At 40.9% G+C, this 72,089-nt stretch overlaps 3 protein-coding genes across 3 annotated transcripts; 1 reads left to right on the top strand and 2 right to left on the bottom strand.

The window, feature by feature from the left end:
• The first annotated feature begins 11,885 nt into the window (after nucleotides 1-11,885).
• Nucleotides 11,886-13,698, top strand: LOC115362147 (N-acetyltransferase family 8 member 3). The gene is made up of 2 exons (XM_030055968.1): nucleotides 11,886-11,971; nucleotides 12,587-13,698. Exons 1-2 carry the CDS (start codon nucleotides 11,953-11,955, stop codon nucleotides 13,339-13,341), a joined length of 774 nt encoding a protein of 257 aa, XP_029911828.1. The 5' UTR covers nucleotides 11,886-11,952; the 3' UTR covers nucleotides 13,342-13,698.
• A 21,837-nt stretch (nucleotides 13,699-35,535) lies between these two features.
• On the bottom strand, nucleotides 35,536-39,461 carry cbln4 (cerebellin 4 precursor). The gene is made up of 3 exons (XM_030056001.1): nucleotides 39,138-39,461; nucleotides 37,374-37,490; nucleotides 35,536-36,433 (listed from the first exon to the last, which is right to left on the bottom strand). Exons 1-3 carry the CDS (start codon nucleotides 39,432-39,434, stop codon nucleotides 36,236-36,238), a joined length of 612 nt encoding a protein of 203 aa, XP_029911861.1. The 5' UTR covers nucleotides 39,435-39,461; the 3' UTR covers nucleotides 35,536-36,235.
• Nucleotides 39,462-46,241: 6,780 nt separating this feature from the next.
• Nucleotides 46,242-71,763, bottom strand: LOC115362531 (formin-like protein 6). Its single transcript, XM_030056490.1, has 17 exons — nucleotides 71,553-71,763; nucleotides 70,529-70,657; nucleotides 69,453-69,521; nucleotides 69,072-69,245; nucleotides 68,714-68,871; nucleotides 67,938-68,120; nucleotides 66,956-67,667; nucleotides 66,469-66,631; nucleotides 62,874-62,985; nucleotides 60,414-60,504; nucleotides 57,999-58,085; nucleotides 54,738-54,890; nucleotides 53,419-53,548; nucleotides 53,274-53,306; nucleotides 52,798-52,895; nucleotides 51,739-51,822; nucleotides 46,242-46,667 (listed from the first exon to the last, which is right to left on the bottom strand). Exons 1-17 carry the CDS (start codon nucleotides 71,625-71,627, stop codon nucleotides 46,566-46,568), a joined length of 2,553 nt encoding a protein of 850 aa, XP_029912350.1. The 5' UTR covers nucleotides 71,628-71,763; the 3' UTR covers nucleotides 46,242-46,565.
• Nucleotides 71,764-72,089: the final 326 nt, after the last annotated feature.

The following is a 72,089-nucleotide window of genomic DNA, read 5'->3' as shown; positions in this document are numbered from 1 at the left end:
TAGCATAAATCTGTGTTTGGCCAAATGTGACTGCTGGTCACCAGCCACAGGCACTTCGGCCCAGCAGCATTGCCATCATCTTGGCTCGCTGTGCTTCTCGGCACCGACTCCATGTGACGTCATAAAAAATTAACACGAACTATTTTATGATATTCTCCACTTGAAAGGGATCCAACACAAATGAAACAGGGGGAGTATTTCAGCATAGGCATGAGTGAACACCGTATCACACAGTTTCACACAGTTTCACACACACCTCAGCCGACCCTGTGCACTACAGTGGCATCAGTTAATGAGTTGGTCTTGTTCATACTGTATTACCTGGTGAACTTGAACCATTGTAAGAAGTTGTCACTGACCACTTGCAGTTACCTCAAAGCCTCAGCAGAACCATCTGCTCCCTAGCACCATGTGACCATAAAAGTTGGATGTCTGTCTTGTCTGACTTGCGATTTGAAAAGGATCCAATTCAAATGATTTGGGAAACTTGGCCAAGGGCAGCATGACAGCTCACTGTTTAGCTCTGTCGCCTCACAGCAAGAATGTCTTGGCCTCAATCCCTGGACAAAGAGAATGTGTGAATTTCAGCACATTGACATCTACAACTGCGTCTTGCGGTATAAACCACATGACACCAAGACTATAATTATAGCATATTCTGGGATATGGGGATAAAAACAAAAAAGGGCATTAACTAACAGGTCCAAGATAGAAAGCACAAATGCAAACATCTAAATGTGCTACAACTGTACAGCCACAACTTTATTTTCAGGTACAATCTTAAATTAATTTCATATGAAAGTACACAATGACCATGTGACCCCAATATTCCAAAACATCTGACAAAAGGATGCAGCAGCTGCTGGCTCATCTGCTTCACTAATTATAATTCCACTTAGAAATGGAGGTACAATGTCCTAATTGGCTGGAGCAGAAGTCATTAGGAGAATCTTCATTGTTCAGTGGTGATGAGTAGCTGGAGATGGAGCAGGGAGAGCGGGATGTCATATTTAGTTTTGTTTACTATTCACAAAATAGCTGGACCTGCTTGTGGAGCTGCACCCGAAAGAGTGATGATTAATGATTTTCTCCTAATAGAGTAAACTGCTTTGTTTTGTTTTGTTTGTTTGTTTGTCTTTTCATTTAAAACTCATCATTTTTACTCCCAGAGTTCAATTTGCACTCTCAAACAGTCGTTTCACCTTGCCAAAAGACGAGAGGATTTATGCATGGTGCATTATAGACTCTGCATGTTTTATCAGATAAAATGATTTGATGCACAGATACATTTTACACTTGAAGCATCTCAATTTTGGGATACAGTTTGGCAAGTTAAGAATGGTTAAGAACGCTCTCTATCAAACCTGAGACCTTAAAAAAGAAAGAAAGAAACAGGAAAAAAGAGCACTGCTATGTAATGGAAAAATAAATAACGTACAGAGGCAACAATAGAAATCTCTGTCAGCACAGAAGTGTTAAATCAAGACTTACTTCTGTCCTATTTAGAGAAAAATCAGGGTATTCCATCAGATTGCCGTGCATTAGCAACACCAATGGAGGCAAACAAGAATGAACATTTAAAAATCCTACTTTACAGACAGACAAAAGAACAGCCGAATGACAGAGGAAGAAAGACACAAAAGTGATTAAATGGTTTGTCAAAAGTTGTGCATTTCATAAACAAATTCTCGAGACAGTCTTAAGACAAAGAGTGACAAAGGAATGATTCATGTTAAGAATAAAGAGTTGCACTAAAGCCAAATACTGCACATGATAAATTTGATTTCCCTTAGAGTGAGTTTTAACCAAAATAAAAAAATATATGAACAAGTTGTATGCAACTTTTTAATGTACCCAGTAGTTCAGGTGATACATTTAGCAAGCGAAATCTAGGTTTCACCAGTACGGTCTATGAAGTTATAAAGTTAAGTTATAAGTTATAAAAATTATAAACATTAAATAATCTTCATGATCATGTGAAATTGCTGATTCATTTTTGTATTTTCCAGCTTACACACATTTCCAAAAATCAGGCCTCACCTTATACATAAAGATTTGGAAAAAAAAAAAAAAAAAAAAAATCACTCATAGTTGTGTCAGTTCATGTCTTGATTACTGTAACACCTTGCTCACCTCCCTCAGCCAGGATTCTGTTCAGACTTTTACTTTTGATGTACCAGACGTTCCACGATCAGGGCCGTCTCTAAGTGACAGAGCTGCTGCCCCTCTCAGTGCTGTGAGGAGCCGCAGGTCCTCTGAGCAGCGACTCATAGCCGCTGCAAGGTCGAGGCAGAAAACTGAAGGTGACTCCATTTTGGCTCGAATGGCTCCTCAACTTTGGAACAGCCTTTTCCCAAGTCTAAGAGAAGCCAAATCTGTTCACATAAAAAAAAGAAAAAAAAAAAATCTGAAAATGATTGTTCTCATTGGCCTTTTATACTCACTGATTTGCAGGTATCAATGCTTTACATATTATTTTACTTATTTTTTTTATCTTTTGTCTTTTTTGTCTCTTTTTCTATTGACTCTCCTTTTGAAGTACTTTGTAACAACAGTTTTGAAAAAAATGCTATAGAAATATAGTTTATTTACTTCCCCACTTACTGTACAAACAACAAAAATCAAGAAGAGTGAAGCAAACTGCTCAGGCCTTTAAATGATTTTTGTCTCAGATGGTAGAGTTTTAGAACATCACATGCTCTGCATCATTTACAAAACTTAGCATTTTCTCTGTTTTGAATTCAGTTGCTTAGGCTACTATTAAAAAATAGTACTCAGACAGATGCTATGCTCACACTGCTTGCATGTAATGTAAAGAAAATGTCACACATAGTATTCATATTTTGAAGTATGCTGACTGAGTGTAACTTGTGATTCACCTGACACTGTTTTGATTAAACTTCATCATTATTGTGACTTAAGTGGGTTTTATCAGAAGTTAACATACCACAGCAATATTAATTAGCCTGCATAAAACAACAACATATAAACATGATCAGAATTAAACAGGCACACCCGCCAATTTAAGAAAGCATAGCCTGATGTCCTCCATGGTGCTCATTCGTATGGTAATCTCACGTTTTATGTAACACAGAATTAGGCCTGTTTATGAAGGCTCACCCTGCATTGCAGCGCATTATATTCATGTATAAACTGAATGAAAGAGGTATGTCATCATGAATGACAGCCCATGTAGTATATTCATCCCCAGATGTTCTGCTCTATGCAGAAACACCGGTAACACTGCCTTTTTCCCTAAATCCTACTTTACAGGACTACAGAATTTGTGACAGGGGACTTATTATTTTTACCTAAATATTTAATTCCTTGTGGATTCCAATAAAAAAAGGCACATTCAAGTGGAATGCATTGCAATTCAAAGATACAGCCAGACATTTGCTCCAGTTAGCTCTTTACTCTGAAAACAGTTTAATGAACCTATCAGGTTCAAAACATCAGATGTGAAGTAACTACGGTCAGACAATGTAAGTATGACATCATCAGCAAACAGATTTGCTTTGACCTAATAGCCAGTTGTGTCAAAAACCTGTAATGATTTTGCCATTACATGTATTACTGTTGAAGGGCTCCAGTGCTAAAATAAACACAGTTGGTAAGTCAGGACATCGTTGACAAGTTGAACATCTGACACAGAAAGGGTCGGATACCACACCGTTAGTCTGTACAGAAGAGACAGGTGCCAAAACCTTATTTTGAATAATTTTGACCACTTGATCCTGTCAGAGGCTTTGTCCACATGCAGCGATACTGCCACAGCTGCACAGTGGAGAAAGTCTTCTCAGATAGTTTGAAGAGAGAGATCCAGGGACAATTCTGTCTGGTCCAAGGGGGCAAATGAGACAATGAACGTGGCAAACCAAAGTGCCAGAAATGCTTTGTATTCATTATACAAAATGTTTAATTAAGTGTCACCGGCTACGTTGTTCCTTGATGTCATTCCCAGGATTTGCAGCAAGGCTGTAATGGCTGAAAGCACAGAGTCTGACCTTGACTGGAGCTCAGTAATATTATTATTGAAGCTAATTTAGTATGAAAACATTTAAAAAAAAAAAAAAAAAATCTGATGCCATATCCGTCTCCTCCTGGAGATTTCCCTGGAGATAGAGCACTGATGACTATTTGAATTTCTATCTCACTGATGGGAGTCTCTCAATCAGCTACATCTTCATCTGTTTGGACAGGTAGTGTGCCATCTGTTAAAAAAAAATGCATTTCAGAGTTGTTTCAGTTTCATAATCTGAGGCAATAATCTCTAAAGGCAGCATTTATACTCTCCTGCTATGTGATAACTGAGCCGTCATCAGGAAATATATTGTTTATTTCGTATTTGTCTCCATTTGAAAGCTAACATTTTACCCCCTTTATCACAACAGCAGTCAAAATCTTCTCTTTTTAATTAATACAGTGGGAAAACAGTCCCCACATGCAGAATTGATTGAGCAAGATTTTCTTTTTCAAAGTCTTGGTTGAAGGGTTTTATTTTATTATTTTTTTCCGTAAATAATTCTTTTTAATTTAGCATCTTTTTGTGTTTGGCTGTTGGGTAACTAAGAATCCAGCCTTTGCATGTAGCTTTCAACGTCTCACATATGGTTTGAATAGCTAAAACAAACTATTATTATTGAAGAATCGCAGAATATTCTATTTCATGACTGCTAATTAACATTTAACATAGAGTTATTGAATCTCCAGTGCCTATTGGCTACTTGTTTCACCAAAGGCAAGCAGCAACTGACATGGGAGTGATGCAGTCCTCACCGACAGTCACAAGAAGTCTTGGCGGATGTGATATTCCATCCTCCAGAAAGTAATATGTGCTTTCAACGTTTTAAAGTGAGATAAACATTTATGGTCAATGGATCGTTCAATCAATCGATAAAAATGCCACAGGACCTTAGAACAGGAAAGAGAGAGGGAGAAAGAAGACAATAAAACACAACATTAGGTACCATCCACCACATTTCAGCATCCATGGTATGTTTCCAGGCAACACGTATACTGTCATGTCGCTGCTTTTGTCTTTCCACTTTAAGCAAAATGTTTAAAGTGGATCCATGAGCCTTCCACGTCTGTCAGAGTCGGACAAAAGCAACTCACTTATTTTCATCTTTCAGGTTAATTTTATTTAAAGAACAAGGAGCTTGGTGTTCAGGTTTGGGATTATCCACACTCGCTTGTATCTTTGAAGTCCAGCAAGCAGAAATACAAAGACAATGGCGAAAATGGGCAGTCAATAGAAACAAATCTCCTTACCTGTGTGATTTGTTGTACTCCAGCACTGGAATATTAAAGGAGTATTAAAAATGAGTGAAAATAAATTTAAAAAAATAAAAGGAAAAAGTTACGCTGATTCAAAAAATAAAGTCAATGAAAAATGGAGGAAATTAAATAAAGAATTAAGAAATAAAAAAGATCAGAACTCTGAACACATCCCTGTGTTCAGAGTTCCCCTGAGACTGCCAGCAGCCTTGGTGGTCCACAGGGCCCGTGTTGAGGAACAGAGGGATCAAACAGACACGCATTAGACAAGCATGTCTGAAATGTAAGCTGCTGCTTGACCGTTAAGTGACTTAAAAACAAGGAGTGGAAACTGTCTGTTCTGTCCTGGATGTCTGCTCGGAAACTAACAGGCACCCAGCAAAGAGGCCGGCAGTAACGTGTGCTCTTCCTCTGGCACTGGTGGCTTTGCATTTCGGACAGTCTGTTGATTATGTAAGATTTCTAAAATAATAATTCCAATAATAATTCTTGGGATAAAACTTGCACCAACCCATCTATTTGCATGCTTTTGAACTCAGTCCAGCATACAAAGACAAACACATTTTACATGTTTTTTGCTCATTTCTCACAAACTGACTGCTTCAGGGCAAAAGGACAAATATTTCAGATAAAATATATATATTTTAAATCATCTTCTCTCTCTTATTCACATGCATCTATATCCAGGGATTTCAAATCTTTTTTAATTGAAGTGCTAGGGTCAGAGGCCACATCATTTAGTTCACACGGTTTTTGACACACTGACCTGTTTCTTTCTACTTTCCACCCATATCATGTGAATTGATAAGGCTAGAATGAGTGAAATAAAACAGTGTATCTCTGCCTTTTCACCTGCTTTTATTTTTCATCAGGGTGCGACAAAAGCAGCCGCCCCTCAGGATGTGCCTTGTCTGACACATATCACATGTTTAATATAACCCACAGCCACGCAGGGGCTCACATTCTTCTGAGCCATGTCCCCGAGCTAGTAATTAACCTTAAACAATACCAGCTCCTCCTAATGAAAAACAGCCCAATGGTTATTCACTGCTTTATCCTGCTGCAAAATCCCCCATAATCCCCCAGCATCTCCTGGCATATTGGCGGCTAGGTGGAGGTGGGCAGCTTTTTAAGTGTGATAGATGGAGTTTAGTTTCAGGCTGCTGCTGCTACTGCTGCAGCTTCCTCCTCTGACCCAGCCTTCCCCAGAGAGCCCAGGATGAGCCTGAGCCACAATATAGTTCTCAAAAAACCTTTGTTGCTGTTCAATCTGTATTCTGTATAAGAGCAAACAGCCTTCCTTTATTCTCTTATTTATTTATTTATTTATTTGGCGGTTTCTTTTGGGCAGCCTGTCCATTTATGTTGAGTGTGTTTAGTTAAGCGCAGGCAGCTATCCAATTTCAGCAGCGAATCTCATGTGGATGTCGTAAATGTAGCACTGTGTTGCTCCTATTGTGCTGTACAGAGGATGCAAATAGGGAGGCGATCATTTCCACGCTTAACAAAAACCTTTTTTCATGATAGCAAGAGCGCAATCACCCACTTGATTTTACAAAGTGGTTTTGCTGAAACAGTAGAGGTGTTTGCTTGCATATATAATTCAATCATATTAAGAATACCATTACAACAATATAAATTTATGGATGTTCATTAAGTTGACTGATGCACTTTTGTCTTTTCAGTCATAATTATTGTTGCATGACTGAGGGGTCACTGGCAGGGGAGGCCACCTGTGGGTTCAGCATCTATAACTCAAAGGTGGTTTGTGTTAGAGCTATCGAACCGTCATGCATAATGCCCATATTAGTTCACTACAAGTAACAGTCCTTACAAGCTGTCAGTCGCAGGCTATGTGAGGTCATTTCAACTAAAGAGAGTTCAGTGGTTGCAAATTTCCCTGCTCTGGGATGAGTTGTAACAGGAGATAGATGTAACAGTAGGAACATTTGCTGAATACAGCGCACTCTGCAAAAAGTTGTAGGTTTTTTTTTTTTTAAGCGTAATCTTAAAAAGAGGTTTTTGTTTGATATGTGATATTTGTGTTGAACACATGAAATGAAGAGGAAAGGAACACCTTTCATTTTTTGGCACATCTAAGAGCCCCTGACATTCCCTGAAACTCAAAACGTGTTCATAATTTTAATCTTTACAGCACAATTTATGCCTCATTCCTCATCCCTGACATTGTCAGTACTTTGCAGTGTTTCCAGATTTTCACTTCTGTGATTGTAATATAGACAGATCTTTACCTGTGGACCTGCAAATCAACTGTTTTGTATTGTTAGCTGGGTACCTGTCACTGGACAGCCTACACTGTAATGTTAAGTAAATAAGTTGTTCCGGGGTAATCATAATAAGAAAATTACAACATATTACTTTTGAATGCTTTTGAATGCATGTCTTTTTGTGGTTCTTGGACGGGATGTAACTTAAACCAAATTTCCCCCCTGGGGACAAATAAAGTATGATTGATTGATTGATTAATTCATCCAATATCCAGTCCAAATGTAGACGAGAAGTTACCGCTCTGTTCCTACAGCTTAGATATAGATCGATAATGGAATAGGGGATCTTACACTGATAAAACAATGGAAACATTAGTTGGAAAGCTTCAAATATCTTATTCAAGAATGTAAATTCACAATATCAGAAATGAAACCATTCACATCATAACCTATCTCCTGTTTTGTTTTGTTTTGTTTTGTTTTAGATTAGCCGCCAGTCTTAGTTTCTACTGCATAATTTGTTACAAGTAGGATTGGTCGCAAGTTCAATTTACCTCCCACACCCCCACACAAAAAAGAAATCTACTTAAAAAATGCGCTCAAAGAAAAAGTTGCTTGTACAAAAGAGAACTTTACGTGTCACTTTTTCCATGCAAAATGATGAGGACAAAGTGCCAAAGTTCAAACTAAATTATTTTCTTTGCAGAAAATCTTATTTTCAAAAATAAAGTGCACAAAGAAAGTATAGCTAGATGACTTGTCTCTTTCTTACTGAGTCACCGTTCACCGTGGAAGGCTCCACAAGTGGCCAATTGACCGCAGGTCTCTGTTATTATTCGGCGGAATTAAAGTGTTGCATTATCAAGACTGTTTCAAGGGTCTGTCTTGTCTGTCTGAGACACAGTTTTTTAGTTTCAATCTGAAGATTATCTAGGATCCTCACCCTGAGGTGAGACAATCAGGTGAAGCTTCTTAACTCTCGCATGGAACGAGGTGTGATTCAGATTGTGGTAGAATGGTGAGATGATAATCAGATAACGTTGAAAAGAACGGCGTTTCACTGTTGCTGGGTCTGCAGGGGATTCAGATTTTCATTCTGATTCGTTATCGCTCATGAACTTCAAGGATGTTACACGGCGACAGTAGCACATAATTTGCTCTTTGAGATTATTTGGTTCACAGTGATAAAAACATAAAACTGTTTGACTACATAAAATAAAGGGGAAGAATTCACATGCAGGTCACACAGAAACGATGGTGTGCATGATAGACGATAAGAAATGTTAGTGCTCAAGTTTGCAGCCTCCCAGTGCTCTTGTTTTCCACCCGAAATGCAGAAACGTCAAAATTTCTGTTTACTATTTACAGGCAAACAGCTATTTTTTCTATGTGTTTGAGCATCCAGTGTATGACTGAAAATTTTGATGCAAGAGGTGAGATGTATCTCACGTGACTGGAGTCGCATCAGTGGCATGAGCATCTCCTTTATGACGCCTTTGCCTAGTGGGACCGGAGCATAAATAGCCTTGCATTAATGTATTACATATTTATTAACAGCACTGTAGTGAATTGTTTACTGTCAGTTGCAGTTTTGTTCAGTGATAATGCTGCCTTGAGATAGATCCTGTGTGTGAATCCAGCTGACATTTTCAACCAAACCGTGGCAAGCCAGGAGGTTTCGATTAATTTTGACCCGCGACCCCTCTGCACCTCCCCAAGGCTCACTTTGTGCCGATCCAATCTCCCGGCTGTGCTAGGACCATAAGGGCTAGATTCAATCATTTTGCAGTGTTTATTCCTTCACCTGTATCTTATACATACCATTCTGCTCATTGACAAGTCAATATGTTATTGTGGGATTTTTCCTCCCTCACAGCTCCCATTCTTTCCTTTTGTATTTACTGGAGACATGTCTTGCGTGAGGAGGAGGTGCTGTTACAGTACTTGTTCATAGAGCTCACAAGGGATCAGCTTCAACTCTTATACATTGTGTGGGTGAAACTCGCAGGTCAGACAGCATATCGAAAGCATCTCCCCCATTTCCACATCATAGCTGCAGAAACATGTCCAAGCAGGTAAGGGAAACAGGAGCGAGTGCATCACTGAAGTAGCGAAATGCAGCTGGAAGCAAATGACAGCTTCTGGGGAGTGTCTTAGCTCTGTATACTGCATATGCACCTCTGAGACGCTGGGGGCCACAGGGTCGGGCAAATTCAATTCCCTTTCTCGAGAGGCAGTGGAGTGAAATACAGTTCTTGGGGACAGGTTGAACTGATGGCTAGCCAATGCATATGCAGGAAAAACTCTGTAATATTACAGCCTTTTCATGTAGTGGCTCTGGCACAAGCATTCAGAACAACCTCTTTCTCCCTCTGTGTAACAGTCTTGGTGAAATCACATGTTCATGAATAAAAGGGCACTTAACCAGGTTCTCACTTGGCCATTAGGACTCAAGCAGCTGGCCTACAACTGTTAGTTTCCAGGGCAACTTCAACTTTTTCTCTCTTTTTGAGACATTACTTTTTTTTTTTAGTGCAGCTTGCCTGGATTCAGAGGGTTCTTTGATCAACATCAGCAAGCACTTTGTTGTCATTGGATGTGCAGATTTTCTATGAAATGAACTGTGTGACGTTTGTGTGGGTATAGCTCCCCGCCCTGCCTCCATATGGGCACAGTCACATCTGACAGGAGCCACTTCCTCCTCTTCAGACAAGGCGCATGGTGGGAGGTTTTACGAAGTGAGCTGTGGGTGTGACAAATACTCACAAGGGTTTTAATTATTTTGACGTGACAGCCGATCACTTAAACTCAAGCTGTTTTGGCTGGAGTGTGGCACAGCTGGCTAACCAGAATAGTAAACAAAGGGGCGGGGCACTGTGCGCTGACACACACACAAGCGAGGGTGAAGCAGCGTGCAATCAACTCTGAAATTGTCTTGATGCTTCGGTGTTCCATTTTTGTCAAGTGAAACTAAAATGTGGGAATAATTGCCACTTTCCTGTGCTTTTTTATGATGTTGCAAACCAAATGTGAATTTAACGTGTGGTTAGGGCTAGAAAATCAACGTTGATGAAGCCGGAACGTTTATTAATAGCGCATTCAATAATTTACCATTTAATGACACCACAGGATGAGTTGGGATCTAGGTTAAAATGATGACTGATGAACAGTGATCTCAGTAGGATGCACATTTTTTCTAGCATCACTGTGTGTCCTGGGAACCGTTTCCAGTGTGACTGAATTTGACACAACTGCACTGATTGTTTGCAGATTAAATTTTTAAACGCGAGTCTAAACCAAAGCAAAGTAACGCTTCCTCTCCTTCATGGTGTTTTGTTCCTCCAGTAACATGCAGCTCGGTTATTACATGGGCATTTGGCAGGGCAGCACTACAACTCTGTCGTACGGCCCTTTGAATTTAAACGGAGGAAATGGGATTTGCTCCCCAAATGTGATTACAATAGCTTAAAGTGCGGGGAGGCTCGCTGGCAGGGTGTGGAATTCAGATTTCACATGATCACTCAGAAATGGTTTGAGAAAGTTCCAGAGCTCCTTGACCTTCGAGCACTCAGAGATTCATGAGGCAGGCCTATTGATTTAAACAGGTGTAAAGGCCCTCCTCCAGCAGGGGAAATTTAATCTTGTCGGAGGACCACTGGATTATTGCAGACGACACTGTCACTGAAGCCATAGGACATTTTTATGTCAGGGGGGCTAGACAATATTAATTTTACTTTCATCTCATATTGTAGAGAAGAAGTGCGGGGATCTGAACTAGTTTCCTTTAAGCAAACTCCCCAAAATGAAAGACCAAAGCAGAGGCTAATTGGAAAATGTTTGTGTCTTGAAAATATGACTACAAATATTGTGAATGTTTAATTCACATTCTACTCACTGTGGTGACTTTGATATATTCAGCTTCAGTTCAGATCCTCTTTGAGAAATCTGATGACAGAGCAGAGAGCTACTCTTTTGACAAAGGAGATTAAGTAGAAAACACATTACAAACACATTTCCCAATCAAAGAAATGTACACAATTATCGCATCAGTTTTAATTATAGCATCCTCCCTCAGATCACTGGCTCCTTAATTTGCCTATTAAGACAAGTGCTTATGAAACCGGTGGGGGTGAGATTTCGAAGTCACCCAAGGTCCCCTGGTTTTAGCAATGTGTGTGGCGGTCTGTGTGTGTGCACACGTACATGATCAATGTGCACACGTCTCAGTGTTTGCGGTATGTGTGCGTTTGTGTGCGTGTGTGTGTGTGTGTGCATGTAAGTGTGCGTTCTCAAAGGTGAGCATGCCCAGGCTAATTTCAATCCTCTTTGTGAACGAGTGATTATTCCAATCTGTGGCTTAAGTTCACAGTGAGAGAAAGTGAGGAGGGGGAGCCGCAGTGTTAAGTGCTTCAGAGTGAGAGAGCGAAGAGGGAAAAGAGTCAGCATGGCACAGAAAAACAACTGTAAGTTAATGTTCATATCATGTTAATGTTTTTCTACGTTTTGGAAGTAGCCGTATTATTCTAATGGATTAGGCTGTACTAACAAGACAGCTAGCGTGTAAATGAATGGCAGTGTTAACAGCCGTAGATGACACATGACTCACTCCACAGACACTGAACACCTTTTGTTTGTTGCCTTATTATTCTCACCCTTTTGATTCTTGCTATTAGCATCACATGTTTTTTTCTTCTTCTTTTCTGCAATAATTATGTTGTATCTCAAAATGACTCTCCCTGTTGAAATCCTGAGTAAAAACAATGTCATAATGATTCAAAATATTACCTTCGCATACGGTTATCATGCTCAAATGCCTGGTTTTATATTTATGTGAGATAATCTTAAATTAGAAATGACAAGGGCTAAGATTTTTCTCGAAAGGTGCTTTCAGTCTTTTTTTTTTCCCCCAGTGGCATGTTACGTGAGCATTTTGAGCCCATTGTGAAATCAGCAGGATTTTCTTATTGCAGAAACAGGCCGATTAGTGTGACTGAGATCTCTCTGTCCACCCCACCTCCCTCCCTCCCTCCCCTCTCTCTCTCTCTCTCTCTCTCTCTTTCTCGCTCTCTCCCATACAGTTCAGTACTCCATCAGGAAGTACACGCCTGCAGATGAACAAGCAGTCATCTCCCTCTTTCGCACTGGGATTCTTGAACACGTATATCCAGCCTTCTTCAAGGCTTTGAGCCACCCAGACCACATTGGCATTGCCCTGAGTATTTCCATGGCCGGCTACGTGCTGGGAGGCAGCTCCTACTTCCAAGCTCTACTTTTTGGTGGTGCGTGGGCCGGCCTCATTTATTACTGCTGCCATGAGATCTATGAGGGCTACATGTTGAGGAGGCTGAGCACAGACATGGCTAACATTCAAACCAGCTACCTGGATAACCCAGACAACAGTTTCTGGGTGGCAGAGGCAAACATCAATGGCCAGTCCAAGGTGGTCGGGATGATGGCGGTGATGGGGAAAAGGGGGGAGAGCATCGAGGCTGTGAGGTGCGATGAGTGGAACGGAAGAGTGGTGGGAGGGTTGTCTGAGATCGCCCAAGATGCTGGAGATGGAAGTTACGGCGAGTTGCCCCATATGGTTGTGTCATTTCAAGGCCGCCGCAAAGGCCTTGGCTCCCAGCTGATCCAGAAAGCCTTGGATTTCTGCAAGGAGCGCGGCTACAGCCGCCTGGTTCTGGACGTCAGCTCACCACAGATGGCAGCCATCTCCCTGTACCAAAAGTTAGGCTTTGTTCAAACTGGCTGCCACAGCAAGACACACACCAATCGCTGGTTCTCCAAGCTGGCTCGAATAAGCGTTATGCGAATGGAAAAGTTCATTTAATGTAAACTGGACTGTAACCTCTCCGCTGAGACAGCTCTAACAGCACATTAAGCACATTTCACAGTTAATTCAAACAGTTTTTGGTCATTTTATGCAAAAAAATATTCAGTTGCATGGTAACTGGTCACTCATGTCTCAAGCTCACCATTACAGCACAGATCTCACTATCTTTATGTTTCCTCTTGCCTTGATGTACAATATGCACACCTGCAGTTCAATGCCAACAACATTCCATCTGTTTGTCAAATTAATTTATGAGATATGTATGGATGTACACCTGCGAAAAAAAATCTTAGTCGGATACTTTGTGAACTATATCGCTGGGCATTAAATGGAATAAACAATATTCGCACCCAATTACCTATTGTTTGTCCTGTCCACTAAAAAATATAACATTGTATGTGAGAAAGGAGACATTTAGACATCTGGATGTGTTAAACTTTCTTCTAAGCTTCTTTCCAGGGAAAAGTTGAATCCCTCTGCCTCAGAGGAATTAAAGCCAGCTGACTTCTAAGACCTCACAACTCTTTGCTTAAAATACCAATGAAAAATGCAGTAGTATCAGGACACTGGGAGGTTTAAAATTCTTGAGAGCTGAAAGAGCTGTGTGTGCATGCGTGCCTCCCTCCCTCCCTCCCCCCCTCTCTCTCTCGCTCTCTCTCTCTGCCTCTCCCTCCCTCTCTCTCCCTCTCTCTGCCTCTCCCTCTCTCTGCCTCTCTCTCTCTCTCTCTCTCTCTCTCTCTCTCTCTCTCTCTCACACACACACACACTCTCCCCCTCTCTCTCTCTCCCTCCTTCTCTCTCTCTCTCTTACCCTCTGTGTATATGTGTGTATGTTTGGCATAAAAGAGGATAAAGAGTTCAGTGCAATGCAATGCATTCAGGTCATCGTACATAAAGCAAAGACTGAGATTATCATCCCCAGACAATGGTGGTTTTATCATATGTCAGTGATGTGAAGAGGGACATAAGATAGAGGTGAAAAGGCTGCGGGGATTATGATTTTACTGTAGCAGATTCCTTCATACTTGCTCAACATTTCTGAAACAATGAAGAAAAGCAACTACAGCTGCTTTTCCCGAACCAATCCTATCTTTTGCATTCACATAACCTACCCACGCGGACTGTGCATCGTAAGTTAAATAATGTAGATTTACTGATTTCCTAATCTGTGTTGCCTCAGAAATCCCCCAAAGGTGATTACAGTTTCCCAAACATTATCAGTACCACACAGTGCCACTTTATCTTGAAAATGTGTCCAGGGCAGGGGGAAAATCTCAAGCAGCCGATGTAGACAGTGACAGGTGTGTGCTAAATGAGTTTTAAGTGCAAGTACTGTATGGATAGTGCAGCTTGGCACTGAGATGCATGCACCATCAGAGTCATCCAGGCATCAATCATTCCCGCTGTGGCTGTCAGAAAAAAATTAGGCTGGTGGCCAGCCGGCAGGTGTTGAACTAGCCAGAGGAAGCTGAGTCTTAATGCTGGCCAACCCATTGTCATCCTGTCACAGTTACATCTGGCCTCAAGGTAATGACAGCTTGATTGTAATTCCTCTCATGCACTACGTCTGCTAATGGATCAATTGCCATTTTAGCCTGAAAAAACTCTCTAAAAAGTATACACATCTCTGTATAATGGCAGTCATATTCTGATGCAGCTATGACTCATACTACAACATATCGTTGCATTTTTCATGCTTTAAAGAGGCTGAGAGACTAGCTGGGTTTATTAGCATGACAGATGTAGTAGTGAATGTTAATAATGCCAGCTTCACAGAGAGGTTTTAAGTCCAACTTTCTCCTAGATTTATTTTCTGTGTGTGTGTACATAACAAAACGCAGTGGGAGTTTCCATCCATTCGTTGTTATTGGCTTTCAGAAACCAGAGTTCTTCCCAATTTGAGATAACGTAAGAGATCAATGAAACAGGCAGACTTTCATCAAAGGATGAGCCGAAGAAATCCAATTGGAAAAAGGGAGGTACTTTTTGTCCAGTGTTTTTTGGAGCGGGGCGGCGTGTGTGTGTATGTTTATGTGTGGGGATTATCTTGTGCATTCCTGTGTGCATGAACTCTTTCCATAAGGTATTTTTTTAAACTTTATCTTATCAATCTGTCCTTTATCAGGATGGAAACCATCCTCCTTATCATTCCAAAAGACAATCTATCCTAAGGCTAACTTTGATGATTTAAACAAATTCCCTTTCAAAATCTTAGGAAAACAGTTAATCAACATTTTCAACACCCGCTGTGTATATGCAGGTGTCCCTTCACTCTGACAAGTCTTTTTTTCATGTTAGCAGCCATATGAATGGGAGAAGATTATAGAGATTAATTGCATCAGCATCCTAGTCGCCTATGTGCTGGTGTCTGAGAGCCAGAGGTACATTTGTTTGGATCATACATCATCATATGCTACACTACAGCCTTACATAATCACTTTTCATCTCTGTTGCATTGTAGGAAGCTACTTTTGGCTGTGCAGTTGAACTTCACTGCAGAAGACAACACCTGTCCAATTACTTTAGATATTAAATCAAAAATAACAAAGGCATGTACCTGCATAAATGGATAACTTACCCAGCACCGTCAATTTGCCACATTTTAGGAACTTGACATTATGCAGATTCTGCACTTCCTTTTTCTGAATAATTGGTCAATTATTCGCTGCATGGTTCAAGAATGATAAATATGTTTTTCTATAAGAGCAGGATATTAGACCACAGTGCACACTCTGCAGCACTAACAGATAAAATATATGAAACAGGGATACCTGCTAACTGGAGCCTAAATTATAGCTTATAGCTACATCATTGTGCAGGATGTGCTGAACCATAATTAGTGTCTTATTACTATTCAAGATTGAAAGTTAAATTATAGAAAAACGTAGGATTAGATCCAGCTAATGAGCTGGTATTATGTATGTTTACACCAAACTGAATGTCTACACTGTGGATAAATGTTCCAGACAGTATTAGGTGGCAGCTCGTTTGCTGAGCTCCAGCTCCAGTGCAAGAGGACTGTGGGGATTTGGTCAAGGAAGTAATTGGACGCAACAACAACCAAAAAAATTGATCACAGCTGTTGTAATTAGGGGAAATATGGGATAATCAATTTTTCGGGTTTGTGCTTGATGCTGTGTTACCTACAGTACTTGCATTCTAAAATACAGCGCAATGGTAATCATAGGGTGTGCCAGCCAAGTACACTGTGCTTCAGCTGATTATGTCACATTATAGGACCAGAGAGACTCATATTGAAGTGTCAGTAACGGTTTTGCATGATTTAAAATAAGAACGACTAAATTCCATGTTAAAAAAGAATGCCAATAACTAACAACGCTGGATAAGCAGAGGTCGAGAATCATGGTTTACCATCCTTCATTCATTTATAATAACATGTAATTGCATCATACCACTGCGTTATTGGAGTTAACATTGATCAATACAGAGTTTATGATACAGAGTTTATTTCTCTGCCATACTGCAGGGTGAGCCTTCATATAGAGGCTTAATTCACAGTTTCACTGAATGGTAGACTACCGCAATAAGCTGATTCACTTTTGAAAAGCTGGATTCAAAAGTGAATGCTCCTGGTCAGGTTGCCAAGTTCATGTTTTGAAACTCACTTTTTTATGTAGCTTCTGGAATCCAGTGTTACAATAAGCACTGTTGTTATGATGTGTGTGAAATGATGGGGTTTTTTCTCTGAGTTTTTGCTATGCAAGCACAACAGTCATGATCTAAAGACTACACATCCAATAAAGCCTCAGAGTTGCAGACAAACTGAGCTGTTTGCTAACTAGAGAGCTAATTCGTCTTGTAACCATGGCGCCCCTCAGTGATATCCTCTGTTTTTAAGGATGCCAGGAGACGTTTTCAGAGGAGGGAAATTCATCACAAGCCAGACCATGTGGAGGAATTCAGTTGTTTTGAGGGTCAGATCAATGTCTTAGTCAGTTTTCAGAGTGAGTTGCCTGAATGAACAGAATGAACAGGCCTACAACTCTTACTGTAAAACATTACCTTTACCATTACTCAAAACATTTTAAACATTTATCTCCACACCACACAGGCGAATTCAGAAGAGATTCTGATTTGGAGACATAACCAGTCTCATGTTCTGGTGGATGGTGTCTGAAGCCTGGCATATTTTCTCATTGGGCTTAATTTCTGAAAGCAGCAATGATGTGCCCACTGTGAGACAGGTAGCAACACTGGCCAGACACTGACCAGAGATAAGTGTAAGTGAGTCATAGGGGTTATCAAGAGGGCACTGTCCTTCATCGATGTCTGATTGAATTAGGCCCAAAACACCTCAAGAAGGCTCAACACTGCATTCCAATGTCCCTGAAATACCCCCCATCTTTGTCCAGCCTCAGCAGACCCCCAGTCCACTACACCAACACTGATTTACAATACACACTGCCATCAATAAACCTCCACAGCATGCATTTGTGCATTATTAGTTCCACTACATCTGAGCTCTACACTTGCCCAAGCAGAGAAGAATGAAATGAAGAAAATATCCCTATCACAAATCGCCTGCAGAAAGCATTAAAATCCAGCTTTTATTGACCGCTGCATAGAAGGAAAGCCTGACAAAGTCACGATTTGACAGGCAAGTCGGAAAAAGTACTTTATCACATGCACATTCAATGAGTCATGGATTAAGTTGTGCTAGAGTGAGGATATCAAACACGTGTTAGGGTGCGGGAATGAAGAGAGGATAATGTCTCAGTCTGGGGTGATGAGATTTGTGCTTCAAGCAAGAGGAACAGACCCCTGTTATGGACTTCAATTCCTCCAACACTGTGAGGATGCACTGCAGTCTCCCAATTATACAGCGCTCGTAGCCATCTGTTGTATAATATGGATGACAGTTGCCATGTCAAGATGGATACTGATTTGTATTCAAAAGCAGGATTTCTGTTTGCATTCAGTCGGTGACAGACAAGCTGGAACACCAGATCTTGACCATAATACCACATTCCTGCAACTCAACAGCTTCCTTTTCTGAAACCCAACCTCTTGTCTTCTTTTCAGCCAATTTACCTGTCTGACTTAAATCAGGTCCTGCAAATTGTATTGCTCCTGCTGCACATGATATTAAACTGTCAAATTAAAGTTATTATTATCCAGGATGTTGTCACTTCATAAAGTAATTTCTGTAGAAAGCTCAGTGGGATGTTTTTAAATCTATAAACGTGTCTTCTATTGAAAGCTTTGGTATCAGTTTTCTTCCAGCGGGTGGCCCTGCCTGCACTGAGCAGCAGAACAAAACACTATGAAAGGAGTGTGTGCAAGGTGAGATGTGATCTCTAAAGTGAATCAAATGGTTCAGACACAGGCTATTGACTGTCTATGAAGCTTAATAGGCGATTCAATAGGCCCAGACAGAGAAACAACTTACATTTTTCATGAAGCAATTTCTCAAGGGCATCAGTGCTTTGACAGTATGGCAAAAGTACATGATATTTATAAACAATTTGTAGTGGATGTTACAACTGTGATGTCGAGAATCATTCTAGGTTAGATTCTTGCAGAGGGCCAAAACAGATTTCGCTCACAATGAATCACTGACACGGCGGCGCAGTAAAGGCACGGTACAATATGTTTCTTTAAAGTGCAGCTCTGTGGATAAACTCACTGAACAGTAGCTGGAACAGTTTATGATGCAAAGCCCAGAAAAGCAGGTTAAAGATTCTGTATAGAGTATGCCTGCTGTACATACCTGCACATCACAGAAAGTAGCAATGCTTGATCACCCGGCTCAGACAATTAAGAGAAGAAAGACAAATCATCGCAAAGGCAGTGCAGCAACATAAAGCTCTGTCACAAACAGTGGAGAGAGGGGAAGACATGCAACATCAATGAGCCAAAAAAGCTTGGGCAGACATACAAAGCAATGAGACAACGCACCCACATACACACACACACACACACACACACACACACACACACACACACACACAGGAAAACAGACTTGGCACTCTATAATACTAAACACTATAGGCATGCATCTTTCCATCAATATAAACAGACTAACATAGATAGATAGATAGATTACCTATCTATCTATAATATGATAATATGTGCTGTGATAAGGTGTGGCCTGCGAGTTTCCCACAGAGATCAACCAGGCATTTGCAAGGTTACCTTCATGGAAAATGACATGCATCCTTCCTGCACACTCACATCTCCCCGGCTGACTTGGCAGCCGTCTCAGCCATATGACGCACACAATCCTGAGGGAATGGATTTAGTTGGATTTTTAATTATCTGACTCTGATTTCTAAATTAGTTTTGCATGCCAAAACTAATAATAACAATAGACAATGACAGATCTTGGGAGAATTGAATATGCTTACGAGCAGACAGATTGTTCTCGATCCGGCGCTTTGGAGATTTCCGCCCTCTCTTACAGGGCTAACGAAATAAAAACACTTGTAGCGAGAATGGATGACACAGTCAACCCAGGGTCTTAATAAATGTTCTGGATGGTATTTTTGTATAGGCCTCACACTAACACCTTATTTAGTTTGTGCTTTAACATTATACCGACTGCAATAACTTAAATATGTTTGCATCTCAAGCAAACACAGTCAATTACTTTCATGACACTATGCAAATGAGTCTGTTCTTCATAATTAACAGTACAAAGAATCATTGTGGAAATTACTGTATAACTACACAACATTAAATATGATGCTTTTTGATATAGACTCTGTAAGGGAAGCAATCCAGGATGGTAGAAATAGTTCCTTCAAAATCACAGCAATAAGTCATCGTCTCTAACAGGGTGAAAGCCCACCCATCCATCCACCCACATGCAGTCACACGCACAAAAACACACACTGGCACACATACCAACAGATAAAACCTTCATCACTTATGTGCTGGCGCAGTCTCTGTGCGAATCCCACACTGTACAGCTGAATCACCGCGCCACTACAACACAGTTTGACCAAGCTGCACCTTGAAGCCGCGTTGGGTGCTTTGAGGTGAAAAATACATCATTATTATCCAAATAAACCAGCATAGCAGCTTGGACAGCAGCTCTAGAGGAGACAGATGGATATTTGCTAATCTACGTGCAGCATAGAGACTCGAGCAGCCTGCTTTGGATCTGTTGGTGTGCACCATCTTTGAGGTTTAGGGTCCCAGCCGAGCCCCTCCAAATGAGGACATTCTCCTTCTTGGGAGACTTAATTGGTACTGGACAGTCATTGTGATTCCTGCCAAGTCACCACAAAGAGTCCCTCTCCTGCAGCTGTTTCTATAACCCCTTCGCAGCAGGGTCCCCCATGCTGTAACTCCTGACTATTATAACAGACTCATGACTATGGAAAAGCTGACGTGACCAAAAAATCAGGGTCTGAGGAACCAAAGTATTATCCATCACATAACCTCCTCAGGGACAAACACACGGACTACAGTGTCAGGACTGTGGTTACATGCAAAATTTGCTCTAGATTTGTATTACCTCTGAGTGCATGCAGTGTAATATAATGTAATAGCTAGCAGTGCCTGAGGAGTTTAGTGAGGACTGGAAGGTTTTACTAGGCCATTTTGCCAAGAAAAACACAATATCATCGGTGAAAATGTTAAATATTAAAGAACAACATTGCAAATATCTAACATATGACCCCACTAGTGCCCTAAAGAACAGTCTGCATCTACGTTACTCTAGTGTTGCAGGTAAATATACGTCTATACAGCTATTTATATAGGACTTCTATAGGCCATATAGCCACATGGGGGAAAACGACAGAGAGCATCAAAACGTCCCATTCAGCAGGATGAGGCAAAGTCCCTCGAATATATTTCAGTTGTTTTCAGCACTGGTCAGTGTTTCAGTTATGAAACATGAATGGAAATACTCTAAGAATCATTCAGGGACACCCTTATCTAACTTCAGAAATATCCTCTTTGAAAGCGACAAGAAAATGGACTCTCAGCAGGACGGTTTTCACTGCCATAAATGCCTTAAAGGCCTTTATGTGAATGTACTGCTGTGTATAACAAGCCGACATCTCGAGAGTGTCCTCTGTTGGTCCATGATCCACGTCCACTAACATTACAAAAAACTTTTTTGAATGTGTATGATTGTAGATGTTGTGTGTTTTTTTTTTCCAGCTGAGGAAGCCTTGAGAGACTGAGTTGTGTGTTATCATGGACACACCTGCAACGCAGCTGTGACATATTATGCAATTATAGATTGTATTTAGGCAATGCGTACATTTGTGTATAATTAATGCACATAATTAATTAAGCAGGAATGCCAGCTGGTCTGGATAGTTTCCCCCATCCTAACTATGGTTTTCTTGTTTTTTTTTTTTTTTTTTTTTTTTTTTTTTCATGTTTAGCTCCTAACCTGTGTGAGGTATTGTATGGAGGTGTGTATGAGTATTGATTGTCTGGTGGTGACTGTGTGATGTTGTCATGAAAGACCTTAGTGATTACGCTGCACACCAGTTTCCCCACAGGGACAAAGAATTGAAAAGTACTGAAATGTCGACTGACTCCCTTGAATAAATCAATGTAAAGGTGAAAAACTGTGTGCAGGAACGGACTCGTTTCTTTGGAATTTGAACTGTCCTCATACTGTCCTGTTATTGTTTAACGTAAAATGCAGCTTCAAGAACATGATTAACATCGTCAGTATTTGTTGCACGACATAATGTGTCTCCAAAAACTCCAACTCCAACAAAACTCCAAGTGAAGAATCCTCCTCTGTTATCTGTTCAGTATGGCAGTGAAATCTTAATCCTGCAGCTCTATCAGTAAAAGCACCAGCCTTCACAAAAAAAAGCAATCCATGTGTACGTGACATTATCTTTGGTATGAGTCACATCCAATCTGAGATCTTAATAATAATAACAATAATCAGGATCTATATTTGTTTCCATGGAAAAAAAAAAAAAAAAAATTTGCGAGCCTGCTCTACAAGAAAGTAAGAGCTCAGGGTCATCTGGCTGGGCTCAGTCTTGCCCAAGGGCACTTCAGCAGGGTTGAACCCAGCATTTTCCAGCTGAAGGACAGTCTCCCTACTCGCTATGCCACACTGCTGCTCCTTATGCAATATGGATGGCGTATACATATTGGCTATTTTTTTTTTTTTTGGTGCTATGCTGTGTTAAGATTTGCACTCCAGGGAGATAAGATGCTGTGGCCAATCAAGTTTATTCCTTGTTTCACCCCAGAATTTGTTTACTCACATTGTTAATTCAGTGCATGGCACGCCAACAGCAAGGTTGCTCTACTTCTGAACAGGTGAGGGAAAGACACGGCAAACTTATTTCTCAAATTACAGATGCATTACAGTCTATTATGAGAGCCACCCGTGTAATGCCTTGGATAGTCATCCCAAGGGCATTTAAGATGGTGATGTTGTCTTGAATGGAGGAAAAATATTCATGTGGCAAAGCTGCGGGCATAATGAGCACTCCCTCCTAATTCGGGGAATTTATTATTGGGACACGACCGGATAATGGCTTGCAGAAGCAACTAAGAAAAAAAAAGGAGCGTTTCTAAATAATTATCCACATTCTCATGAAAAGTTATGTCATATTACCCTTTGGAGAAATATTTAGCATGCACACCTCCAAATGAATTGAGCAGTCAGCCAGTAGCATCAGGTGCTCTAGGGGAGCTTTCGCTATTAACGGCTCTTAAGACTCGTTTATATGAAGCTCCACTCACATGCATTTATGTGAAAACTTAATTCAGGGATGATAGGGATAACAGCCCACTGTGAAGCTCATTGTGAACTTGAGCGTGGCGTTGGCATCATGATTTGAGGGGCCATATTTGTTAGATTCATATGTGTTATGGCAGGTAAATAAGCAGCAACAGAATTTGCTTAAAGGTACATTATGTAAAATTGGGGTTGATTCAAGTGAGGACCCTGTGGATGCTTAGTCAAAACATCTTAGTGCACTTTCAAAAATATTTTAATTATCATGATCTTTGAACCCCCTTAAAAACATTACAGGCACAAGTGAAAACCAGAGATAGCTTCAAAAGCGCTGGGCAGTTCAAAAGGGTTGACTCAAGTGAAAACGCTCCCCTGTGGGGAAATATTGCTTTCCTTGCCTCGTTACATTTATTCCACAATGTAAAGGTGACCAATGGGCCATGAACCACAAGGACACTCATTTAATTAACTTTCCTGGGGACCCATGCATTTTCTTTCATCCAATTATGTATTAAAACAGAATCATCTACTTACTCTTTAAAATGCAGAGTACCATTTTACAGTAAAGCTCTGACACTGTAATGAAAACAAGAGGAAAGTGTCAAGTGTCTTCTTTTCCTGTGCATGCTGAAAGAAGGCATTTGTTTTCATCCTGTTTTCACGTTGTGCCAAGTCAGAATAGTTCCTCTGTGAGGAAGCTCGCCATGAAAGGTACAATGGCGACAGTAGAAGAGCAGATCAATACTGAGACAAAGCACAAAAAGAGCTGAGTAAGAGCTGTGTTCTTTTGGAGGAGATTTAAGCGTTCACTGATGAGAGCAGCCCGGTTGGTATCTGAAAGGCTGATGGCACACAGAAGAGGAGCTCCGGCTGGTTCAGTGTCCTCCTGGACAGAACAAATTGTGGGGCAGGATCTTCCTTTTTATTGAGGCAAAGTGATGTCCTCTGTCAGGGACATAAATAATAACAACAAAAACTACACAGGAAAAAAAAGGTTTCTGTTTCAAAATGAATTCAAAGCAATAAGTTAAGTGATGTTAGAATGAGTCAAAACAAAAGTTAAGAAAACTAAAAGTGTGTTATCCTTCTACAGATCAAATGACAGTCAAGCACTTGAGGTTTTTTTTTTTTTTTTTTTGCTTGACTGAATTCTGCTTTTTACCATCTGGGGGAAGCTCAGTCACTAATTGCTATATTTGAGAAAATACATTTGGCTGGTTTGGGACTTTTTTTCTTACTGATTTATTTTGTGTGTGTGTGTGTGTGTGTGTGTGTATATATATATATATATATATATATATATATATATATATATTTTTTTTTTTTTTTTTTTTTTTTTTTTCTGAGTGATTAAGAAGCACTTTGAGCACTCAAACACGGGCACAGGTACTTGCAAAGCAGATGAGAGAGAGTAATTTATTTCCATCATTCAAACATTATTCACATGAAAAGCATACTTAAAAGCATTTCCTTTAGATTAGACCTTCCTTCGCACATTGAAGTGAACATACTCACATACTCACACGTTTAATTGTACTGCTGATTCAATATTCTGAAAGCAGCATTGGCATCATTCAGAAATACTTCACGCTGACCCATTTGAACTTTTCTCTCTGCATAATGCCACAGTGGTAAAATGATCGAAGCATACATTGCTACAATTAAATGCACCAAAATCACAAAGAGCACTCTCATTTGAATTATCCCTCTTCATCAAAGCCAAGATGTTTTTTTGGTCTGAGATGAAGTGATGGCATCAGTGACTTTGGTTTGCTTTAATGCCTGTTAACTGCCACACAAACATTAGTGTGATTTAATCATTGCTATTGCTAAGTAAAGGGAGAGATAAGAGTAAAGGTGATCATTTATTTGCCAGCAGTGTTTTGATAAAGTGTGATTTCAAATAATCTGAGGTCATACATTTTGTTACATTGGTTTAATTATCATTAAGGTGGGAAGACGGGCAGCTTCCATCAGACTCTTCATTATATTTTACATCGTGTGCCACTGGGTCAGGTTTCACAGGAAATCTGCTTTCTTTTCACAGCAAGAACAGGTGTACCTTTAAAGTACGAAAGTATCTTACTGTTCCATTGCTACCTAACAGCTTAATTTCAGCTTCATTTTAGCTGAAATTATATAGGTTGTTATCAGTTCCTGATTCCAGGGAACATTCTCACAATGCTATATCTGTCATCTTTACAGGTGCCATATGTAAGATCTGGCCAGGATTTTAGTTGAAAATATTAAACAGTGAACTAAAATTATCAACAGAGTGTGAGGAGTGGACAGATTTGGCAGTTTATGTCAATTGAAGGTCTCTAGTGGAGGGTCAGAGGCAGGACCACACCTCAACCACATCTCTTCTGGTGCTTCTATAAATACCGACCTGACCCCCCATGACTGTTTCGCTCTAGTATTGTATTGTACTCTTCTTGCTCCACTCTCCTCCTATCCTTCCTACACAGGGTCCAAAGATGCCCCACACTGTCAGCAATCTTAAGAATGACAATCAAGATCAAGCCTCAAACAATCATCATCTTATCATTAAATCATTTAACTGCCTCTTGTTGATGGTGTGGTCCTTGCCAATGAAAGGCATCTATGTATTGTGTTGCAGAGGCAGCATGCTAAAACACCGAACTCCTGTCCGTCCTGTCTCATAATACCACTTTGAACTCCAGGGGCAATAGCGAGTCACTGCCCCGAGGAACTGCACAAGGGAGTAAACGCTACACATGGAAATTAGAAGATAGCAGTATTGTCTTGACCAGCTCTCAGAGATTCAGCAGTTTTGTCAAATTTCGCATATTCTTGCCCTGCTGTTAGTTTTTAATTAGCTTCTTTTATAACTGATGACTGTAGGTTATTGTGAGTCAGTATGGACCCAGCACTGGATCGATTGTGAAAATGGCGATCAATTGACCTTACTGCAACCACTTGTCATTACTGTTATAAGATGAGGGAGGACTGGAAATTTGGAAAGTTCGATATACATTTTTGCAGACATTTCAAGGTTTGTTAAGTGGGTCTAGCTCCACTGCACTGTAACTACATTGGACTGTGGTTTCTGGTGATATGCTGCCCCCTATTTGTTTGAAGCAGGTGGCCAAACCTTTAAGTCAGCAATAACGCTGTTTTTTGTGCCATGAGAGGATGAAAAAAAGCTAATATGAGCTTTGTCACATACACCCAATCAGTTTAGTTCACTCTTGGCCTCACTCTCAATCGGGATAAGCACAGAGTCTGTTAAAAGATACAGTACACACTGTGGTAAATTTCAGTCAGCATGTTCACTCTGAAACCTACCAAAGCACACATTTTCACATGGCGCGTTGCAACACCACATGATGTGTTTGAAATTGTACAGCTACATCTGATTCGTGCTTGATCACTTCAGGTAACTGAGGTTGAACATGTGGAGTAAGTGCTGCCACTGCGCTTAAATCTGCTTAACTTGCTGCTGACACACCAGTCATAAGATGCATTACTGAGAGGAATATGACACCATGATGATCAGAAAACCAGCGATGTTATTTCATATGTTGGGGCGTGACATATTAGACCCGTCTAAAATGACTGTCACTGAAACATGAAGCTCGTTAGAACAGCAGATTCAGGGCAACCCAGTGGCTCACCTGGTGGGGTGCATGTCGTACATCCGGGCTGCGTCCTTGCTGTGGCAGATGGGGTTCCGGTCCGGCCGGGGACCTTTTGCTGCATGTCATCCTCTGTCTGACCTCTGTCTTTCCCATTTGTATTTGCTGTTGCTTTCAAATAAAGCAGAAATGCCAAACAATCGTCTTAAAAAAAAAAAAAAAAAGGAAATCATATTCAGTTCGGTTAGCAATAATATGCTTTCAGTTACGAGTTATAATGAACCATGAAATGAATAGTATGAGGCATCATTAGCTGAACCCCTACCAGAGGTTTTAACAGTTATTTACAATATCAGGCTATAAGGTCACCATCAGCTGTTCAAGGTCACAGAGTAAACTTTATATCCACTCTGCTGCCTTCTGTTTAAATCTTAAAGGTCATCGGTTAATACCGTTGCCATTAGCGTCGGCATCCATCACCAGCCTGTGTATTGGTCCATCCTCTCTGGCTGACAGATACTTTATATATTCATACCCCTTCACAACTGACATTCTTTTTGTCCATCAAAGCCACTAATGCACTTTTGATTTGAGCCATCCGTGAGCTGCCATGTCAGTAAGTAGCTCCTTCTCCCTCTTGTTTCTTGGTTTCACAGGAGACGGACGACGAGGCAATGGCAATTCCTCTTCATCATACCATCCACATTGCCATTAGCATAGAGCTCTTCTCCTTAGATAATTCAACTCATCTCACTCGCAAATGCATTCAAAGGGGGAAAAAATTACAGTATCCTGAGAGCTTTGGATGTCATTTATGGTTAATATCATCAAAAGATGTTTTTTTTTTTTTTTTTTTTTTTTTTGAGATATGTGTGTTGTGGGTGAGGGGGGGTGGATGCCATTAGGAAGATGTCTGTGCTGGTTCTACACAAAACCTCTGCATATTTCCTCTCCGGCTTATGCTGAATTAACTGCAAAATATACAAAATTGTTGTGTCAAAATGTAGAAATCATCAGCTTTTCCCAGCTTGGATGGAGAATATCATAATCCCACATGGAATATTTACACTAGAATGGACAGTGTATTGTGACCAGCCTTCTCCCACACTGTGTTAGATGCCATGCCAACACAGCATGCAAGCCGAAATTTACATCTTCCGAACAGATGTTGAAGACTTATGCATTGTTTTGTTTTGTTCAAACCTCAGATATAGAACAGTGTTCCTGTTCAAAAGGCATGATGCGACAAAATAGAGTTTAAAGTGCTGGGTTCTGTGCAGCAAAAGGGCAAACAGCAAAGAATGAGAATCATACAAGGTGTGCTATAATGATTTGCATATGCTGGTGCTCACTGACTATTTAAATTATGCTGTTATTACCGCCATAAATACCTGCAGTATAATGCAAGCTGCGGGTGAAAATGATGGACGTATTTGTGATCTAGCTCCTCCATTCTAATAGCTTCTTCTGTTCCGAAGAAATATCTAACTTCCTCTACACAGTAGCCATTCCCCTAGATACTGACAGCTGCCTAAAATACAATGTGAGTAATGAACTGACTGAAATCTCATCATATACTGTGACTTTGAGTTACCCTGAGCAGCCCCTCAACCCTAACCCCAGCCTCTGAATCTCACCAAATGAGCTTTTCATTTGCTATTCAGAAATCAGATCGAGGCATGTCACAGTCGCAGAGGTGCTCTGAAGAATCGCACTGCATGCAAACGTGGTTTTGCAATGCTTAAGCCCAGCAAATCAGCAATTCTGTTCCAAGCTAATTTACATACAGCACTCGCATATTCTGCCGGCGCGTGCTGTGTGAGAGACAGACTTTCACTGCAGTCCGGTTTAATTCTCATGTAACTGTTAGAAACTCGATTTAATCTAAAGTTGGACACACACTTTCATCCATATGTTATTTACTGTCAGGCAAAACACGTTATTATTTAATGACCAATGGTCGGAGCTAGGAAATGAATAATGTGCAAGCATTAAAGAAGAAGCATTGCAGAGCTAATGAGACTTGTCTGGGAAATTAAACATTGAATTCCAAACAGGTTTTGATAGAGAAGCCCACATTTTTTTTAAGGCAGACGCTGTCAAGGAGGACAAAGCACACAAGGAAATGGCAAACGTCTTTACCCGTTTATACAGTATACCCTTTCATTAAAAACACTCTAACGAGGGCACTGACAATTACATGGAGCCGGTCTTTTTTGAAGCCCATCTCTCTCAGAATTAACATACAAGAAGATTAAATCAATATCTGGATTATTTCTGCAAGATTTTTTTTTTTTACAGCAGCTGGAGTCTCATTTCCTGCCGTGTGCAGTGCAACACACTCGTGAATGTGCATCTTAAAAATATGACCGCACATGGTGCAATACATAGTTTTAATGTTCTGTCCGTTGGGCTTGATTTGAATGCTAAGCACTGACTTTTGTTCTCTTGTCTTTCAGAAACCAGAAAAGTCTTCTCATTTCTTTTATCTGGATGATCGTCCTTCAAAAAAAGAACAATTAACAAAACAAACTATTCATAAGCAAGCCTTGAAAATGGACTTTAAGCAACTCATCAAAATATGGAGTTAATTATTGTCCATTATTGTCACTGTTGCAAGTGTAAAAGCAATAGATTCTTGCAGTGCCTATATCACTTCTGATTCATTTTAAAGGATTAAAGTAGCCACAAGCACAAATGTCCAAAACAGGATTTTACTTTATACAAATGTTTCCACAGGGATAAATTCAATGTCAGACGCAGAACCGCCTCAAACTCTGATTATCAGGTGTTCTCCCAGCCGTTTGTGTTGTGTTTCGTCTCGGTTGTGATGATGCATCTTCACTCCAGTCAGGTAGCCCACAGGTCTGTGCCATAACGACAGCTGTGTGGCGCAGCCTGGGTGGCGCGTCTTTACTTCACTAAGGGGGGAAATCAAAGGCTTCAAAGCACACAAGTGGCCTGGCACCCTCTCCAGCAATGAACGCCTGAAGGCTGGCTGCTGCAAGCTGAATGCTTATTGGCGAGCGGCTCTCTAGTGCTCGCGTGGAAAGATTCAGAAACTTCCATCATTCCTCCTCTCAGTCTGACTGACATGTCGCCTTTAGGTCCGACTGTCTGCAGAGTGTTAGTTCATGAATAGAGCGAGCAGATTTCAATTCAGATTTCACTGAAGAGTCCTGCATTTGTGGCCATGTGACGCGCGTGTTCGTATTTTGCTTGTGCAGCCCGTCTTATCTGCAAAGTGTGTTTACTTATCCAAGAACTGACGGATGCCTCCAGTCAAGGAGGAGGATTAGGAGGAATTAACACGTTTTAAAACACTGTGGGCATTGTCCCTTTGGAGCTCAGTCTTTCTGTTTAAAAATGTAAGACAGTGAGAGAGAGAGAGAGAGAGAGAGAGAGAGAGAGAGAGAGAGAGAGAGAGAGTTGGCACCCCAAGGCTTGAGTCTCACCGAGCAGAGAGGCATGCACAGCAATGAGCTTTGTCTCATCAAACTGGAAGTGGGATGAGTTTGACATGAAATAGCTGTGAGGGCTTTTATTTTGATAAAATTATTATGTGTGTGACCATTTTCTGCATTTTCTGTAAGAGCATGCTAATTATTATTAATTATTAAGACGTATGCACAACATATTCAAGCCAACGATAATAATAATAATAATAATAATAATAATAATGTAAAAATGTGGTTGAAAGCAAAGGGAGATTTTCTCAGTAGCACTTTCACTGTGGTGTGGTACATATGCTTGGAAAAAAAAGTTTTTCTAGCACCTTCATGCTTCACACCTTTTCTACTGCCTCAGTATGCTTTGCAATGAGATACACTGTATAATGTCTGCATGATTCAGGTTAAACACACCTGCTTATGCAAACACTTATTTACTACACCTGGGATGAACTTTTTTTTTTCTGTTCAGACAAGGCTCGGCTTTTTGTTTGGTTTGGATTAACGGCGAGTTAAAATTCAGTTTGGGGGTTGTGCGCCCCACAGGACGCAATCAAAGTGAACAGTACACTGCATATCTCAAAACAAATCATGGAAACACTCCGAGGATAATGCCGCCCTATTTAAGACCCATATATTCACTCTCACTTCAATGTTGTCCTCCAAAATGTCAGGAGAAAGGTCAGGCTTAAGTTTGAAATTCAATGCAGTGCAATAAAGCTTTGAGGACAGTGGGAACGCATTGCCTGTGAAATCTTTTTTTCTCCTAAAAGTAAGAGAGAGTTTTGTCCCAGGGCTTCACAACAGTAATGAGACCAAAGGGTGCAAGGCTTTTTGGATGACCTTCAGTTTTATCTCTAATCTACTTATGGAAATAGGAGAGATATGCGGTATTTCAAATGAATTCCAGAGTGTATCTTTTTCTTATCTCATAAACAGCCTAAATGACAGCCAGCACACACACATATACAGTAGCTGTGTGGCAGAAAATGACCCAACACAAGATTTCAGGATCATATTAATTAACAGAGAGTAATATTGCTTTTCTTGGAGCATCACAGAACATCAGAGAGCAGGAATAAACACATTTACTTCGGGTTTAATTCCAAAGAAATACAGCATGTTGAACAAAAAGCCATTAGAAACATCCATTGATCCATGAATGGGTCCATGTAGTCATTACTAATTGCATGGATTACATGTTTTATTTGAAATTTCCAAAACATATTTGAAGCTATTCATGTAATTGAATCACCACTGCATATCTTTCAGAAATCAACATGGCTATTGCATGCCAAATTAGTGATTGTGTTATAATATTGATCATGGCTATAAAATTATAGCTTCTTGAAATTTTGTATGGTTATAATTTCCTAAGAATTAGCAGTTATAGTGGTGATAAAACTTCATGGATAACCGGTGATCAGCTGTGTTACACACAATCATCTCAAACTGTTTACTCACAATTTTTCTGTTGAATTTAAACGGTTATGATCATTTTGTAAGCAATCAAAGCCTCAGATGAAAAACCAATGTAAAACCAGCCGGTCATACTTGAAATAAATCGATATTCACATCATTTGGGAATCACAACGTACGACTGTAAACATTTAATGTCCAGTTTGTATTTACATCACTCTGCATTTGAAATATACTTTATGGTATGTCTCTCCCCGGTCGATGAGGAAAAAGCTGCAGAGAGGAAAAATCAACCCCAAAGTCAACTTTACACTCGTATTTCAGGTCTTTTTGGCCACGTGATGAATCATAAATATTTTCATTGTGGATATGATGTGAGGCTGACTTGAAGTTCCACAATGGGCACAGGAGCTGGAGCGGCACATCTACACTTTACTGGATGTTTTGGAGGAAGGCGAAGAGAGGCCAAAGGAAATAATGGATTTCAGTTTCTTGAGAGAGAGCGTCGGGATAGGAAGGTCTGAAATGAGATGACCACCTGACTACCAACTCAAAACGCAAAAACAGACTCTATATGCTGTACCTCCTGGGTATTGAGGTAGGTGAAGACCGCAAAACACTGCGCACCAATATCAATCTTAACAAGTCATTTGATCTGGTGTTAATTAAGGCATTGACTGATCAGACACACAGGTTGAAAAAAAAAAAGCTGAAAAATCTGTAGCTCAGAAACGCCAATGGAGTGAGACAATTTCATGCAAATCAACAGATGGCATTTTCATGATGCGAGGGGAGCGATCTGGCTCACACCGCCTTGTTTCTAGATACTGACAGCTCTCAAAAATCATGAAACAAGTCAAACTGCACTGGAAAGAAATATGATTATTCCCCAATCGGCAGAATTTTCCCTTATTCAAAGAAAATAAGACTAAACATGAAATCTAGATGACTTGTTAAGATGGACTTTTTCTGTGTACGCCAAAAGACAAGCCACGTGGTTACCGTGCCTCACCATGGTCTGTCAAACTTTATCCACTGAATGACAGAGTATGCCTTAATTTTTTTTTTTTTTTTTTTTTTTTTTTTTGCACAGCTCTCCAATGACTTCTCCATGACATCCTACTTTGAAAATATTCCAAGCAGATTATTATGTCCTGTTCAGCTTTCTTGAATTTGCTTTGTCACCAAAATCTAATTTTAAATATTTCAAAAAGTTTATTAGTACTGAGATGATATCCTAAGTCTTAGATGACTCGGCAAAAAAAGGAGATAATATGCCATCACCACTTGGCACTTGTTTCTTGCACAGAAAATGGACAGAAAATCCAATAAATTGTGATCTTCAAGATGAATGTTTAGCACACGATTGATTAAGAAAATATAGCAAACAATGAACACTTGCAGACTAAACTTTGCCAAATCTTAAAGTTATGTATGGGATGGCAAAGATTTGTAAAATCTAAGATGTTAAAGTCACCATGTACATAGCAGCATTTGGAAATGACTCCACAGCAAACACATTCAAAATGTATTTCTAACATAGAAAACCTGTCGCCTCATGACTGTATAGCCTTTAAAGTGCATGTCAACGCAACAGATTAAGAAGAGGAATAAGAAGAATACTTTTTTAAAATAAAAGTAAAGTGAAAACTACATTGAATGATAAAGTATGTACAGTAGCAGGTCTCACTGCCACACTGACTCTGTGCTAATAGAGAATGCGAAGACGCCATCAGGCCGTGCTGCTCAAGGATCGTCCTCGGTTTGATTACTACCTGTTGCCTAACACCTGTCACTTTCATGGAAGGAAAAAAAAAAGAATGGCTTACATATGATCAATAGGGGAAGAAATGGATAACTGAAAGGAAAATGAAAAAGGACCCAAACAGGAAAAACTACATTTCACACCAAACAAAGATAGAGAAATTGCAGATGATAAATGATATGGAGCCTTGTGAGTTGGCAGCTCAGGACTGGATTATGGACCCAATGAACTACCACCACTCACACACCGAGACACTGTGAACTGCCTTGTGTTTGGATTAAGAGCATACACTTTGCTTGATTGCAGAAATTAGAAATCATGGGAAGCGCATGAACAGTTTCGCAGTGGATGGGTGCAAGATCTGCAAATTCACAAGCTGCTACAGCACAGTTGTATTCACAATGGTAAGGTGACACTCTTTGTGGTCTATGCTGCCAGTAAAAGAAATACATAAATGTCCATGCAGAGCAGAGAAAAATAAGTAGCCTCAATGTCTTTGGGTCACAGTGACCAGGTTACTGCTTCCCGGCTCGAGGCACAGCAGTTCACATTCAGTCAGGTGAGTTACCAGCTCGCCTGACTGAGACTCTTAAGAACAGACTGTCATCGACTTAGTACTTTTTTCAAATGTTATGCGTTTTCTTCTGACAGCCGCCACCCGTGCCATCCAGAGTGTTTTTGTTAGCTCCTTCACATGTGGCCCTATGTTTTGTTTCCACGTAGGAAATCAGAAAAAAAAAAAAAAAAACGTGTTTAATAATATTTTTTTTTCCCAGCTCAACTATGCGATCTGCTGTGGCACTCTTGAATAGAGCAGTACTGCCCTATAATGTCGAGTTTGACAGTTTTCAGCCGAACAAAACAGGAAGGATAACAGAGACGCAGTTCGTTTACATACGCGATCCAAAGAACACGGCTCCAGGGGCCCAGCATGCAAGGAGGCACGATGTAACTTCACATTCTCTATTTAATGACACAGCTCAGATTGTCCTCTGGCAAAAACGACCCCACAGGCCACTTGTACAGCAGCTTATTACGACCTATAGTCACATCTTAATGTTAAGTGGCCTCTAAACAACACGATTTTCACTCAACTGACCAGAGCTTAGCTCACATTTCTAAATGTAACCGTGACCTTTTCCTAACCTTAACTGGTGGTGGTTTTATGGGTTAGAGGGCCAGCGGACACTGCTACAGCCAAAGCTATTTACCTACAGTGTGCAAGAGCTCCAACGTGGGATTATGTGTAAATATTTTTTGTATATTACATAGATTCTTGAGGAGGATAATAGAAAATAATCCTTTGTAAATTTCAGATTGCACCCTAACCCTAATTCAAAATTATGGGTCAGATGTGCCACAATGTTTACAAAGAGCATAATTACAAGTGTCAACAGTTTGCAGTTTTAAGGTCCATGTTGGGGTGATTCAGTAAATAAGCAGAGTTCTCTAAATGAATATGTCTGCAATTTTAATATCAGGGGAGAATATTCAGCCTAGTTTCATGGACTTTCCTCTGCTGTGAGCACCTCCACAAGGCAAGGTTCAGAGCAGCATCCTATACAGCACCGGGTGCCCTTACACTCGTATTCAATAAAGATTCTATATAAAACATATATTCATACCTATCTTTTTTTTCTAGTTATTAACACGGAGAAACTGAAAATCACTTTCCCTCACCCTCTGACAAAATCTTGTTTTCACTTGTTGCGAAAAAAAAAAATAATGGAAGAAATTCTATCGGCAATTCATCACTAAAAGCAAATAAACAAACAGCAAGTAAAACAAATTTAAATGCCATATGAGGCCATTAGATGAGCGAAAGTGAACACATCAACCATTTCCAGAAGTCGGATGCTGATGCAGGTACTCCCATCAGATTACGCTTTAAGAATGAAATAATTATTTGAATAAGCCCTCCTGAAAAGCCTCAGCACAACCCCCAGATTCGGGATGGGATTTTAACAATGCAGCTGCACAGCGGCCCAGCAGCACACTGCGGTAAGGCCAGCAATCTGCTGCAGACACAAAGAGGAGAGCTGTCATACCATGTGCACTTTGAGCTTAAATTAACAATTAATGAATTCATTAATTAGTCAGCTATTTCAGCCTACCCAGTGGAAGCCATTTAGGCTCGCAGACTGTGACTGTAATCTGTTTATTATCGGCATGCCTCCTGATTAGGGTTCCCAGACGCCCATTAAACTATATTAAGGTCCATAAAGCATGAGTCAGTGTGTATAGTCCACAAATGTAACCCACTTCTGCCGTGAATACACGAAGGTGAAAAGCAAATTGCCACCCCCTGGTCGATGTCACGTTTAAATTCTAGGAAGCAGGATGCAGTCTGCCACCACCGCTAATAACGTTATCAACCAAGAGGCAAGTATTCCCTCTCCTTCCTCAATCTGTCTTTTTATAAGAGTCAGCTTAATTAGTTCTATCCACCTAGTTTCATAAAAATGGTTCGGGGTGATTTTTAAGCCGTGGTGATGAGATGTCACTCAAGAACTACAAGGCTATATACACTCAGGAAGCAGATGTACTCGAAGATGAAGATGTACTGCAAGGGTTGCCATGAGAAAAAAAAAATACTATCAGTATGCTAAGCATATTCCAAGAAGTTGGCATTTGAAAAAATACTTTTGGGATGTTTTAGTGTTCCTCTCCTAGACTGCTTGAGTGACAGGAACATGGCGATAGGGAGCACTTCAAGTCTCTCTCATCTGGGAGGGGACTCGACATTTCCGGAGAATGTGAACATTTTCCCAAAGTCTGCTTTCCTCTCTCTGTTGTGATCCGTCACCATCCATCTTTCCCGATCGTTTGGCAAGATCCAACTGATGCAGCAATGTTTTGATTATACAGTGTACAACACATTGTGGAAAAAAGTCAGTAAGCACATAATCTTCTTTTCTTTTCTTTTTCTTTTTTTCTTATTCTTTTCTTTTTTTTTTTTTTTTTACAGGGGGAAAACAAGGAAGCCAGAAAATGTTGAGTATTGCCATCCGCCAACTAGGTTTCCCTTCTCCAGTTTTAGGTAGACTTTGTCCTCTTTTTCTAGGTAGAGCAGAACTCCATTGGTGGCTGCCTCGCGAGTGACGTCTTTGTCACCCGCAAAGGCCGAGATGACTGGCTTCCCATTCAACATCAAGTTCACCTGGACAGCCCAACAGAAACAGCAATTAGCCAAGGGAAAGGAAAAGAAATACACGTGAAACTTCGCTCTTACATTTGAAATCCACATATTGCCGACTGTTGAATCTAAACTCGATCTCGCATGCAAATAAATTCATGCCACGTTGGCCCAAAAGCCAATAAGCCAATTAGTCCATTTAAAGACTATTTGAAGTCCAATGGAGAGAGGTTACAGATTCCTCTACTCCCTCTAAGATGCATTTAGTCCAATTAAGTGTTTTTTCGACAAGCAGGGGGGAAATGAAGTGAGGCAGCGCGAGGGCGGGGGGCTTTCTAAAGAGCCTCACTCGCCACTGTTGCCATCAATAAGCCAGTGAGCAAGTTCATTTGAGGTAAGGCTGGACGATATGGACAAAATAAAATATCACAGCAAGGCTTTTTCAACAGCAGCCATTTTCACATGAAATAGCCCGGTAAACACAGCTATTACTGATGACATTAATTAAATTACACATAAATTAAACAGATCCTCAATGAATACTATTACTATCACCTGTGTTTCCCCTACTGGTGGGTGCTGTGAAAAAGAGTCAGGATCTTTGACCTTGATATTGCCAAACTGATATATTAATAGTGCTTTCGTGAGATATTTACACACAGGTTTATTTTTCTTTTAATAAATAGTCATTAGTATTGTGGATATGATGATCAAGCTGGTAGAGGCAAATAACAGAACATCTAGAAGAGTCTGAACGGTTCAGTTGCATCCATTTACTGTGATGCAGCCTTCAAAGCCAAAGATGACTATTATCTCATACCATGATATCCAAAATCCATATCTAGTCATATCGCAATATCAGTATTGATACATTTTCCAGCAGCATGCGATAAGAACATTATTCCATTCTAATGGTAGTAAAATATGCGTTTACGGTCCAGCTGTGTGAAATGGATAACAGTACCTGGATGGTTTGGCTCTGGTACACTTTAATGACGTGAAAGTTAAAACTGTAGATTCCTTTTCTTGGTGACAAAAACACTGATTCAAATGTGAAGTAGTTTCCTATATTCACAAGAACCTATAAGAGAGGAGGGGGGAAAAAACACGCTTTGTGACAGTCATTTTATCTAAATTCACGAAAAGTTGCTTCTCAAACAGAGGCTATAACTTCAATGGGGCTTTGGGATGAAATATGCAAATAAGAAATCAACCATGCATGCAGTATTCATTGTTTTTGCTACCGGGCTCCCCCTATCAGACACAAACTGAAGGTGACATACTTCAAAAGGCATTCAGCCAAACCTGGACTCATTTCTTCTCAATGGACCTAAACTGAGCGTTTGCCCGTGGCAAAACCTGGCTGCTAAAGGGCATGAGTCATTAAACTTCCACCCCGAAAAAAGAAATGAGGCTTGTTAATATAAACGAGATGAGAAAATAAATTCCTCCATCATTAGATTTTACAGTCAAGTTGAATTACATGTCCAGGGCGAGACAGTGAAGAAAATGACTGCACGCATTGCATTGTAATCCTGGTGGTGGTAGAAAGAGGGCTGGCACATCTACTGCCTTTAAATCTGCTCTTGTCTAGTAAAAAAAATAATAAAATAAAATACAAATAATAATAATAATAAATAACAAATAATATAAACATACTTATACTAATACTATTATTATTAGTATTAGTACTGTTAAAACCTATTATGATCTAATGAATAAGACAATAGCTTTATATATTATTTTTTTATTTTTATTTAATTAATAATGACTTTTCTCACTCACACTAAGCATACTTCATCCTAAATATGACACATTCCGTTCCCATATCAAAATACATAGAATTTAATATGTTTCATGAGTGCCACTGATAGTATTTTTTAGTACAGTATAGTGTAAATTAGCTTTATTATATCAAAAACAGCACTGATGGAGGTGGTAAAAAAAAAAAAAAAAAAAAAAAAAAAAGTAAGCTGTTCTGGTTGTTTCCAGAGACACTTGGCACAAGTGGAGAAATGACATCTGCATGCTCAGGCGTGACCTTTGACAAGCAGGTGTTGTCTCCACAGCAGCATTAGTATGCGCTCTGGCCACACAATACAGCAGCACTGGAGAAGGAGCCAGAGGTGACCAGCCAGCGCAGCCCCATCAGCCGCAGCATCAAATGACAACTGTGCAGTTAAAATAAGAGGGCAGGAGGGCTGTACAGCTGTATTGATACACTTGACTGCCGATTACTAATAGAGTTAATGTTGTGCGTGCGTGCGCGGGCATGTTGGTGCATGCATGCGTGCGTGCGTGCGTGCGTGCGTGCGTGTGTGTGTGCGTGCGTGCGTGCGTGTGTGTGTGTGTGTGTGTGTGTGCGTGCGTGCGTGCTCTGCAGGATGCCCGGCCCTCCGACATAATCCAGTCACTTCCAAACCTCCTCTCCAGGATCTGCTGTCTCTCTCTCTCTCTCTATTCCACATTCCTGCCTCAAACTAAACTCTGGTGCAGGACAGCAAAAAGCTGCACTTCCAAAATGACACTCTAATATTCTGCATCAGAGCTCAAAATAAAGCTAGAGGATGAATGGAAGGGGGGATAATAAAGGTTTTAAATTTGGCAAACAGTGAAGAATGAAAGTTCAGTTTTTTGGCATCAAATGGAGAAAATAAATCTCATTTTCAAACTGCGGCTTAAGTAAACTTTAGGGTATTTGCTGCTAATGTGAATGCTGTTGTCTTACTTGGTCGAAGTAGATGATTCTTGTTTTGTTGCTCATCTCGGATGGTTCATGGTTGTTGCTTCGGACTGCAGAGAAAGCCACCTTGGAGTTGGCGGCGCGCACCGAGATGCCAAGCGGAGAGGACGAGCCCTTCCAGTCCGTGGCCGGGTTGGAGTCGCACACCACGAGACATTTGCCCTCCAGGACAATCGGCTCCGTGTCATTCTGAGCTCTCACAACCTCAGAGATCACAGTCCAGCTGAGCACCAGGATGAGCGAGTGAAGCATGGCTCTCTCAAACAGCTGTGGCAGCACCATTTCTAAAAGAGACCGTCTCCGCACCAAGTTTCCGAGCCCCTCCGCCGCTCTCCCCCACCGCAGACGCGTCTGACGCTGTGAATTTCTCTTACTGGATCCAGAGATATGCCATATCCCAGTGAGATATCGACAAACAAAAACAATCCGTGTAAGTGCAAATCTTCAGATGCAAATGTCAAGAGAAGACAAGAATCACCAAATTGTGTCTGCGCATCTCATTTTCACTTACATTTTAGTTCAGTCTCTGGAACGAGACCAAGGTGTGAACGGCAGATCGGTCCACTCTGAGACGCGAGGCAGCACTGTTTGCTCTTGTCGATAAATCGTCCATAGCCCGCGCTCCGACTCCAAATAATGCGTCTGTTGACGGCTGTTCCCCGCGGTGATCTGCTGCGTAGTGCGCGCGGTTAGTCATCCACTTTACGCACGCAGGTACATGTGGTATAACTTATAATTAACAGCCCCGCGTAATTTCTTGAAAGCTTGCATGCATCCAGTTCCCTCGGCGCAATTTAGAATAATTCCATATTCATCACTTGGCTGTGTTCATCACATGATTTCTGGAGAGAAAGAGCGCAGAAAGTCGAATGACAGGGGTTTCCAGCGCCAACTCCTCGTCGAGAAAAAAAAAATCTTCCCAAAGACAATTTTATGATTTTATCAGTCAGAAATATGCCGCCTAGTTTGATTTTTAGAACAGCATTGATAATGTCCAGTGGAAGATTATGGTGAATTTGTTAGTTTACTGACCAGATCTTCTCACTCACCCTAATAGTACCTGAAGTAACCATTGCTTAATCATGAAAAATGACTTCACATGCTTATTTTATCCATCTTATCCACAGAGTCTGTCAGTTAATCGCTCCTGACATGCAGATCCACGGCCCCTCTGTGCTCCACAGAGGTCAGCGACGGGCCTTTTACTTTTTATATGCCTCTGCTTGATGACATCATCCGCAATATTCAGTGTTTGACACACAGATGACACACAACTCTGCCTGTCAACAGAAACTCAGATGCCTGTCTTCAGACTGCATGGACTAAAGTCATTTTTGTTTCCCTCAGATAACAAAAATGACTGTTCCTAGAATTCATAATTCATAATTTTCCCTTGATTTGTCTTTTGAATATTTAGTCCCTTAGTTTCCTCAAAGCTCAGACAAAAATCTGCAAAGGAGACTTTTCACTTAATGCCAAATAAAGAATTTATTTTCAGTCTAAGATGTTTGGTTTATGCGTGTATCACATCCAGGACCAGTTGCTGCATTAAATCCACAGCTCCAAAATCCTCCTGTTGAGAATATTGACAAGAATTTTAAAATCTGAGCTTGCTTCTCTCCCTGTATCACTGCAGGCGGCTCAATTAGTCCTTCCTCTGACTTACAAGGTGTTACAGGGTCTGACTCCATCCCTCACTTTTTTCTTTACTTGGATGAGCCCGTGCTTTATAGTCCAGCAAGAATCAAACCTTTGAAACTATATGGGGAAAAAAAGAAAAAAAATAGGTGGCAAGTACTTTGGTTTTTAAGCCCAGCATTTTTGGAAAGATCTTTAAATTGTCCGAGAATCAGAAATGAGCCAAATTTTCTGATCCACTCTCAAAGCACAACTCCAAAACATCTCCTAATTTACTGTAAAACTGCCAGGATTGATCTCATTTAACTTTATTTTTTAACTTATGTGTATTTCAGACTTGTTAAACTGAAATGAGTCTGAAATTGTTCTCTCAGACGCATTTGTTTTCTTGGTAAATTCATACTAATTCATTCATGCCTCTGATAATTGTGGCCATATGTCCTTAAGTCCGTATGTCATAATCTTTCAAATGTTAAAACACCACACACAAAACATCACAATGCAGCCAATACCAACTATGTGTATTGTGAGTGATTAAACTTTGAAGTGGTTAAATTTTGTTAAACTCCACAGGATCTTTATAACTGAGAACTGCACAGAAAGAAAGGTGGCATTAGTGCAAGTCAGGATTTAGATGGAAGTGATGGAGACGGGCTGGAAGCACAATTCTGTCTGCAACATATTTGAATATGAATTGTTCCACAGATTTCTTTTTTTTTTTTTTTAATCTTATTTTATTCCCCAATATGTGATGTAAGGACCCACGTTTGTAAGGAAGAGTGTACAGCAGATGGTGAAACTGTTTTAAATTTTTGTTTATTCTTGAATCACAGCATCACAAAGACAGATTTTACTGTCGATTTATTAATAGACAATGTTTTGTTATGATATGTGATGTGTGAAAAGTTGCATGATTATGGTGACAATGTGTTAAATCTTTTTTCCAAGGCTTATGGAACTGTCACTACGTGTCTCAGCCAGGCTCGCCATATCTGGTGTTTTTCAGGAGGACAAATGAGGCTTCCCAGAATGCCATCAGTTGGCAGTTTCTTTTTGTATATGTCCAAATGTCTCCGAGATATGTGATGATTTATGGCCAATTGTAAAGGTGCATTATTTTAACTATATTTTTGAAGTGCAAATGCATTCATGCATCCATCCAGGTTTGCCAAGAGGACCACTGAACTTAATATGAAGCAAAGCTAGAAGATGCATGAACTTTTTCTCCATTTGGAGTCACATTTTTGAGATCTTTGACTGCACACACAAGAACGCCTTCCTTTGCCAGACAGTATGTTGTTTTTGACATCAATCCCTCTCTGAATAGAAGACAATCTTAAGAAAGCATCATCCTCGCCCCAAATAGCTGCCATTTTGTGAGATTTGAGCCCTCACCCATTTCTGATAAATACCTCAGTGTCTAATATAATGCATTGCCAATATGTTTTCATGGCAATGGAAATTTCAGAGCTGGGAGGCAACGGCTTGTAATCTTCCAGGATCTTCCTTGGAAAGTTTACACAGGGAAGCAAAATGAAAAGGGGCACAAACCAGTGAAGTAATCCGGCTTTTATTTGAGCAGGACTATCATGTGTGCAGCTAGAGATGGCATTTTCTAAGAACATCTCAGCCATCAGCGCACTGTTTTTGAGGATTTTCAGTTTATTTTGCAACACAGGTTACAAATGTCCAGAGGTGTACGAGTGACCCTGGAGACACTGAATCTATGAAAGATATTTCATGAGGATTCATTGTACCAACTTGTGAATGAATTAATGGTAAAGAAAAAAAACCTATTCCTCATTTTTCAGTGAAATATAACACTCTGCCAGTCTCAGCTGAGGCCTGCATAGAATTGTAATTTTTTTTGCTGACACAAATTGGAAACTATCAAGGTAAAACTGGTGAGTATGAGTGTGTATGTGCATGTGTGTGGCGGAAAATAACTCAATGGCCTTTTCAATGGCCAACAAGGTCAAGAGATTCAATACACAGCATATGAAAAATTCTCGGTTCTCTAAGATTTGAAAACAGGCAGCTGCAAACCCTCGGTCTGAACAGGCTGTGTCCCTGAGATCCATGTTGGAAAAAATGTTGTGTTTGATTTAGTATTGAATTATAGAGCTGCCTACACTGTACTTGATAAAAGTGGTGAGAATGAAGTCTCTGATTGTAACATAATGTTTTATTTATTGTGAGAATGATCTATTCCTTATTTCATTATGGGCCCCCCATTTTGACAGCCAATGCTCTATAGATGATCTACATAGGTAACACTGTCTCTCCCTCCCCGGTGACACTTTCACACTGTGCTGACACGTTGTCATAGCGAGCTTACAAATAATGTGACTGAGAACACCCATTAAAGAAAAAAATTCACGTGTCAGTGGTGAAGAATGTGTGTGTGCTGCGGTGTTTGAATAATTCTTGGGGAGACAATGCCAGGCTCACTCACCAGGTGAAGGGATGTCTACAAATTACTTAAGCTGACTCTCACATTGGAGGCAAATCGCATTATTATTCTTTGCGGCTCCCTCCGGCAATTATATCTTTTTAAACAAATGCATTCTATGGGAGAAGCAAGCAATTTTGTCATTTGAATAGGACAAACTCAAACATAAGAGAGGGAAAAAAAGACCTGCCACTGGGTCTTGATGAAAAAGAGAAAGTCTCTGAGGAATTTAATTAGCAGTCAAGTCAAAACGGAGAGAGAGGAGAGCATGTATCGTGCGTCTAACACGCTGACCACGTCAGTTTGTCCTGTCACACATAATGAGAGGATTTGGTTAATCTTCAAATAGGTTTAGGCAACTTTTTTATACACTCAGACACTGCAGAGTTTTACACAAATCAAACATAAATCCCAAGTAGTGTTCGTGTACGGTGTTATACATTTAAAAGCATTTAAATAGGCAATAGGCCAGAGGCAGTCAAGAGATAAATATATAACAAGTCAGTGACTGTAAGTGGCTCCCATCCAATACAGTGATAGTTGAACATTAGTCTAACTGGATTGAATCAAAGAAATCGTTGCAGGAATATCTATTTTCCTGTATTGGGAAATCCTTAAAAATTGTTTACATGTGGCAAATCCTCGTCTCATTCAGCATGTCCAAAGAAAGGATTTCAGATAAAATCCACAGCTGCGGCTGCAGAGGTTTCAGCTATTTTCCCCCAAAACAGCGCTTACATCTGATAGAGGGCCTCACAGCATTTCAGACCCCGGTGAATTTCTTTTCTTTAAAAAAATAAATAATAATAAAAAAAAAAAAAATCAGCTGTGCACATCAGGGGGAAATGAAGGCTATTCAGTTCCACGGTTTTAAATTAACAGGCAAGACCAGATTGTAAAACCAAGGTTGGAGCTTTTGGAATTTGCCCCTGATAGCAGCTACCTTTTATACGTGTTTTTGTTTAATTCGCCCTTTTGCAGACAAGGCTGACATGCTCACAATGAAGGAGGCGGTACAATAAAGTCCAACTTGCCCAAAATAGAAACATGGATGAACACGGTGCTTCGTACAAATGATTGTACACTCACTGCAACTTAGCTTCGTTTGTTGATTTACCCTCAATGTCAGAGGGGGAGCACAGGTGTTAAAAATGCCGGGAAACCGGAAATAGTGGCGACCAAAACCCAGAGGGAAATATATGGATTCAGAAACTGCCTTATTATATTGTGCACTGAAAAACAACAGAGTTTAGTACAAGATGTTGGCATGGCGATGTAAACAAAGGGAATAAGCTGGAACTGGAAGGAAGATTTTTTTTTTTTGCAAAGCAACACAAGCAAATATGGAACATTTTATGGATCAGTGAGGGCTCGTGTGTGTGTGTGTGTGTGTGTGTGTGTGTGTGTGTGTGTGTGTGTGTGTGTGTGTGTGTGTGAGGGATTCAGTCCGCTTGGCCAGCAAGCCGGCGCATGCTGCAGAGTCTCAAGTCAATATGAGACTTTCCTTTTTCAATAAACACTTTTGTTTGTAGCAGCCTGCGAAAATGAATCCCCACAGCAGCTACATTTGGGCCTCACCACTGGAGAAACTGGATGTTGGGTGCCTTTCTCAAGGGAACATCAGTGCTAGTTAAAGGGTAGAATGCAACATTCATTCAGTCAAATATCTTCTAACTAAAGACCATATTTGAAATTTTATGGAACTTGAGATGAAATGTGCAACTGATGAGCTGCAATTGTGCAGAAGCACTTGTTAATGAAATACTGAAAGCCTTCAACATGAAAATCTGTGAATATAAGTGGTGAAAAAATATTTCTTATGAAAATGAATGAACTAAATGTTTCCTTAGAAAAAGACAAGCCTCGTAGGTTTAAGAGCCTCATTCCAGATCAACATCCTGACATAAGGCAAAGTTGTAAATGAGAAAATATTATTTATTCTTCCTATTCTTACCTGCAAAATGACTACCCAGTAATCCTTAATAACTCTAGCTACCCATCTGAGAGGCACTGCATTCAAACAAGCTGAGGTTTAACTCAATTTTTTAACTCAGTGTGAAATACTCAAGATCAAGTGAAATAACAGGCAACAGCCGAGTACAAACAGAGGACAAGAGGCGCACATACGGTACATATTCATCTGGCTGCCAGCGGTTCTTTCAAAGCTCACAGAATATCAATGTAATCTGAGGTATGTTTTTGCTGGATTTGATGAATGGCATGTTACTTATGACATGTATTTCACAAACTGCAGAAAGCGACATGAATCTGAAAAAGAAGAAGAAGAAGAAGAGGAGGAAGAAGAAGAAGAAGGAAAAGAGGAACTTTCCGAAGGGCAAACTAAATGATTCTCCATATTTCCCACTAATGATTCACCAGTTTCTTCAAATAGATGGATATAATTAAAACCGGTGCTTTCTCCCTTTTCAGCAAAATAGTGGAAGTTTCACAGCTCAGCATGAGGTCTTGTTCGTTATATAATTGGTTCACACTGATAGAACCACTAACACTTTTTTGTCCTCTGATGAAAATGTCCGACGCAGGGAACGTAAATCAATCAAGTCTTTTAAAGCCGTGCTAAGAGCCCCCATTTTCCTCAGCAAAGCTGTTAAAGTGGGGAGGCACGGGTGGCTGCTGACAGATGCATTGTGTGTGAAACATGCAATGCCACAACACAGATGTTGTCCTGAATCAGAGGCGGCCTTGGAGCTCTTCCTGCAGCGCTGGGATGGAAGATGTCCCCAACCAAGGCGTGATTGGGTGTCTGCATGTTCAAAGTAAACACGGAGTGAAAGTGCACCAGTTTCAGCCGGCCTCTTGAGTGCTGTCTATTTTGTTCCTCTGCCAGCAGATAGCTGTGGGTAATAGCGGCACACTTCAGCATCAGAGTGCTTCATAAAGCCGAGTCTCATTACTGATTTGTCTCAAAACAAATTCCAATAAACAGCGAGCCCTCCCAAACCAAAACCAACCTGTGACATGAACTAATGTAATCTTGATTAGCTTTAATGGCAAGATATCCACAAAACTGATCCACTGAAATTGTCATTCTGTGTCTACGAGCATCAGCATCATTATACAGAAGCTGCAGGAGCCTCTGACAGTAAAATGGAGGTAAAATACAAGTGGTCATTACAGCTGTGACTCACAACAATGCTTCAGTTTATAAGTATAAAGTATATAAGTATAAAGTGTTCCAGTGTGCCATAACATGACATTTTACATATATATGTATATCTGTATTAATTACATAAACAGTGCTTGTACTAAAATTCAGATGTGCTAAGCTTGATTTGACTATTTTAGCAAACATACGATATAGCCTATACAATTTCAGCGTGGGTCCTCTTGAAGTCGTGCATGAACTGACAGACCAACCCAAACAGCTCCCGGGAGTCTTGATTGGCTGGTTCTCCAAATTTCACCTGCACAACAGAAAACCAGGATTAGTTGGTCAGAGAAAAACAAAACACAACATCTAACAGCAATCACATGCTCATGCACCTTTGAGTTATTTCAAAATTCCCTCATAAGTCTAGTTTCATAAGTGAATGGATGTCTGGGTTATGCGTATTCTACCAAGCAAACGTCTTTTGGTATAATTAGCTCATATCCTGCCTCAGCATGAATTTGGTTCCTTCAGTGCACTTATACAATAAGGTAGAAATGTAGTGTTGAATTAATAGTTATTCTTAGGTGATTAGGGGTCATTGACATAAGAATGCTGGTAATTACTATCAAGCCTCAAGCTAAAAGTTAGCAGAGAGGGGCAGCGTAGCAGCTTAGTCTGCTAATTGGCTTATTACATGCTCTTGACTGGATAGGTTAGAGTTCTGGCTCAAGCCTACTGGTACAATTTCCTCATCGCTTTCTTGTCTCTGTTCACACAAGGCATTGCAAAATCAAATCAAATGCTTCAGGACAGTCATCTACTCCTTTGTTGTTGAGAAATAGCAATATTACATGTGCAGAACAGCTCTGAACCTAATGTAACTATTAAGGGCCTTGCACTTGAGACCTTTTTTTTTTTTTTACTGGATATATATTATGAGCCCTTTATTCTCTTTACATCATGGGAGGCCTTTGCAGTACATTACAAACGTTGCAGTTCTTGCACTCCTTTTATCAGTGAGCTGAACCTCAATGGGCTTTTCTGGTTTGTCCATCAAATGAAGGTGCAGGAGATTCCTCTTGAAGCCTCTGCACTGTCAGCACTCCTTAAAGCTTAAAACTGAAGAACGTCGCAATGTCTTACAAGGTCATATATTTATTAAACACAGTCAATGGAGTCAAACAGCATACTCCATGCCTGTGCAAGTGCAATTAGGAGTGTAAACAAATTCACTTTTTAGACAGAAAACACTCAAGACTTCAACCCGACGACTCCCTGCATTGCTAAATATCTGTGCATTAGATATTACTTATTTATCTTTTCTGTTTTCTTGAAAGCACTTTGCTTCCGAGCGCCGTGCTTCTTATGAATGCCTGGATACTAAGATATCTCCTGACTCCTCTGACTTTATTGGACAGTTTGGTTTGCTGCTGAGACGTCTCTTCACACAGTGGAAACAAGTATTTCAGCACCAACAGAGGAGCAGGTCTTCGTGTAATACCTTCAGCCCTACAGAGAAATACTGCAGCCACAAAAAAAGGCACGTCAACCCTAAATGCAACATTTTCTTGCAGACACACTCTCAGCTATCGTTCTTAGTGTGCAGGTTGGAGCTCTTTGCTTGTAGAAGCCAAATTATCACCCCCTTATCTGCAATTACTGAAGTGGAATTACATTCAATACATGGGCGCCTTAAGTATACCGTGCATTAGGAGCAGAAAGCGGTGATGTGACAGTGCTATGTGTAAGCTTTCAGTGTCAGTGTTTGCAATGGGTCTTGTAACATATTATGAAGCTAATCTTACATCAAGGCATGCAACATGTCAGACTTGTTTGGAAAAATCACCATATTGTGGTCCTAATAGAGAGGCTGCATTACTGCAAAACACGTTATGTAAAATGTCTCCCTTTGGTTGGTAGTTTGAAGGGCTAATGAAACCAGAGAAGCTACTATCAGAATACGCCTCTCTAAAAATCAACCCCCCCACACCTTCCTCCCCAAGAATGCTCATGCGCCTCTGTTTAATATATTTGCATGTTGGGTATTCAAGGGCATCATTATGAATTCCCCACCCTGTGAAAAGATCTAACGAAATATGACGCCTTTCCCCCAACCTGCTGCTCCCCTGTTCAACTCCCGTGGCCAGTCAGGCTCAATCATTTTCCATGATCCTCCTGGAGGGGTTTACTGTGTATGGGGTGGGGGGGTGGGTGGGGGGCACATGCACAATATTGGACCACAGTTCCACTCTAGTTATTATTCCTCATGTGATGAAATCTCAGGGTGGGGATGGGGGACTGTGGCTTAGCCTGTGTCCTCTTTAGACCCTACTGATCTAATTTTGACAAAACTTGTGTTCCAGCTTTTGATAAAAGTTGGAGGGACAATAAATCTTGTTGCTAAATGTCTCAAAGGATGCCTGCATCATTTATGGAGATGCATTCCTTTCAATGGCCATTCCTTTTAACCCTCCTATTCTGTTCATTTTGGGCTAACACTCATGAGGTTCCCGGTCACATGTGACCGGTAACATTGTATTTGATTATAAATCCACTATGATACATATTATCACCTAATGTGGTGTTAGATCTTTTTATCAACTTCTGCTCTTGTGAAAATGACAAGTTTTGAACTTCTATTTGCTATGGATGTGCTGTAGGCCTAATTTACCTGAGATCATACCATTCGTTTTTTAGGGAAAAAAACATTATATAGATATTATTTTGACTATAACAAATACTCAGATGAAACATATTGTAGTATTTATCACAGAGTACTTCATTTCAATGTTTTCCAAGGACACTGTTTTGAAAACATTTCAATCTTCTGAATAGTGGCAAAAAAATAGCATCTTTTGTGTTCCCGTCAGCATTGACCACTATGATTTAGCTAGTCATCCTCATGACATTTTCACATGGAAGCTAACCGTTCCTCTCAGGTGGGGATGAGGTCCAGGAAAAATGACCATTTTTGGACCGAAAGGTGACCACAACTTCAGCTGGGTCTTCTTCCTGACACCTGACACCTGACAGGTGGCAGGTGTCAGGTGACAGGTGTTGGCAGTTCCCGTGGTAGGTTCCCGTGAGGGTTGCCATGGAAGCCAAAAAGGGGCAAAGTTATGTGTGTGTGTGTGTGTGTGTGCCTTCTCAAAGACACCTACATGTTGGGGTGTGGGAAAGAAGTCTGAGAAATACTTTCCCGTGGGGGTTGCCATGGAAGCCAGAAAGAGGTATAAGGTGTGTGTGTGTGTGTGTGTGTGTGTGTGTGTGTGTGTGTGTGTGTGTGTGTGTGCGTGTGTGTGTGTGTGTGTGTGTGTGTGCCTGCTCAAAGACACCTACATGTTGGGGTGTGGGAAAGAAGTCTGAGAGATACTTTCCCGTGGGGGTTGCCATGGAAGCCAGAAAGGGTTATAAGGTGTGTGTGTGTGTGTGTGTGTGTGTGTGTGTGTGTGGGTGTGTGTGTGCCTGCTCAAAGACACCTACATGTTGGGGTGTGGGAAAGAAGTCAGAGAGATACTTTCCTGTGGGGGTTGCCATGGAAGCCAGAAAGGGGTATAAGGTGTGTGTGTGTGTGTGTGTGTGTGTGTGTGTGTGTGTGTGTGTGTTCACACACATCTGTGTCTGCTCAAAGACACCTGCATGTTGGGGTGTGAGAAAGGAGTGTGGGAATGTGTTTAACTCTATTTTATACACTAATTGTAGTCTTACCCATTCATTTCTAATGACCGGTCATTTGTGACCGGGAACACGATGGGTGTATACAAGTTAAATAAAACATTCAAAAATTAATAAAAATTCTCCAAATTTATTTTATGTGTTCAGATGCCATGTGTGAACAAAGTCATGGAACCTCATGACAAACAGATGAAATTAACTGCATTTTTTGGAGAGAAAACTTGTACACCGGTCAGATTTGACTGCGAACACAACAGGAGGGTTAATGTATTTACTATCGATCCATGGCACTAAATGTATAGTGTTCTTGTTTCATGAGGTGCACAAAGAGGTGAGTCCAGGTTATCCCTTGCTGATGTCTTATTAAATTTTTGTAGTTCGCAATGGCAAATAAATTACAGGAGCATTTTTATATTTTGAGACAATTCCAATGTTGACTGTGCAAAAAAGGCTGTGATATCGAGAAGATGTTTTGTACATTCAGTGTCTTGTATGGTGTTTTTAGTCTCCAACATCCTACTATCTTATGTTCAAGATGTGGAAAAAGTTTAGAGCGGGCTGGAATCGAATTGTGGGCCTAGTATAACACGATTCCCTAGCAGGCCTAAAGCTCACAGCATAGCCTATCATATCTCAGAGCTCAAACACAGCGAGAAGGGTAAGTGCACTCTCTATGATGATGGATTGTCCATGGAGGTATAGGAAAGGTGAGAAAATGAGCACTGCTTTTGTATTGATTGTTTTGGGTGGGAACTCCATAAAAAAGACACAGTACCTGTTAAAATGTCAAAGGGAGGCTCAAGCTCCATAAACCTCATCTAACCAGGTTATTGGCCGTTGAAAATGTTCTATTTTATAGACAACGTGATAAAAAAAAAAATACATCGGGATGAGTACCTCCACTAAATCTAATGATATGTGTAACAGGCCTGATTCCCAGAGCCAGAAATATGCTACAAGTACAACTCAGTTTGAAAATTTGTTTATACAATCATTACAGTCCAGGCCAGTTGAGTCAACATTTGAAAAGATTCTCTCCTGAAGTTATAAATTAGGGAGGCCTCTGATTTTGGTTGGATACAGCCCATTTAAATTAAATTTGAGCATAACGTATGAAAATGAATACCAATTAATTACAAAACATAAACACACCATTAAGGCTGTAGTACATGAGCAACTTCTCCTCCTCCATTGGTTTATCTCTCGCAAGAGATAAAGCAAAGAACCAAAACTGTGCTTTGTGGGCTCACCCAGTGCTTTGCTGTGAGCAGAGAACACTGCACAAGTTGCTCTAATAGTCTCTCTTTAATCTTTTGTCGGCCATTTCCCTTCATTTCATTGGTGTAACACCACAGGATGAGCTCTTCTCTCAGCAGCAAATGTTCGCCAAAACACACAAAATTACCCAAAGGAGATGGGCGTTTCACAGCTGAAAAGCAGAGGCATCCATCGCCAAATAGCAAAGCTTCTCTGATTCCTTACATCCCTTGTAAGCCCTCGTGGGCCTTGGGGTGCAAAGACTAGGTGAGAAAGAGGAAAGCGTGAGGACTTCTTTCTCTGAAATATAGATACGCTCCCAATGCAGGGCAGCAAGATAAGCTGACAAACAACAGAAAAGAGACATGTGGACGGTGCAGTGGAACAGGGCAGCAGCCATCCATCTCTGAGGCTGCACAACAGAGATATTGAAATAATAACTCAGGGATTACCAGTATGTCAGAGAAGAGTTTCTTCATCTGCTCACACTTCTTCATCAGCGCCGAGAGGTCTGCGTTGTATTTGTCAATGGCCATCTGCGGTGTGGGGGGAGAGTCCTGCTGAGTTTATTCATTCACTCTCGCATTTGATCATTCATTCATCAAACTGATAATCACTCTAAAATGTCGTCTTGCATAGTTCTTCTTTGCTCATCTGTAACTTTAAAACCTCTCAACCATCACATGCTGTTTGTATATCGCAATGTGCAAATTATGTGTAGATGTATGCAAATTATACAAATATGGATATGAATAAAATATATATCATGTTGCAAACTTAATGAGTTCCTGCAGATTTAAAGGATTTTTAAGAAAACATGTTTTGTCACCTATCTACTCCCATAGGTTTTATACTACAAACACGTTCCATATGGCAAACCGTGCAAAATTCTCTGGAGATTTATGCTTTCATTTTGCTTATTGATACTCTTTATACTTTGTGAAACATAATAACAAAGACCTGCATTGTATTTATTTGTCAGCCAGTGTGTACAGTAGAAACTCCATTCAGATTTCTAAATGCTCAGTATGACATGCTGATCATACATGCACACTCCTGTAATGATAAACACAGAAATGCAAAGCCAGACTAATCAGCTTATCAGCTGACAGCAATCCCATACATTTTGCAGGAAATGCTTCTTCTCTAGCTGACTGTGTTAACTGTTAATGAGTTTTGAGGTCAAAGTGCATATGGATTGCAATTCATTTTTACCCTCCTTGAGATTTCCTTTTCATGTATTGTACATGTATTACAGGAAACCAAGGGCAAATTTCCATATTGTGAACGTTGTGCAATTATTTTAATTAATTAATTAATTAATTAATTAATTAATGTTATTTTCTGTCTTTCTTTTTTTGCTGGATCTCATGTTTTAATTGTTGTGTTTTATTGCTTTGTCTCGACACCACATGCTTCAATAACTAAAATTTAAAATAATACCACAGCACTATGTTCAGTGTCACTAAATACATGGATAAATACGCACTAAGAAAGGCAGTATACTTCACCTTCAGGTCTTTGGAGAAGTTTGGGTGATGATCGCCACCATTTCGCTTCTTGGAGGTTTTTTTATACTGTATGACCTTCTGTAGTTCATTCTTCAGGACTGAAGCAAGACACACTTTGGTTAGCATCTATTATATTTGACCGCCGAAGCAAACAGCTGCTTTAAATAAGACGGTGTCTCCTGTGCATTCCTTTCAAACGCTGCGCTTGCTCATGCGGCAACTGTTTGTAAGTCATCATTCAGAAAATATTTATTGCATGGAGCTCATATATAAACACTGCGATGAAGAGTGTGTCAACAAATTACTCTTTCTCGACACACACATATAGATCTGGTAAATGTTACTATCCCTCTCCTATTACTTCCAAGTGGACAAATGACCTCTGTTGGCACAAAAAGTAGTGTTAGTATTCCATTTATGTCAGCATATTGAAGAGAAAAGGTCTTGGCCGTGATAGTAAAATGTGATCTACTCACCATCTACCTCTGCGGTCAGTCCTTTGATGGAGGCTATCCGAAAACAGAGGCACACAGAGAAAATTCAAGTTTCACTTAACTGGCCCCAAACTGAAAACTACCACACAGATTTTTCAGCTTTGATCAAATCTTGATTAGCTTATACCTCCTGGGACAGTTTCAAATTCCGCCAACTCCTGGATAAAGGCGACCAAGCATGGTTCATGCAACATGATCTGCTCAACAAGGGCATGGAGCAAGGTGAACTTTCTGTCTCTCCCACGGAGCTGGCAGAGCTGGGGGAAGAGAGAGCGCGCACTTCATAAAAACAGGGCAAGGACATGACATAAGAGGCAGAAAAATGTACGAATGTATGCCTGTGCTCGCGGGTGCTGGTGAGCACAGGGGCGCAAATGCAGCTTCGCACCCAAGGACAGCCAAAAAACAGAGGATGTTGATGTACAGAACCTTTTATACAAGAGTCAATGTGCTTGAACTCAGGAATGCATTCATTGTGTATTTAGCTACATATGTCAATAACTTTACCTTGAATTTTTTATATACTGTGCTCTATCTATTTGTCTATCTATGTATCTAGGTATGTAAGCCATGTCGTACTTGTCAATGCCACAGAGTTGAAATGCAAGAGGAATTCTATGACAGGCATTCACAGTCGATTTCTAGGTTATGTTGTTTACCGGTTGGAGGTCCAGGCCCCAGAAGACCCGAGATGCAACCACTGAGTATTGACTCTCAGATGCTAACAAGTTATAAAAAAAAAAAAAAATGTTTTTCTTAAGAGAAAAAAAAAAAAAAAAACATTCAGTCATTAATTTGAAGAGGGACTGTCTGAAATAACGACAAGTTGCCCCTCTCAATTAGATCTCAAAACACCTCTGAGGGAATTTGAGGCCTCGGCTTCATTAAGTGTAATAGAGGACATTTTACATCTGGGCAAAGAGTCCTGCGCCTTAAACCCTCCCGGTGGAGAACCATGCCCACCAAACAGTGGTAGAAACAAAAATCAATAGAAATGCAGAAACAAGATACCCAAGCACTCGGAATATGGAAACAAACTCAAGACTACGGTAAAAAAAACTATGTATTCGACAACTAATGAACCTTTAAAAAAACAAGAAAAAAGGGGTTTCAGGTACTGAGGTATGAAGGAAAGATGCACTGAGGTGAAACAAACCACTGCTACAGTTAATGGTAGTTCAACTCCAGGAGCCTCCAGACACTGGTGGCCACATGATGAGTAGTTTCATTTCTCCTGTGAAAGCAGACACTGATGCAATCACACAAGTGTCAGAGCGGCCGGGGCTGTGACCTCGGCAGACTTGGCCGGCCACAACAGCAGGGACAGCGGAGAAAAAAAATTGAAAGGAGACTCAGAGAAATCCTGTTGTGTATATCAATGAGTAGTCTTATTAGCCTAGCGCTGCACACTCCATCAAAGGTCAGGCATCGTCAGCGGAGCCCTACTTTAGTTAAGGACGAGAGGCGGAATCCCTTGGCCTTTTCCTTTCCGGCATTCTCGTTCAGGTAATTGCCGATGGCGAGGATGTACTCCAGCACGGAGACAAATGACCCGGAGTCGCACAGCTGCATGCACATTCTGATCTTCTGGTCAATCAGCTGAAACACAAACACGGGGACACAAAGTAAAGTCATTTCTTTTTTTTGGCAGTCCACCTGCACACTAGCTCTGCTTTTGATTCCCTCCGCACAACAAGTTTATGAAATTTGAGTTGAAAAAGAAAGGAGCTCATTTTCGAGCGGAGAAACCAGACAAAAATAGCTCTTGGCTTTATTGTTTTACATTATAAAGGTAAACAGCTATCTCGCAATGCCTCACTTGACCTCATGAAATGAATAATTTCACTAATCAGGGCCCTTGTTGTTATGCAAGATTAGGGTTTGGTATGCAATTGTGTCAAGTACAAATATGCCTCTGGAACAGCTGAAGATTTCACAGTTAAGGTGATACTGATGAACAAATCCTGTTTAATATGGATACGAATATTAATGCTGAACTTCAGGTGTTACAGTAGTGGAACAAGCTGTCTCGCTGAGGTGGGATTTTTAGGTTTTCTACAAGGTGGGCTGAAGCCGTAGAGGGAGCCCTTCCAAAGGTCCATACCAGCCAGGTGCAGCTCTCCAGCCATACGCTCCTGTTTTAAGAATAACCTCCTAAAGTCCACCAGTGGGACAGATCCACCCTCACAGAGCAATATGCAAATATCCATTTAGATTGTGCACCGGAGCATCCTTACCACCAAGAAAACCAAGTTTATATGGCTCCTAACATAAACAATCCAGATTATGAGGCCAGTTAACCTGCTCAAGTGTCCACAGATTCAAAGTTAGAACGTGTACAAATCACTCGAAAACAGGAAAAAGCTGCTAAATGTTGCATTACCATACATCACAGTTTCAGAATATCCCTCTGTCGCCACAAATGTACCTGCTGCTTTCAGTTTGGTTTCTCTACTCTCGTATTCGTATTAAATGTGATATACGAGTGTCGGCACACAGAGCACAATAATAGCAATTTAAAAACGGACCCAGGTACACAATGCAATGAAATCTGTCAACCCGAGAGCAAAGCTGAATACTGACAGAGAACGCCGCAGGTGGGGAAACAATCCCCAGGTGGTGACTTCTCCATTTTCTCTCCTTGAGCCGTGTCTGTCAGATGGCAAGTAAATCCCTCTTAATGTTCACAGCTTAGGAAGTCAGATATGTTAGGGAATCCAAGGACTTAAATGCATTTGGCAACAGAGAGGACCCCTACCTCTCTGTGTTTGAACAAATTGTGTTGTGAGACAGCTACATCAGTTGTGGATCACAGAATGGGGGTCAGCACAGCGTTTGTCACAGAGGAACTGCACATAAACTCCAGCTTCATCCATAGATGATGTTTTTTTTTTTTTTTTTTTTTTTTTTTTTTTTTTTAAACAAATCTCAGTTACATTGCAGCAAAGAGAAAAGTACAATAAATTTAAAAAAAGCCAAGAATAAATATAAACTTCATGAAATTTCTAAGCTTTCTGGTCTTGTCATCTAGCCAGCGTACAATGTTTGTCTCCAAGCTTTAGACAAAGAAAAATGAGCGTCAGACTCAGTAGATTACAATGCAATCGTTGTCGTCCATACGTTCCATTCTCTCTCAGAGAGTCAGCAGACGAGAGATTAGGAAAGCAAGCGCCGATGCTGAAAGTAACAGAGGCTTGAGAGAATCACATTAAAGAAAAAAGCAAACAAACAAAACTGAAGAGCTAGGAGGTATTTCTGTTGGGCTGTAATATCCTCAGACCCTACAGCGCCACATGAACAACGATGCTCTGGAAGAGTGTAAATGATTAGACTGACTAATGACGGACCCGGACTGTCTGAGTACTCTGAGGGCACACGCTTTTAAAAACTGACGAGGGGTATTACCATAACAAAAATGCTAAAAGTATGTATTTTTATTTTCATATTTAGATTTTTATGTATTTCTATTTATTTATTTATTTATTCATTAGCTGTGGCAATTTGAGAGTGCTTGCCTTTGCAGAGAAAAGTCAAGTATTTTGCTGAAAGAATTTAAATGGTGCCGCCGCTGCTCCAGTAGAACGAAGCCGCGGTGAAAGCATAACATTACAGCGGTCTACAGAGAGGGAGATTATGAAAGGCTACCAAAATGGGTGCAAAACACCTGAGCACTGTTTGCTGTTTTTTTTTTTTTTTTTTCCTTTTCTGATGGAGGTGACAGAGCTGTATATTTAATGGCAGCCACAGAGAAACGGAAGTTCATTTGATTAATATTCTTGCCTCTCAAATGAAGAGAGGTGTCTTAAATTGCCTCTCATGCCTCTCTGTCTTTGAAGACTTTTAACCAGGCGGCAAACACAAGAGAAACTACTTCACTCTCACTTCAATCAGAAAAGTCAAACTGAGGGGAAAAGCTTTTATGTTCTTTTTTCCCCTGATGTCCTTTTCATTTACATCTAAAGCCACGATGTATCTCGCCATTAGCATTTGCATTATAGAATACATTTGCATTCTTATGTTTCATCTCGTCTGAAGGTGACTGTGATTTCAACTGGGCCCGGGCGATATGGACAAAATCAAACCAAATACGTCGATACTGATGCTGTGACGATATTGTATGGATGACTATTGGTGCTTTCACAAAATTTCTACACAATGACATTTTTTGATAAGATATGATGACCTAGCAGGGAGAGGCAAATACCAGAACAGATACAGCTCTTTCCTTCTTCTCTAGCTATAAAACATACAATATAAACCATGAAGTCAAAGAAAAAAAGCTGTCAAGATGTTTTACTTTTTCTGTCTCTCTTTTTTGTTTTTCCTTAACTCCTACACACACATTTGCCATATGTATGCCTTTTCACTTATGTTCCAGTCTCTGTTTAATGTAATGTTTATGTCCAGCTATAGAACTGTGCGTTTGCATGTGATGTCATTCAGCGGCTATCTCTGTTAAATCACTTGTTGTGTATTTGTCTTGCTTTACCAATAAAAAAAAAAACAAAAAAAAAAAAAACAGGTTGAGACAATACTTAAGTCATATTCAAAATCCCAGGTGATACCTAGTCTTATATCACAGTATCCATATAACGTCAATATAGTAATTTTAACCCTTTCAGGTTGTTGGAGTGGAACAAACTTTCACACAGCTTAAATTTTGACTGATCTCCGGCCTTGATTCCAGAAGTGAGGCGGGTAACTCACAGGCTGCAGGTCGTTCATGCTGATCGGGAGCTCTCTGAGGGTCAGCAGCAGGTCCAGCTGTGTGCTCAGGCAGGGAATGTTGCACATCTGGAGCAAGGAGGAGACGTAAAAGCATCAGATGCGTGTGCACCCACGTACGGGCGCCCACTAAACATGCCAACAAGTTTTCTCTTTCGCGTGCGCACATGCACAGACACACACACACACACACACACACACACACACACACACACACACACGCGGGGTGCAATTATCATAACATCGCACAACCTATTTCCATGTGATTATTCAGATTTATTTCAAAAGCGCTGCTGCTGGGAGACACTTGAGGGAGATGTAGTCATTGGGTGGCTGCAGCTTGCTCTTACAGAAAGGGTTCTTCGGCGTGGAGAGCCCAGATTACCTCGGCCTCAAGTACAATGCCGCGTGCCTGTCGACAGGCTGATTTAACAGAGAAACTGAAGGCTTGACACTTTGAAACGATTGGCTGAGCTGCCTAGTCGACCTTTGTGTTGGTGCTAACCTCTAATAAATCACTCTGAGTTGTCAGACCATCTCGCTCATGCTCAGGTGCCTCTCCCAAAAGCCAAAGGGCGCCCACTCTGATGGATGGGTAAGGAAAAGATATTAGGATTAGTGCTAGAAATCGAGACCCATGTAATCATTTGGCTATTTTTGAAGATCGCCCGGAATGTGTCATCCTCCGCGGCCTCCTCTTGCACCGCCTCCTCATCCTATCACATTCTCTCACACATTTGGAATTTTTAATTGAAGGTTAACAGATCGGGCTGATCTTATGCCAAGATAGTAATATTATAATCCGTTTCCTGCTGAGGAAAAATTCGCACATTTGCTGCAATGATGGAAGTAATCAATTCCTCCAGGAGGTTTTTTTTTGTCAGTGCTGCATTCAGAAAACTCTAGTTGGCCAAATATAACATAAAGAAATGAATTTGGCTTGGCACGACTGTGGACAAGGACATGTATTCAAAGTTTCCAGCATGAGCATCACTCTCTGATAGACAGAGCACACAAAACACAGTGAAACCTCACGTGTAGTGAAACAAGAGGACGTGCAACACCTACATAGAGTAGATTCTATCTATACCTTCTTCTGGTATACATTTGATTCATTTATTGACGAGAGGGAAAGGTCAGCACATGATAGCACTACCATATTGATTTCTTTCTTAATGTGGAAAACGCGTTCCCTCATGCAATTGCCACGTCCTCCACACGCATCCTCATGTGAAGGTGATTACTCAGAACCGCTACACAGGTGATCAAACCATTTCCAGCTCTCAAGTGCTAATCAGATGATAATGAGAGCTATGAAATGAAAAGCGAAGTCAGAATTCCTCGCTGCAAAAGGATTTTGGCTTTTCCTTCATTTCTAACCACGCACTGTCCACTCCGCATCAACCTGAGTCTGGAATCTGGTATTTGGCTTGCAGAGAGGTAACATGACTGAATGCAATGTGGCTTTAGCGTCTAAGTAAACACTACAGACAGGATATTCAGTGCGCGAGTCAACGCGTGTGACCTGCGCAAGTCTGTTCAGTCAATAAAAATGCTCAAATGTAGCGGGATCTGCTGCAGACCTTCTTTAGTCCTGCTTTAACTTCGTCTTGCGCGCCGAGCAATTGTGATGATTCATGAAAAAAAATGAGACATTTTCTTTTGTAATTACTCCGGCCTTCAGAGGTAAATGTAAAGAAAAATGCGGGCTATTACAGCACTGCTGCAAATAAAAACCTTGAGTGAGTGAGAAATCATCCTCTAATCTTCGGAATTTCAACTGATGGCATCCCAGATACTGCTCTATTTAGTGCAATATTTTCACACCCACTTTGGTTAGCAGCGGAAAAGAGGGCCGAGAGTGCTTCGAGAGAGAGGCCCTTAGTTGGATTTGGCCTGCTGAATCATTAAGAGTGCACACAGTGTAATGAAAGGAGCCATTTGCCAGAAGCCTTTTAAGTTCCCTGTGCATGTAAGCAGAGCCCGGCGCGCTGTGTACATACTGTTTTATAACATAGGAGATGTTACCCCGTCTCGCTATTATCACATCCCGTATGCCTGGTGTCAAATATTCCTGAAAAGCACTGTGGGCCGATCCTGCTGTTCAGCTGCTACCCATTCTGCAGCCCTCTCCCGACCATATGGGTCAAATGGCTGCCAGGCATGCTGGGAGGTGATAACCAGATGAATGGCGCGATCCCGCCGCAGTGCCCGCAGTTCGTGAAAGCGCTGGCAGGTGAACGGAGAGTCGACAAAGCTTCTGCAAGGACACGCCGGCCGCCGCGGGAGCAGAAGCGTAACTTGCACGAGTTTCTTTCGACACCCATCGTACACGTGCCACAGGTTAGCACAGGATTTATCAGTGATTAGTGTTGATGATGACAATCGAGACAGTACCTCCATCATGTACTGGTCCACGATATGCAGCTCTGACACAGGGCCCTGGTGGGATTTGTACGTTTCCACGTCGTCTGAGGTGGGAACATACCTTGAACATGAAAACAAGCATTACATTAGCGGGCGATATCACCGGGAGGAAATCAAAAAACAGTGCGTTGTCACGTAGGGCCTCTTGAAACCTGTGAGAGCCTGCGACGCTCACCACAGTTAAGGATGGATTTTCTCTCTTTTCCTGTTTGGGTTTCATCAAGGAAAGCCTCTGGCATAAATTCAAGAGGCTGTGAAATGATTGCATTTCTAACGTAGGATATAATGAGCTACTTCCTCCGCTTTCATTTGGGAAGCAGAAGATAATTTCAATATTTTGATAATAACTAGCACATGAATTCATTATAAAAAAAAAAGGAGGCAAGACAACATTTTGGTATGCACTTTTCTTTTTGTCACACTTACATTTTGATACTTTTGAGAGGAAGCTCTTTGGTGACAGTCAATTTTCATGTATTTCAGTTTTAGTCATATTTGAATCATTTGCAAGTTGTTACTTTTAACGTAGTTTTCATTGACGAAAATTGCAGCATCAATGAAAATCAAGTTTTACTCTAAGTATGCTTTTTCATTTTACACATTTGTTTTCTCTGTGAATTCCTCGTCAAATTATTTGTTGGCGCTTTTTGGTGCAGTATTTGTCAGCAAAGGCTAATTTTTGTTCAGTTTTTGTCTAATTTTTGACCGGTTAAAAGTGTAGTTGATCAATACTTTTCATCATAAGTTTATCAGACAAAATTAACAGTACATCAAATGCACAAATTCAAATTACTTTATTACTTTATTTATAGAGTATATTTACTTCAGAAGTGTGTTTTCTGAGTGTACTTGACTAGAGTATTTTTCTCTTTTTTTTTTTTTGCAATCTTTTACTCCACTACATTTCAAAGTCAAATATTGTACTCCATTGTATTTCTATGAAGGTTGTCAATATTTGTTACTATCGAGCATAGCTTTGAGGTCAAATGCTGAATTTGTTTTGTTCTTTGTTCTAAAATGCGATTGGCCACACGCTGTGTTCCTCAAAGGAGGAAAACCAATCACAGTGCCCACTCTTAAAGGGGTTTGATGTAAAAAAAACCCCCAAAAAAAAACAGAAATACATCATGCAGCTTTGTGAAACAAGTGCCAGCACAATAAAATGCATCCGATCCATTTTATTATTTTATTATTAACAGCTAACCCAGGAGAGGTCAGTAAATTTGTGCAGCAAAGTGATTCTACAAGCAAGTCGGTGCGTTCATTAGTTGGTTTCAGAGAATTACCGCCTTCTGTAAAAGCACTGCAAAAACAATACAGTGATGCATTGATAATAATAAAAAAAATGTACCTTTGAGTATTTTTAAAAGCAAGTACTCCACAAGGAGTATCTGTACTTTGACTCAAGTAATGTGGTTGTGTACCACTGGCCAACTGGTAGTCCACTGACTGCATAAACTTGAAAAAACTGAAAAACATTAACAGTCGCCGTGCATAAAGTGACAGCCACTGGCAAAGACGCCTCGAGTTCTCCAGCTTACTTTCATGTAGCGAGGCATATGTTGTCATGTGGCTTCCCAGTGACCCGAAGAAACGCAAAGGATTAAAAGCCATGTAACATTGATGGTCCTCGCTGGTTTCCGTGAAGCGCAGGGACGCTGACGGGAAAAGCTGTTCTCTCACTTGCGCCGAATCTGAACTCTGCTCCTTTAAAAATGGGCACACTCACGCGCTCATGTTAGTGCGTTCTGACCCCAAACCAAAGACATTCACTCTTCCATAAGCCAAGCTATGTGCCACTGGAGCAGCACCAACCATTAATATTGCAGCTCCTGTTGGGAGTGGTTCTTTCAAGATTGTATTCCTCAGGCCCACGCCACAGCGCATTAAAATATATATTACGTTTTCATAGAGTAAATATAATCCTCCACACGGTACATTACATCACCCAGCGCTTCCTAGAGGTCAGCCTCCAAAGCCACTGAGTAAACTGTAGGGTAGGAATCGGAAAGCATTTTACCCGCTTTCAGTGTTACATTCCTTAGGGCATGTCAATAGTTTCCATCTCCACAAATAACCCAAGATGAAATTTTTATAAGTAAGCTGCTTTGGTAAGAGGTTCTGTCATCTGCTCTTTAGTATTAGAGCGCTGTGAAAACTGTTGTGCAATCGTGGTTTCCTCTTCATGTGAACCGGCAGTGGTTTCCCTCGTCTGTGTGAATGCTCTCATAAACTGTGTTGCTACACGGCTGTGATGCTTTACTGAACGGCTATTGCACATGAATTTGTCTCTAGCATTTGTCTCTAGCATGTAAAACATATACTCGCCTACCACGGACACAAGCAAAGGTGTTTTTCACCTGTCCACTGCCGTTGTGACACCGTGTGGAAGGAATACAAATGTGGTTATTTTTTGGCACAATGTCATACCTCCTGAGGGAGGTGATCTGCTCATCAGACAGGCCTCCGTCATCCTCATTAACGATGAACAGTTTGTCCTTCAGCTCTCCCGGTTGCACTGGAAAACTTTTGAGGAAAATATCTAGAGAAACGGGAGAGTTACAAAAAAAACAAAAAAAACATCAGCGCACTCAGTGGTACATGAAAGCTTCCCTCCTGACAGAAAGTCTCCTTAGCCGGCAATGAAATGACTCAAAAAGCATTCTGAAGACAAAAGGTGCTTTGCTTAATTACTTTCCCTCAAACGCCTGAGGGAATGCACTCATTTGCATTCTATCAAATCAAAACTGATGTGAATCCCACCCCCCACCCCACCCCCCCAAAAAACGCCTCTGTATATGCAGCAGCTGAGAAAAACACAATTCATTAGTAGACGGCAACAAGAATCTTATAAAATAAATGGGATGAAATACTCATGGCAGTCAGACACTCAGGCCTTGATTGGGTGACACACATTTCAAGGATAATTTTTGGCAGTGCTGTTCAAGCATCCAAATTTCTTTTGTTAATCTTGTGGGGTTGTCTACCAGCCTGCATTTAAAACCCACTCAGATAGCGATCCGCACACCTCTCTTTTTCACAATGAGCATTTTTGCTTCTGTTGTGTCATGTTCGCAAACAGTTGCGATGCATTCCCTCACTACAAGGCCGGGCCGCAGCAAACACTTTCTCTCCCCTGACTTTTATCAACCTGAATGCTTGCGGAAAACACGACAAGACATGCAAAATACCCACTGCTGTGGGTAAAGGCTGACTTTCAGCAATTCCAAATGCAAAGTGGGACTCACATTGCTGTATTAAATTCATCAAACTGATTGAAAATATAGTCACGATTACGCGGATAACATAAGCGTGTAAAATGAGAAACAATGGAGGTGGAGGACTTTAACCAGCGTGCCTCTCAATCCTTGACACAAAAGAACTAAGATATAATTGCTTCCGTGGGGCCGGCAAAGGCTTTCATGTCACATTTTCAAGTCAAGGAACACACTCTTCAACCTCTATTCATGACATTGTGATTAAACAACAAAGAAGATATTAAGAGTGCTACCAGCGCGTTTCCAGGGAAAGCTCCGGCTCTCTCATCTCACCGCAGACGAGAAGTAACTCACAACTGCAAATCAAGCACTCGGTTGATTGGCACTTGGACAAACTGGACATTGCCCGGGCAAATTAGAGTATGGAGATGGAGAGGGTCTCCCGCTGAGCTCCGAGAGTCACAGGTGTACTTTTAATTACAAGTCAGACATTTTCAGTCATTAAATAGACAAACTGGATCAGCGCTCTCTACACAGCCTTGATTAGATACTGTGCACTGGGGGTCTCGGGGTAAATAACCATATTAATTAGGCACATATTCTTAATAGGCATGCATCATGATCACACAAAACGGAGCCCACACCGAATCTTATATTAGAAAACCTGCTCTGTGTGATATTTCACTGATCATGGGGAGGTATAATCACGGTTTAAGCAGTGGCGAATTGCTCTTTACAGGGACGTGCAACGCGCGCGCGAGACGGAAGGAAGAGGCAGGCGCGACCATTAGTAGTATGGAATCCACACATGAACAATGCCTCTCTGGATCTTTGATTGGCTCAGAAACTTCAAGTATTTTGAAAAGAATGCAACCACAAAGCCACGGCGAGCTGTAGCACTGTTACCAAAGGTTGTTCTGCATTACTGTGCCGCACTTAAAATACTGTAAACAAGTCTGCTGTGGGTGGATCATTAGAATGATGTCCTATGGAATATAGTATGAAGAGTCACTGGTGTGCCTGCTCGCCCACAGAGACCGAGCTCCCTGCCAGAGAAAACCACTTTTAATCACAGTAATACAACCACCTGGTTATGCAGTCTAAATCCATCTGCCTCTGTGCGCGCTTGCAAGCAACATTATGTACTTAATGTCGCTCTGGATAAGAGTGTCAGCTCTACGGCTGATGCTAATTAGCAGTTATGAGATTGTTCGTTAATTATTGATCACACACTTGCCATATTATCCAATTGAGGTGGAGTCTAAATATCTACTGAGCTGTTGCGATCTTTGTAAAAACAATGCAGGATTTTGCATGCACACACTCACTCTCAGTGTAATGGGATCAGATGAATAAAGAGTGTGGCAAAGAATGAGATATGAGATGAATAAACAGCACAAATTTAGGCGGGTTTGTGATGACAAACATGCAAATGAGCACAAAGAGAGAGAGTGTGTGTGTGTGTTTGTGTGGTGTTGGTGTGCATGTCTTTGTGTGTGTGGGGGGGCATGCAAGAAATAGAGACAGAGAAAAGAGAAAGAGAAAAGGGATGCCCTATTAACACCCGAAAAAAAAAAAAACTGTGTTTGTTTTTTTCACATCTGGCTTCAATGAGGACTCTATCCTACGGGAGCTATTTTTGTTGTGTAAACAGGCAGAATCTGGCCACAAATCTAGCCTCAGTCCACCACCTCTGGTCTCATTCTGTCTATTAACACCGAAAAAAAAAAGTCTCATCAGTTTGAGCTTCCGTCAAAGCCAGATGCAAAAAAAGCAAACAACAACAACAACAAAAAAAAAACACATATTTGATTGGTGTTAATAGGAACAAAGAGGGAGAAAGCACAAGAAAGACAGTTTCTCTTGTTCCTCAAGCATCTAAATTTTTCTGAAGCTTGCAGCAGAATGATGCATGGCCTGAGGTTGCCTGCAGGCTGTTGTCGCTCAGCTCAGATTCCTGACGGAACCAAAGTTTCCAGGTCAGAGGGGAGTACACCTGAAACGGCGGGGTATCTCATATCAGGCAGGAAATCACTGCCGTTTTCACACAGTTCCCTATCCATATTTTATGAATATGTGCACTCTAATTATGTTGCCAGTCTGCATGCTTGTACTGATTCCATTTAGCAGCCCGGTGCCGCATCAGGGATGTCTGTATTGCTTCACAGATTCTGTGAACACCTATGAGAAGAAGTTTCTGAAATGTTCTCCCCTTTGCTTTGACTCTTGAAATATGCAAGCCACATACATTCAGTTAATCAGAAGTGAAAAACCATTAGATGAGCAGCAGAGAGTGTTCCACTTCACAATAGCATGAATGGGTAATACAACACTGGTAGATAAGTGACACACTGCCCCCTGCAGACGGATGCAGGCAAGGAAAAACTCTGTTTTACAACCAGGGTGGCATCATTATGGCCACAGCTATCACTAAGAAAAAGGAATAAAATGGTATCAGTTATTGTTACTTCCTAAGAGAGCCACTGAGTCAGCTTCCTCTTAAATAGACAATTAAAGTCTAATTTCAGAAAATAAAGAGACTGATTTCATCTGATTTATGAAAATATCTATCACTCTGTATGTGTGGTGCTTCCCTCTGCTGGTTGTAAAAATTGGAAACTTGTCTCACCCCACAATTTTCATTCATTGGAGGAGGAATGAGCTCAAATGACAAGTTATTATAATCTGATTTTGTAGAGAAAGCCTCATCATAAAATGATGAGAGAACTATCTGCTGTCTAGGACATTTGTTAGCACCTTATATATGATTCACCCCAACACTCAACACCATATTCATTGATACTCACTGAAGTTGTGCGCAATCTTCTGGTCGAGAATAATGTGCTGGGTATTACCCGAATCAGCAACACCAATTGTTCCCAAGTCTTGAACAGCAAATTGCTCATACAAGCGTGGGGTGTCAATTTCAATCCTCCTGGTGCTTCTTTGCATCCAGAAAGATTTCGCAATCTGCTGGGAAACAAATGAAAAAGATATTGGGACAAATCTATTTTGTGTGGAGGTCGGTGTTCAGATTACACAGAACAAAGGAGGAGTAACCGCAAATGCTAGACGCAACAAAGAATGCAGCAATTCCCCAACACGATGCAGTACAAGAACAATGAAGTGAAACTAAGTTGAGAATGACCTTTCTGTGTTTACATTTAGTTCTCACTGTAGAAAAAAACATACATAAATAAGATTAAATACATCCTAAAGACACATTTGTGTAAGCTTAACGCTGAACTCTGTGGTAAACGTAGTGTCTTCTGTAATAAAAAGTGACATCATTACCGTATCTGAGCCAACTAGGTCCCAGTGGAAGGCCTTAGTGTTTGGTTTGGTTGGATTTTTCTTGAATCTGATGGGTAAAGGTGGAGGAGCTGGGATCATTGGGGGTGGTGGTCCCGCCTGGGTTGAGGAGACAGGTTCAGGGAGAGGGCATTGTGGGACCATGGAGGAGACAGAGCGGACAGGGGAGGTGGGTGATGAGAGAGGAGAGGAGGGTGTGAAAGCAGTGGTGCGAGGTGAGCGTAATGGGGTTGTGGGTGGTGATAAGGCAGGACCAGGAACAGCTGGTGACGGGACAGGGGATGAAGGCATAATATTAGCAGACTTAATGCGCAGTTTGGCCACAGGCTTCACGGTCTCGGCCGCAGGACGACTCTGACTCCCGTCGCCAGCTGATGCACGATTGCCACCGAAGGAGATGGGATCAGAGTTTGCATATTCAGCTGGAGGATCACTTTGATTCATATTTCTGTCCACCACTTGTCCACCACTAGACCTGGACTCTACATCAGCTTGTCCTCCTGCTGGCAGTGTGTCCTCTGCGTCTTCGTCTGTGTCATGACCTTGGAGATCCATCACTCCCATGTGCATGTCTTCAATTTGGGACTTCCTCTTCCACTCCAAACACAGTTTGTGAATGGCCTGGACCCAGGCATCCCTCTCTTGTTGGAGAGCCTTGGAGTCTTCTGCTTGTTCTGATGCAGGCACACGGAAGCTGCAATACATCAACATAACTTAACTCAACTTCCCTTATTGGCTGTATGAGAGCCAGCTCTCAACATCACTGTTTATATTTATGACTTAATTACTCAAACAAGGCTACATTGTGCAGAAATGTTAAAATATATGGATGGTAAAAGTTTTATTACATGGCTGACTATACTCACTATTGCTAGGCTGTAAATTCTGCTTTAAGAAATACAGCAGGTACTACAGACAAGATTCATCAACCACTTCCTGTTATGATACTCTTATGCTCACTCACTGGTACTTATTTTTGTGGGTGGCCAAAGTGAAAGTGTCTAGGCTGTGAGGTTTCTCTACGCTGGTGTCTCCGTCTGACAGGTGAATCACAGTGGTCACCGTGGAGGTCACCTCACCATCTGCAGGTCCCCGACGCCCGAGGGGGACCAGGGTCAGCTGGCCAGGGTGCAGCTGGACCTCATATCTGGAACAAAATAAAGCTTGACTGATACTTCATGCACATCCAAGTCAGATTAAGATATATTTTGTAACTAGGACTGAATAACTGTAACTATATATGGTGATAGTTATCTTATAGTTATATATAACTGTAACTATAAGCTGTTGTTGCCCTAAATGTTTTTTTTCCCAATTGTCTTCTTGTTCTAGATAAAATATTATATCAAACCAAGTTTTCTACTACCTGATAGACACCATTAAAATTGACAAACATGCTTATTTTAATAAATGGAAAGTTAAATTTGGTCTCAACCTAAATGATAGCAAGCCTGTTTATGAACCATAATTAATTCAGGCCTATTCTGAGATGTTAAATACTACACAGGAAAATTAAAGACATTCCTGAAATAAGTGCCACCATTTTTTTTTTTTTTTTCACAAATTGCTTCTACACCTTCCTAAGAACTGTCTAAAATGTCTTCCTGTTATTACTGAAGATCTATTGTCAGAACATTTTGATGGGTCCACCACCCCCTGGTCACTAACTTGTGCTGTACATTTGCTGTGTATTAGCTGTCATTCTGTAGCAGTGCTGGTTTAATGAGAACACACACATACTTCACCCATTTGAACGACGCCAACCCCCCTCTGTGCAGGAACAAGACCCCCTCCCGAAGGCTCTTTGACCCTGGAGACTGATGAAGTGTTTCTGCGTTGCCATCAGCAGGGTGCCCGTATATATTCTCATAGATTATCTGATTCACAAGCTGCATGATCTACACAGGAACATGACATAAAAAGGTCAGTGATAAGTCTTATTTAAAGCACCATCACCTATAACCCATGCTGTATGCTTTCGATTTTTATTTTGGCTAAAAACTACACGTCCAACGCTTAGAAAACCACATAGTGTTGACGGTTTAAAGGGTCCTTTTACCTTTCAGGATCATAAAATCACTGATCAAGCGTAACTCACTTTGTGCTTGTCCTCCAGTGAGGTGGCCTCCAACTCATAGTCGTGACGTCCTTTAAAGGATATGGAGAACCTGGAGCTGGCCCCGGCCTCACAACTCTTAACCTGAGAGAAGGGCAGCTGCCGCTTGACGATGCCTTTCTCTATGCTGCACAGCATTTTAGTCTTGAAGTCAATCTGGATGCACACACAGTATTACTGTATTACTAACTCACATATAATTGAGATGGTGTATATTATTGTAAAAATGCAAAGACATCATGCACACTACTTTTAAATGCAGGATTTGCATTTTGAGACAATGCACTTGATTGCTGTGGAAAGGTCATTTGACCAAAGCACAGCACCACAAAAAAGCTTATTTTCTTTGGTACAGATGCTCACCTGCAGAACCCGTTTCTGCCACCTGTAGCGGCCATGTTTGTGAATGCTGAAGTTGTACTGTTGTTGTTCCTGTTACAGCACAAGGAAACAAATACCCAGTGGGATTACACACTCCACTCAGCAGCATTATTAACTATGTTACCCCTAACTAGGGCGGTATTTTTATAAGTCTGCTTCCTGCTAAGATGTGGAGCAGCAGCCAAAAGCCGTCTGCCACTTTACTTGCTCTAGATAGGAATATAGAAAGGATACAGCCACACAAAACTGGCAACAAGACGGGATTGTTTCAAAACTGATCAAGCAAGACGGGCAGCCTGTTAACACCACATAGTATAAGGAAGAGAAGACGGTGCCATGTAGGACAGAGGACTGCCATTTGGAGGGCAGGACTGCACAAGGTCTTCAGTAGCTTCAAAGTAGTCAAACAGGTCAATCACCGATAAATTTAAGGAAGCATTTTTTTAACCACCAAATGAAATGTTGCATGTTGTCTTGATCAGATGGTTAAGTTAAGCCACTGGCATCTACAGGTGTTCCAGAGGGATAAAAATGTCACTGCTCACTCATATCTATAGTGAGCAGTGACCCAAAGTCAACAACTGAGACTCGTGTCAGCGAATGCGACTCTGTTATTGTCACAGTTGAGCGGGTAGGCGAGCAACAAAATGTCTTTAACTGTCTTTAACATCAGCAAGGCCGACTTTTTATGCTGGTCTTCTAAATCTGTAAATTTGTGATGACCCAAGTAGACTAATTCCGATCCAAGAAGTTTTGTGTTTGTCCACCTCCTTAATCGCAGTATGGTGACCCTTTCGGAAACGCCCCATTATTGTCTTTACTTATGTAATAATTCATTATATTGGACATAATCTTACAATCTTACAATCATTAGTAATGTGAATATAATAAGGCTTGAGGTAGAGGCATATAATAAAACAGCCGGAACTGAGTTTAGAAAATTGAAGGAAACCAGACCAGTAATCCCAGATACGCTGAAGACAAACTCCTGAATATCCACAAAATGTAGAAGGTAAGACAAAAGCCCAGGTTGTGTGTCAGAAGCTGGGTCACAGTACCTCCTCAGCCTGGCTCTGCTGTTTGAACAGCTGCAGTTGGTCATTTCTGGCCAGGTCCAGGGCGTCTTCGATGGACAGCTCGCCGCTCTTGACCATGTTCATGATGCTGAGCTGCTTCTCGTTGCTCAGCTGAACAGAAGCACAACCCCATCAGGGAAAGAGAAATGATGTGCATGTGGATGGAGTTCAATTGTGGTTTGTGGGGTTAGGCCATTTTGTTTGATTGAAAAGTCTGGGTTCACGTTGCCCAGTGTGTACTCTCTTTTTCAGTGTATGGGAAAGAATGTCATGTCAAACTTCAAAGCAAAATCTAGCACTTTTACTCTTGCCCTGTTTACTGGAAAATCTACAAACCTCAGAGAGAGAGAGAGAGACGTAACCCTTTTCTCAGATTGCTGGACTTTCTTTGGACCCTCTGAGGGCCTTGCATCCGCCAGGATTATTGAAACAAAATTTCACTCAAGTGTTGCCTTTCCATGTTGTGTGTTTGCCAATAAGGAATGCAAGACTAAAGCAACATATTTTTCCTGCTACACAGAAACATAGAAAGAGGTCAGCATGCATCAGGGCTCCTTGTGTCATGAAGAGGAACCATCATGCTGCATAGTCCAATCAGCACCTGCATCTGCAAACCTGTTCTATTACAGGAAAATCCTGCATTGGTTAAACAAATTAGTCACTGCCTGTCATATTTCTGAGTAAGAGTCAGTTCATTACAAAGAAATAATGAGAAATAATGACTGAAGTGGAGTGTGAATTGAGGAAGTAAAAAATCTTGATAGTTTCCCCAGTGCTTCTGAGAGAGGAGTTAGTCTCACCTGGTTTCACACAGTCTGAGCTCACTGAAACTTGTGAGGGAGTGTGCTCTGAAAAGCAACACTATATATACTTGACACTGTTGCTTAGTCATGTGCAGAGGCAGTTACTCCAGGCTTTCATAAACATGTAGCGTAGTGCAACAAGTCCTGTCTGACTGTTGCTGAGTAGTTTTACGTACCTAACAGAGCACAAACTCCACTCTTACCTGCGGCAAATCAGTGCTGTGTTTGTCCATCCTGGATAGGTTGGCTTTTTTCTTTGGTCCTAAACTTGGCATCATTACTCTTTAAAATATATGCCAAAGAAAAAAAAAATCCATACAACTGCTCCTTTGTTTCAAGATTTTTCGGTGGCACGGCCTTCACAGAGAACTACTTCCCTTACTGGAAAACAGTGTGAGGGAAAACCTGCGTTCCTCTTTCCCCCACCCTCTCTGGGCTCACATTTCACTTCTCCTAGGTAAGAAAGGTGAACTACTCTGCAGTCCACGCCCTCTGAGAAGGTGAGGCCTGGAGCGCAAAACCTTGCAAACGCTAATGTCATCTGTCATGTCTCCACATGTGTGTCATGATTCTCTGCTGTTTGACCAGGAGAGGCCGCTGTAGAGCTTTGTGTACATTCACATACATGCAGCGGGGTGTTTGTGGAGGGTGACGGCGCGTAGGGAGATTCCTGAATGTAAAATACACGGGGAATACCTGCCTTGTATCTGTCCTAACAGTCGCTGTCGTCAGTAAGAGTG

The sequence above is a fragment of the Myripristis murdjan genome, chromosome 7 (assembly GCF_902150065.1).
Source record: "Myripristis murdjan chromosome 7, fMyrMur1.1, whole genome shotgun sequence".
Taxonomy (NCBI): Eukaryota; Metazoa; Chordata; class Actinopteri; order Holocentriformes; family Holocentridae; genus Myripristis; species Myripristis murdjan.
Note: the sequence above shows the minus strand (reverse complement) of the source record. Positions and strands in the feature narration are given on the sequence as shown.

What these genes read in the sequence shown, in the direction of transcription:
- cbln4 (XM_030056001.1), bottom strand. Translation starts at nt 39,434, where the DNA reads ATGGTGCTGCCACAGCTGTTTGAGAGAGCCATGCTTCACTCGCTCATC. An exon ending in GAATCATCTACTTCGACCAA is followed by an intron (nt 37,491 to 39,137) that starts GTAAGACAACAG and finishes CCTCTCTTATAG; the next exon opens with GTTCTTGTGAATATAGGAAA. An exon ending in ACCAGAGCCAAACCATCCAG is followed by an intron (nt 36,434 to 37,373) that starts GTACTGTTATCC and finishes TGGGCTGTCCAG; the next exon opens with GTGAACTTGATGTTGAATGG.
- LOC115362531 (XM_030056490.1), bottom strand. Translation starts at nt 71,627, where the DNA reads ATGATGCCAAGTTTAGGACCAAAGAAAAAAGCCAACCTATCCAGGATG. An exon ending in GCCTCTCGTCCTTAACTAAA is followed by an intron (nt 53,549 to 54,737) that starts GTAGGGCTCCGC and finishes CTCTTCCCCCAG; the next exon opens with CTCTGCCAGCTCCGTGGGAG. An exon ending in ATTTGAAACTGTCCCAGGAG is followed by an intron (nt 53,307 to 53,418) that starts GTATAAGCTAAT and finishes GTTTTCGGATAG; the next exon opens with CCTCCATCAAAGGACTGACC.